The following is a 71435-nucleotide window of genomic DNA, read 5'->3' on the forward strand; positions in this document are numbered from 1 at the left end:
ATTTTTGTTTCTTGCAATACTCTGTTTTTTTTTTTTTTTTTTGTCCCCTGTTTTATGCAATTGGGTTCAATATGGTAGAAAATGCTTTATGCTAACCCATCACTGCCTCATTGTATGAGGGCACCGGTAATTAACTTTAAATCCTTTTTAGGGTTTATATCTTACCTACCTGAAGTTCTTTCCTTCTCCAATCGGAGCTCTAGATTTGCTCTTTTCAATGAGCGAACACGTTGCAATCAAGAAGTTACTGCTTTGGTTCTGCGATCTCGACCAATCTGATCCATATAAAAAGATGATAGTGGGTCCAGACAGTGCGTTCCGATAGGTGTTTTTATTTTATTTTTACTTATTGATCAATTAAATATTTTTTAATGATGTTGTGAATTTTTTTTAATATTTAAAGATATAAAAAAAATGTATGAAAAAATAAAAAATAAAAAGGCCAAATGACCTTCAGTAGATTCCGGGGGTAATGCCCGCAAAGAAAAGTAATGGGCTAGGGAAAGTTGGGGTATTTTTAATTTGAAAAAAGTTATAGACAGTCAACCCAGGCAAACGGTGTAGAAGCGACTCTCTCAAAAAAATTTTTATTTTTCATTTCATTCCCTCCCTCTCTTCATCAGTCCCTCTCTCTCTACATTTCTTCTCTACCTCAAAAACTCCCTCTCTTGACCACGAAGCTGCACATCTCGTCGAAGACCACAAGTCAATAGCTGCTTGAAGCATCGAAGAAACCTCAATGGCAAGGTCCCTCCCCTCGAACCTGCCGCCGTCTTTGTCTTCAGCCACAGCGTTACGTCGTCTTCCTCAGTTTTCCTATCTCGCCCCAATTCTGTATCATCTCTGCCATCCTCCACCTCAGAAAGAATAGCAGCAGCAAAATTATTTTCTTTGTTGCAACTCTTGGAAACCATGTCATCCCTTTGTAATTCATTCCCCACCATGTTAGCTTCTTCTGAAAAAAATATTTTCACCCATAGATCATTCTTCTGCATTTTCTTCTAGTTCTTAATTTCCTTCGTTGCTTCTTTCAGTTTCATTGCCTCAAGCTGTTAACAATAATCAGAAGCACAATTACCTTAACTCAAGCCGATTGTGATGATGAAGTGAGTTGCAGAGTTGAAAATGGATGGGTTGATGATGGGCATTGGGTTCTGTGCGGAGGAGATGGGGAAAGAGTCTTCGGATGCCATGGAAAAAACAGAAGAAAGAGAAAAAAAAATTTGGTGAAGACGATGGTCTTTCAACAAGCTCTTGATACCATATTGAGATTACAACTCAGTATGAAAATCAATTGCTCGACAGAATGTGTAAAAGAGAAAATCTCTATTGTGATTTTCTTGCTTCTGCAACGTGGATATTTGCCTGAGTGTTGGTTTCAGTTGTGCATGTGCTGATACATTCTTCTTCTTGGGCGACTGCTTGTGCACTTGCTTTATTTTCTTCCTTAATACTTACGGACTCAATCACTTGAAGCTCGAGTGAAGACCACAAATCGCCAAAGACCACAACGCAAGAGAAGCACCAATAGAAAAGCAAGAAAAGCACCAACGAAGACCACAAATCGCCGAAGCAAACCAGAGTTGAAGACCACGAATCACAAGATGTGCAAGAGAATGAAGCAGGAATCGGAACTCTGTTTTTCATTTTTTTTTAATTAATAGCAACTGCCATGTCATCAATCCACGTTATTCGACTGCACGGCGACTGTAGTTGGCGACTACACGTAGCGAAACTATTTTAGTTTTTAGGGTAGAGGCAATAGTTTTTCAATGTTATTTTTAAAATATTTAGGTGCATTTTTGATAATGAGATGAGATGAAATGAGATACTTTTAGATGAAAATTAAATAAAATATTATTAGAATATTATTTTTTAATATTATTATTGTTTTTAAATTTAAAAATTTTGAATTATTTATTATATTTTGTGTGAAAATTTAAAAAAATTGTAATAATGAGATGAAATATTTTCGCTATTCAAACGGGTTATAGGGGAGGTAGAGTGCAAGACAATCCAAAATATAACTCCAATGAATTAAAATTCTTTTTGTATTTATAAATTTTAATTTATAATTAAATTAAATTATATTATAATTTAGGTCAAAAAAATATTTTTGAAAAAAAAAAAAATTTTTTAGACCTAATGAATTGATCTAAGGGAATGGTATCTTTGACCCCGCCTAGGAGTGGCAATATGTGACACGACCTGTTAACTCAATACAAACACGACACGATAAAAGCGGGTTAGAGTTTAGCATTAACGGGTTCGGATCAAAACGGGTTAACCCGTTAAGACATGATTGCTTAATGGATCACTAACGGGTCAACCCGTTATGACCCGTTAAGAAAATTAAATTTACCTTTATACCGTTAGACCTAAAGGGCAAGGTGGGCGTTTCACTTCCTTCTTCAAGTTCTAAATTTGTTTAGATCTGTGTTTTTTTTTTTTATTATATTTGAGATTGTAACATTAATATATTAACATTGTATATTTTGTTTATTATATTTGGGATATAATTTTAATAATGAATATTATTACAAATTGTGTGGATCATATTTGTTTGGATTGTAATTTTAGACTTGTAGTTAGTTTTTTATTTTTTATAGATATTATTTATATTTAAATATTTATATAAAATCAATTAAGTCAAACGTGTCGTGTCGTGTCGTATCGTGTCTGTTCAACCCATTAACGTAAATGGGTTGAAATGGAACGGGTCGTGTCGTGTTATGTTGTGTCAATTTATTTCTTATTCATTAAAAGGTCATAACAGATCGTGTCTTGTCAACCCGTTATCTTACTCTGTCGTGTTTGGGTTTGGAATTTTGACACGAAATTCTTAAGAGGTCGTGTTCGTATTGACCTATTAAGTGTAATGTACATACCTTAACACGACACGAACAAGACCCGTTAACACGATTTGACACCCCGCATCATGTGAGTAGCATCCCTACTTATTTTTCAATAAAAAGTTTATAGATTTTATAATATAAAATAAAATATGATATTTATAATCATAGAATATATAAATATTATATTTTTTTAATAAATAAATAAATATAAAATTTACGTAAATTTTTGTTTAATGATTTATCTCACTCTGAGAACAAAAAATAAAAAAATTGCACGCACTCCACATTACTCATATAAAATTCCCACCAACTTCGTAATTGCTAAAAAAGGTCCAAACAAAAAGCGATATAGAGCGAGCGAGGCGATTGAATGGCCGGAACTACGTTGAGACCGTCGCTGGCGCCGGGCGGATTGGCCGGGACGAATATAGGGCCGGGTCGTCCACCGTCTCCCTCTTCTGTCAACTCTTACCGAGTTTCCGCTGTCGTCGAGCGATTGACCGGGCACGCCCTACTCGGAAATCGTAGCGACGCCATTGAATTCTTCAAACTATGCTTATCTCTCGCCAGGTTCGTACCGCACGTACTTTTTTTTGGTACGCGTATTTAAAGCGAGATATTCCCTATTTGGGAATTTTTTTGTTTTATTAGTGCTCCCGAGGCCAGATGCTTTTTCCCCTATTTCTGAACCTGGATTTGCTCTTGGAATCTCATTTTAGCTTTTTGTCGATGGTTTTTTGGGAATCCGGCTTTCAAATGCCTATTTTGTTTAAGCTGGTTTTGGTTGCGGAGAACTTATACTTTTTGGTGAATTAGGATATGTTTGTTTATTTGTAGTTTTTCATTTTTCTTAGAAACATAATGGAGGACTGATTCTTTTTTCCTTATAGCTTTTATGGATGATTTTTTTAAATAAGGACTATGGATGGTGTTTGTTTGCACGAAGTTGATGATTGATTCACATGTGAATGGTTGGGTGTGGGGGTGTAAAATTAAAAACCTCTAACCAATTTAGTTGTTATAACTATTTAAGCAGTGGTTTCAGGACCTTGTCTCATTCCCGTATGTACATGGCGTGGGTGTGTTGGGGAGAGGTGGGCCGTGGGGGTTGAATTTTGGGTGGCTGTGAGTAAATGCCATGATTAGTTTTTCATGATAGTAAGAGTGTTATGCTTCGTGGGATGGAAAATACCAAAGGGTGACATAGTGGTCTTGGGGCAAGCCGTATAAATTAGATGTTTTGAGTTTGAAACTCCACATTCTCACTTGTAGGGCCATCGAACTTGGAGAATTTCCAACAAGGTGCACTTGTTGGAAACTTCTTTGCCAAGGGCATGTGCACCCCTTGGATTAGTTGGGACTTTGTCTCGGGCACCTAGTGCCAATAGAAAAAAAGCTTCATGGGGTGGAAGGGTTATGAAATTAAGGGGTTTGGATTTTTTTTTTATAAAATTTTTAGGTTGTAGTTTCGAATTCTTGCTGTCTACTTGGGTTTTCAATTGGCATATACTTCCACTTAGTTAATTGATTGAAGATCTTCACTATGATATCATCAAGTGATTTGGGGGTTGGTAGGGGTGACAATATGTGACACAACCCGTGAACCCAATACGAATATGACATGAAATTAGTGTGTAACACCCATTCCTGTAGGTCAAGAATTGTAACGCCCCAATGGAAGGCTCAAACCACATGGCCTATACTCTAAAAGGACTAGTCAATGATACAATTAGAGCCCTATTGGAACCTTAGAAAGGGCAAGAACTTCTCCTTCCCAAGCAATGTGGGATCCCATACACTACCTACCCTTATCCATATCATATGGGGTATCACAATTTACCCCCCTTAAATTCCCGACGTCCTCGTCGGGCCTGTCCATTGTAGGTGGCACGGCTCAAGTCCCACATTTCTGGTTGGGATAGGCTCTGATACCATTTGTAACGCCCCAATGGAAGGCTCAAACCACATGGCCTATACTCTAAAAGGACTAGTCAACGATACAATTAGAGCCCTATTGGAACCTTATAAAGGGCAAGAACTTCTCCTTCCCAAGCAATGTGGGATCCCATACACTACCTACCCTTATCCATATCATATGGGGTATCACAAGAATGTTATGTACATTCATGACATAACGCCCGGTAAAGAGATTCAGTCTCATAAAATACCTCATCTATTGGATCATAAAACTCATATAGTATGACAGTCTTTCATAACATAAAAGCTGAGAAATAAAAGAAATGACATAAGCAAGTTCTATGTGATACCAACATTGACATTAAATCATACACTAAGTCTTTGGTAATTTATTCTACTCCTGGCACTCTTGCACTGTATGCACGAAATCATCATTTGGGATATTAAAACATTAAAACAGAGAAACAAACAAATGAGTCGAAGACTCAGTAATAGCACATCATACTATAAACTTAACTTAGTTTAACATTAGGCTTAATTTTGAAAACTTACATATATCGTCACACATTCACATAACATATATATCATTCATTAGTAACATACGCGGAATCATACATAATCATGGCACATGTAACATGGATGCATGAATGACTGACTCCATACATTTCCTAACAATCATACATGACTTGCTCATCTTGTCTTTCACTTATTTAATGGCCATCATTACACGTGTGCATCGTTCCAATTGTCGTTGACCGTATATAACATATCATAACATAGGGTAAACCATGCTTGGGTTTGTGACACTGTATAACTTATCATAACATGTAGTGAAACACGCTTGGGTCCGCGTTATCACTTAACATATGGTGAACCACGCTTGAGTCTGTGGCACCACGTAACATAACATGTGGTGAAGCATGCTTGGGTCCGTGTCACCTCAAGACATCATATCTTTCATGTGGTGGACCACGCTTGAGTCCGTGGCTTGCACATCCACCCATAACTTAAGGCCAATCTTAAAGCTTGCTTGTCATTTATGTGTTTTCTTATTAACTTTCATAATGCATGTGAACATGTTTGACTTCATGAAATTACTTGGCATGACATACTCTTGTGCATGACATAACATTGAACATGCATATTAACGTGAGTCTTACACAACATATCATAACATAGGCATGGCATACCGTGATCTAAACATTACATGAACATTTCATGGCATACATGTGATTTTTATAACATCTCCATCCATCTAACAACAATCCATATCAGCATAGCATACATAGGCTCCTTTACAAGCATATCAACAACATATCATAACATAGGCATGGCATAACATGATCTAAACATTACATGAACATTACACGGCATACATGTGATTTTCATAACATCTCATCCATCTAACAACAATCCATATCAGCATAGCATACGTAGGCTCATGCATCTCACGTTGCATAAGCCTATGTATGCTATGCTGATATGGATTGTTGCATAAGCCATATCAGCATAGCATACATAGGCTCATGCATCTCACGTTGCATAAGTCACGTAAGCTTTCATAAGATCAAGTGTAAGATAAGCTCAGAGCAGTTAATAAGATGACCATTAGATGTATGGTACCAATGCGATTTATGGGTGGACGTGCAAGCTACGGACGTAAGCGTTGTCCACCGTAGTATGCTAGAATACTATCAACAGCTGCTTTTGCGGCTGTGGGATGTGGGGTCTGTGCGCAACCTTACACATAGGGTAACAGGGTTAAGTGTGTGGGTCAGTATGATAAGTCAGATAAGCCAAGATAAGTCATGCATGTCATAGCATACGTATGAACAGTCATAATTTTAAGTTCTCAGCATGAAATATTTTATGAAAAATCTTATGTTAAGTATGTTTATGTTATGATGGGTTTCTTACTGAGTTATCGACTCATTTTAGTTGTTTAATGTTTTTAAACCACCCCAGGTTAGAATATTTATGAAAGTAGAGCTGTAGAATGAGATTTAGTCTAGGGATGCGTGACAGTGACCTAGATCATCTACACAAATGTTAAGTTATGATTTTGTAATTTCAGTATTTTTAATAAAGAATGATTGTGTTATGAGAAATCTTTGTACCTTGCGCTTTCTTTAGATTAAAAGAAAATATTTTTAAGTCAAGTTCAGTAATAGCACTACCGCTTCCTCTAGAATTTCTAAAAGTGATTTTATTCTTAAACCTGGGAAGTGGGGTATTGCATGGGTAGAATATCCACTTACCTGCCCGCCTAACCTATAAATAAAAAAATTGTAATTTCTAACCCTAATTTTCCTACCCTTCCACATCTCACCTCTCTCTTTCTTATTCTTCTTCTCCTTGCCTCCCACCGCATTTCACACATCCCTATTCTCGTCTTTTCAATTCTCACAGCCCCTTTCTCCTCGTCTTCCTCGTTTCTTTGTCTTCTTCTTCTTCTCCGTCTTCTCCGTCTTCTTCGTCTCGTTCTTTTTCTTCTTCTCTTTGTTATCCGTCTGCAATCGTCTTCCTCTCTATCTTCTTCTTCTTCTTCTTCTCATGGCCTCTGGTCTTTGAAGGTTTGGTCGCAAAAGGTCTCTGGTCTCGAGCTAGAGAACTAGAGGTTAGCATAGAGATCTTCCTTGTTTGCGGCCAATGTTTGATTTTTTGTTGGATCCATGGTTTTTTGGTTAGATCTGTCATTTTATTGTTTATATTAGTGCGATTTTTTGTTGGATTTGGTTTTGGATAATGGCATTTGTGTTTTGGATCTCGTCTCCGTCTCTGTCTCACTCTCTGTCACTCTCTCCATCTCTGTCTCGAGTAGCCGGACGGCTTGTGGGCCAATTTGCCCTCCTTCCAATCGTACAGGGCCACCCGCCCGCATATAACGGTAATGCGTAGCGAGGACAAAAGGCGGCCCGCCCAGGTGGGTGTGGGGGCCGGGATGACTGGCTGCCCTTTCGCATAAGGTGGGTAGCAAGACTAGTGGTGCATGTATCTAACAATGTATGGTGTGCAATATTTTATTTAATTCTCATTGACCGCCATATTGCATTTTTTTTTACTTGGTAGGCCCCGACTTAATGGTCATTCTTCTTGTGAATGGTATGATTGTCATTATGAGGATTTTTTCGTCGTTCTTGTTGAAACATGCGGGCATACTTGAGTATTGTGCTTTTTTATTTGTTTGTACCCTATTTCTTTTAATCCAACGAGGGATCGAGTTGGAGTCATCATTGTTGGAATCATCATCATCATTTTTGTTGTTAATATTGCCATTATCGTTGTTGTTGTTATTGTTATCATTGTTTTACTTGACTATATTTACTTTGACATAAACAGAGGTATTGATTATGCAGTTGCAAACAATGAGGTTCCGAACAAAGCTCAAGATCTGCCTTTATTGTTGAAGCAGGTGATTTTTGTCTTATCATATGGATGTCTTATTCTTGATTTTCCACATATTTTACCTTTTTATGGTCCTTTGGAGGTGCATTATGCCTTGGACTACGTAACCGGGTGGCAAATAAGAGGTATTGGTATTTGTGGAATGTAGCTAGGACTGGGTGGCGGGGCACTCAGACCTAGTTTGCCTGCCAAAATTGCTTGCTCTTTGGGAAATCTGCGGATAGGTATTTAAATAAGAACATGTATAGAGTCGAGGGCCTGTGCACCCCCGGGATTAGTCGGGACAGTGTTCCCGGACACCGGTGCCAAGAAAATAAATAAATAAATAAGAACATGTATAGCGGGCGGGTGTGGGTGGAATATGCACCTGCTGGTAATAACTGCCCACCCATTATACATGTACGTATAAACAATAAACCCTAAAATTTCTTCAGCTCTTCTTCATTTGCCCGCTTCTCCTTTTTTCTCTCTTTCGCTTCTCCTTATTTCTTTTTCTCCTTTCTTCTTCCCCATTTCTCAACCTCTCTCATTTTTTTCTATCCTCACCATGGTCCATGTGTGCAGGTCCACATATTGCATTTTTTTTACTTGGTAGGCCCCGACTTAATGGTCATTCTTCTTGTGAATGGTATGATTGTCATTATGAGGGTTTTTTTCGTCGTTCTTGTTGAAACACGCAGGCATACTTGAGTATTGTGCTTTTTTATTTGTTTGTACCTTATTTTTTTTAATCCTACGAGGGATCGAGTTGGAGTCATCATTGTTGTAATCATCATCATATGGTGCACATACACATGGCCACACCACTGCCATGGCGGTGGGTCTCAAATCTCGTCATCTTGAAGGCATAAACCATGGTCTGTGCTGTGGGTCTTGAATATGAGACCTTTGACAAGAGCTATCTGAGACCTTTGATTGGATCTGTCTGAGATCTGTGATCAAATTTGAGACCTTTTGGATGGGTTTGATTTTTGTTTGAGGTTAAGTTTTAGTGTTGATGGGGGTTTGACTTTTGTTGGGATTGAAGCTTATATTCAGTCAGAAGTGTTTGTAATATATGTAATGGTAGAGAAGATGCTCTATTGCCGAATTTACTCTCAAAGTCTCTGCTGTTGTTCACTATTAGTTTTGGGTAGGGGGCCCCGGACGGTGGGCTGGGCAACATGGCTGTCCGTTCAACGGGAACTGGTGGGTGGCGGGGTGGGGGAGAGTGGCCACCCTGCCCAGGGCAGGTAGCAACCCAAAGTAGCATTGTTGTTTTTATGCATGCTATTTAACACATAAGGAGATTTATTTGAATTCTTGGTTGTTAAGCTGTTCTAGTTTAGAGTTTAGTATCTCCCTTTTACTTTGTTAAGAAGCACAGCTGCTGTAATATCTTGTCTGAAGAAAATGATGCCTCGAATATGGGAATGAGATTATATGGTTACCTAATGAGGTTTCCTGATACGATCTGCCCTTGTGTTTTAGGATACGTACTATGATTTGCTACTTGTGATTCTGCACCAGAATGAAAATAAAACTTAAGTTTTCTCCAGAGAAAGGAGCCAGTGAATCATTCTATTTATGCATATTTTTCATGTCAGAATTGTGGACATTCAAAATCCATTCTGTAGTGCGAGATTTCGTGAGTTAGTGGTGTATTATTGTATATATGTCATATTTGGCCCAGTTAGATAATATTAAACCTTGCTTCATAATGTGACAGCGTTCTATTATTTTTAATGTGATGGTGTGTAGGTGTGCCAGCGTAAAAAAGATAACTTCTTACAGGCAGCTATCATGGTGCTTATGCTCTCTGTGAAGGTATGAGTTAAATGCAGCGTTTCTTTTGATTAAATGCAGCTATTTGGATGTCCAGTCCCTTGCCTTGTTTGCATGTCAGAAACAGATTCAATGTTTAGAATGGGTTCTGTGTACTGGGACAAGGCCCATCTTTAGTAAAATTTTATTTTTCTCATAAAAGTTGTTTGGAATGAGTACCATCTTTATGAGGCATTTTTTACATTATTGCAAAAAGAAAAAAGCTAAAGACAGTCAATTTTATGTACTCCTTGCGCACGAATCCCACCTAGCATGTACAGAAAATAAAATGGGGTGTTTTATTCGAAACTGAGAAGTGGTGTTTTGGGGGCACTTTGAAACTGAGAAACAATTAGAAACTGAGAAGGGTGCTGCGCAATATTTAGAAAAAACAAACGACCACTCATCTGCTGGCAGTCAGGAATTGTTAAGGATTTCTCCATATTACATGTGGCTGATCCATTTGGTCTGTTCTTAGACTTGCTCTGTTGAGCTGGAACATTGAAGTGACTTTCATGCTCATGAGACTACATGAAAGAAATAAATCCACCATCCTGGGGCTGGTCTGGAAAAAAGCCTGCCAGCCCTCGTGCAACCATTTGTGGTGTCTTTGTAGTATGGCTTCTAGTTTGACAACTTTCCCTCAAAGCAATGCCCCGATAAATTACATGAATCCTGGCTTATATGAGGGACAATATGATGATGGCAGTGGTAGACCTCATTTTGAATATTTACAGGAGAGACTTCAAAAAGTGTTGGAAACCTTGGAGTTAAAGGGTTGAGTTGGCCAAGATGTGATTGTGCAGGCCCTACTGGCACTGATGCATCTTCATCTTTGTTGACCACCATCAAATTCTTCCCCATCAGCTTGGGTGAACATTAACAATGCTGCTTAGAGAGAGAGAGAGAGAGAGAGAGAGATTAGAGAGAGAGAGAGAGAGGAAAAATAGTTGCTGGGCATCTATCATCATTCTTCCCAGGGTCTGACGTGAGTGGCAGTGAAGAGAGAGTAGCCGAACGCTGGGGGGGGGTGGTGGAGGAACGAGAGAGACAGAGAGCCACCCACAATCGCTGACAATGGGGAGTGCGTAAATCCGGAGACGGGGGGCAAAAATCTGACCTGCTGTGAGTGCTGTCCGTTGTCTTCTTCTATTCTTCGTGTTTTCCAATTTGTTTTTAATAAAACAAGCTGCCACGTCAGCTGGGGTGTGCGAATTCGTGCGCGAGTTCGACTATATGTAGCGGGATTGTTGCAAAAATACTCAGTTTTGGCTATTTGTATTTCTCCATTCTAATTTCTACCTTAAATATTTCTTGAGGAATGTCCTGCAAGTTAAATAGTATACTTCCAAATTTTTGTATGTCATTGTGTACGATATATTATTAATGAACTTTGGTTTTTCATGGCAGAATGCATGTAAGATTGGGTGGTTTTCAGAAAAGGAGTCTGAAGAACTTATCATTCTTGCAAATGAGGTCTGCTATCAATTGTAGTATTTGCCTTTGTATGTTATGGCTATAGCTAATAATTCTCTCTGATTCTTAGATAGGTAGCAGCTTCTGCATTTTGGGAAATATTAACGCGGGACCTAGTAATTCTCCTTCCACTATAAAACAAATAATGGAGAGGTAGGAACATGTGCTTTGCACTGCAGAATTTCTTACTGTATCTTAAGGTGCAATCAAATTTTTCTGGCAACCGGTTATGTAATCTTTTGTTTTAAATAATTTTGCTGGATTTTCAGCTGAGGCCCCAAAGGTACAAAGTGTAATATATGGAGTTAGAAATTTGAACTTTACTAGGAACAGGTAGACTTTTCCTTCAAAGGATATCAGAGAAGATACATATTCTGACTTGTTCAGTTAGCCTTTTATATCTGAGCAATTAATGCCTTATATATATGCCGTTGTTCTTTGACTTGTAGGGGGTATGTATAGGGATCTTGTCTAATTTGAATATATTTTTAATTCTTTATGATATCCATGCTGGTGCTAGTATGAATGTTTGTTTCAGATAATTTTTATTTTTTATTGGCACCGGGTGTCTGGGACAAATTCCCAATTTTTTTAGATTATTTTAATAGGGTCTGACTACAGTGATGTGGGCTAAGGCCCAAGTCAAACTGTAACTTGGTCAGCAAGGAAATTACTGTAACTTTTGGTTTTATTCAAGTCACATTATCATGCATATTACTGGGTTTTATATTGACTTAATTTTTATCTCATCTCGATAGATGTCACGTGGAAGTTTGAGTGAAGTTTTCAGGCAGCCAGGATTCAAAAATTGATTTCCTAGTTGGACCAATGGTGTATTTTAGAATGTCATGAAACAATAGGATATTGAGTCGCTACTAGTTATAAATACACTCTTGTGGATTATCATAAATTGATGATTAATGAATTCTCTCTCTCTCTCTCTCTCTCTCTCTGCGTGTGCAGGTTCTACCCACGAATGAGGATGGGGCAAATACTTGCTTCCCTTGAAGTCAAGGTAGGTCCTCCTTTCCTCTAAAGCTGATTCTTTTCTATTCTTGAATCACATGCACGTTTTAATTTATTTTTGTTTATCCTCTAGCCTGGATATGGGGCATACGTGATTGATTTCCAAATTTTAAAGACTACGGTACATTCTCCCGAAGAAAAAATTGTAAGCATCTTCTCGATTAATCTGGATTAGGTTACGATATGGGTTTTTCTCCTTCTTCAAAAAATTTGTTTTTCTCCCTCTCTCTCTCGTGGAAACGTTGAACACCCACCGCCCCCCCCCTTCCCCCCCCAAAAATCCCCTCTTAGCAACATGCCTGTTTGTAGCCAAGCTTCATATTCCACTTATGTAGTTGTGTGTGTATGGGTGTACAATTTTGTGCTCGATCCATTTCAATATGTGGTATAATATTAGTTTTTTTTATATATATATAATAATAAAAATTTCAATAAAAGTGCAAAAGCCACAATTCAAGTACATAGGAAGTATACAAGGGAGACACCTATCTAGAAAGAGAAAAAGATACCAGAAACTAGAAAAAGAAAGCCCATTAAAGTCTATAGAAGCTGTCCAAAGGAAGAGAATATACTACCTTTAAGTTTGCTAATATCCATTCATTGAAATTTAACCCAGTGGTTTGGGCATTCATTTCTGATCCTAGTTTTGCATTGTTATTTTTTTTCCTCTAGAAGTACCATGGCCTTATGGTATGTATGCCACGTGCCCGGGCCAAACGGAGTCGGTCACATTTTTGCCAATTTGCTCTTGCTAAGCGGCAAACCCATTGAATGCAAAGTTGCAAAGTTATGAGTTTGGACTTTTTCTCTTGGGGCTTCCTAAAGTAATACCATGGTCTTATGACATGTATGCCACGCCCCCGAGCAAAACGGAGCCGGTCACATTTTTGCCATTTTTCTCTTGCTAAGTAGCAAACCAATTGAATGCAAAGTTGTAAAGTTATGAGTTCGGAGTTTTTCTCTTGGGGGCTTCCTATAGTAATACCATGGTCTTATGGCATGTATGCCACGCCCCCGAGCCAAATGGAGCCGGTTACATTTTTGTCACTTTGCTCTTGTTAAGTAGCGAACCAAATGAATGTCAAGTTGCAAAGTTATGAGTTTGGAGCAAGGCTAAAAAAATCAGAATCTGGTAAGGACCGATTCAATGAATCGGGTGATTCAACAAATTGAATCGGGCAATTCTTGACAATTTTGAATAAGATATTTCAATGTGGATAAAAAGTATTAAAATTCATATTTGATGCAATTCAAGGATTTTATATCATGTATAAAAGAGTATAAAATATAAATTTATTGACTAGTTTCAATAAAAATATGATATGAATCTAAATAGCTTCAATAAATATGTAATTTATGTATTTAACTTCAATAGTCGACATCTTTTTGCCTTATATATGAAAAATATAAAGATCATTAAGGTATAAACACGTGGCAAATGTAGTATTTTATGCACAACCATAAATTTAATATAAAATACTCATTCATGTCCTTATTTTTTTTCAACTAAAAAAATAAAGAACTACATGTTTTATCTTTCAATTTTTCTGCAATTCTTATTGAATTCAATGATGAAAAAGTTAATATATGTTTAGTTCTATCATATTTTTGTACAAAAAATTAAAAGAAAAACCTAGTCGTCAGACAACCTAAAAATAAATACAGTTTTGAATTGGTTGGAATTGGTCTAAAATTGGCTAGAATCGGTCAATTAAAGCGGTTCAATGAACGATTTAAAATGTTCACTAAAATCGGTTCAATTTCGTACCAATTCAATTTGAATAGGCTAAATCGGTCTTAATTGAATCATTTTTTCGAGCCTTGGTTTAGAGTTTATCTCTTGGGGGTACCTAGGCCTTCTGTTGAGGGTTCAATTTAAAGTCAAGTCCATTTAAAAGGACGCTCTTGGGGATATGGAACAAAGATTGGCCCTGGGTGGAAGAGGTTATATTTGTCAAAGGGTGGTAGGTTTACCTTGATAGAGAGTATGTTGTCAAATGTACCTGCTCATGTTATGACCTGGTTTCCCTCTTCCCGGCACCGTCATTATTCACATCAAAGATTATAGAGGGGCTTCTTTTGGGGAGGAGCAAGAATTTCACTTGGTGAATTATTCAAGGTTTGCTTCTGATATTGAAGGAGGCTGGGAATTTGGAAGCTATCCCGTTTAACTTGGTTTTATTGGGTCGATTACATATTAAAAAAATCTAGGTTCTACAGGGGAAGTGGGAATGGCACTATACCAGTGGGAGATAAAGCCATTGGAGGATGGTGTTTGAAATGAAATATGGAAGTTTGTGGGGTGATTAGTTTATTATGTGGTTATTGAGATTTTTGGTGTTGATTTTATAGAAAAAACATTTGTAGGGGTTGGGTCTTTTTTTATATTTGCTAGATATGAGGTTGGAATTAACTCCAGGATAAACTTTTGGCACTGTGTGTGATTTAGGGGGTCTTCAGTTTTGTTCAATTGCATGTGTTATTAATGCTTCGGTGGTAGACAATTGTAGATTTTGAATTACTATCGATGGAAGTGAAATTATTAGAGCAGCACAAAGATTGGAAGGTGGACCTCTTTTCTTCATTTAATGCTCTATTTATTTTGTTACGTTGAGACAGGTGAGAAAAGATAGAGCGTGTTGGGTCCTATTTAAGAGAGGGTGTTTGAAGTGAAATCATTTTATCATGTGTTGTTTCCCCTGGAAAGTTTTCACTTCCTATGGAAGAATATTGGACAGATTAGGGCCCCTTTAGAAATAACCTTTGCTTGGGTGAAGGCATTGTGGAAATTCTTATAATGGATGATATTAAGAACCTACAGGTTATTGTAAAAAAGTGGTGCTGTATATGTAAGAGGAATGGGGAAGCACTGGATCATTTGCACATTGTGAAGTAGGTTGAATTTATGACGAGCTGGTTTTAGCCTTCTTGGGTCGGATTGGATGATTCCTTGACAGGTGGAGGATCTTTTCATGTGTTGGAGAGGACGTTTTGGCAGCCAAATAGTGAAACTGAATCCCAATTTGCCTAGTACGGTTATGTGGAAGGATAAGGATGATCAAAACTTCAAGGATTGTATGAAGGCTGTGGAAGAGTTCAAGGGATTTCTTTTTTAGAGCTCATTTTCATTGGTTGGCTGCAAATTTATGTTTTCCCAGTTTTAGTTTTCTGAAACTTTTTTCTCTTATTATTTTTCTGGATAGGAGTATCTTTTATATGCTTCTTGTATACTTGGGTAGCTTCTTTTGTTCGTTAGTAAGATTATATTACTTATCGATAGGCATAATTTATTTTAATGAAAATCATTTCTAAAACCTCAATTTTTAATAATTGTACTTTATATTTTGCTTGTAGCGGTTATTTGTAGCACAGACAGATAGTATAGAGACATCTGCATGCATTATATGTCCTCCCCAAGTGAGGTATGATTTACTTATTTTTCCTTATTCTTTTAAGATACTGGAATTATTTATCATTTATTCTGAAAACATCTCTATTAATGCCTGTAGCTTTCTTCTGAATGGAAAGGGAGTTGACAGAAGGACTACTATTCTAATGGTTTGTGCAATTTCTTTTACTTTGTGGATAACTTTTTGTATATGATGGCGCTTAATGCTGATTGTAGCCTAAGTTTGATCTGATATCTTTGTTTGTATATCATTTCTAGGACTCTGGACCACAGTTACCAACAAATGTGACTACAATGCTGAAATACGGAACAAATCTTCTTCAGGCTGTAGGCCAGTTTAATGGTAAGCTTGATCATGTGGCTTCAATGTTTTAAGCATCCTGATATGCTGTGTGATATTCATCCAGCTCTAATAGAAACTGTCATTATTGTTTAGGTCATTATATCATAGCTGTTGCCTTCGTAAGTGTGATGTCATCACCTGACACCCCAGTGCCACCTGATTATGTGCAACCTGCTGTAGCTTCAGTTGACCCAGGTATGCCTAAAAGGACTATAATGTAGAAATAGACATTTTACTTTGCGAATTTTGTGTATTTTATAGTTTCACACTATTTATTGATTTGCAATAAGTGGAACTTCCCTTACCATTATATTGATGTTTGATTGATGAAATATCCTTTATTTTTTTAATATCAGATTCTGACATAATTGAAGGACCATCACGGATATCACTTCGTTGTCCTATAAGGTATGCCATGGTTGTTGCTTAGGATTTTATGTTTACTGCCTTTTGGAGCTCTTTATTTTAGGCCTCGTTTGGTTACATAAATTAGATGAGATGAGATGATAAATTTGTGAATAGTAGTGAGATAATTTGTGAATAGTAATGAAATGGTCTGAGTTAAGATTTTTATGAGATTTGGAAGAGAGAGAAAAAGTTGAATAAAAAAATTATAAATTTAAAAGAGAGTTAGAATATAATTTTTTAATATAATTTTTATTTTGGGATTTGAAAAAGTTGAATTGTTTTTTTGTGTTTTGTTTAGAAATTTGGAAAAGTTGTAATGGTTAGGTCTGATTAGATGAAAAAGTTGAAAATTTGAAAATAAAAAATGTTTGTGTTTGAATGATGTTTGGATATTGAAATGAGATTAGATGGATTGATAGGTTTGTGAAACCAAACCAGGCCTTAGTCTAGTAAATTCCGGCCTAAACTTATTTTGGGTTCATGTGGCTTTAGGTTCCGGCAACGTCATCTTTGAAAGGATTTTTTTTTTTTTGATAAGTAAGAAATAATATTATTGATATGAATGAAATAGGCATAGGCCATGTACACATGAAGTATACAGAAGAACACCTAAAAACATTCTAAGTACGATAAATTAAAGACAAGAAATCATGGACATTGTCCCCGTTTAATACAATAGCTGAAAACCAAAGCATTAAGGTGTTGAGAAAGAAATTCTTCAGCCCAATTATTGAGCGTTCCTTATCTTCAAAACAGCGTGCATTCATTTCCGTCCAAATACACCACATGATGCACAACGAGATCATCTTCCACACTACTACCACTTGCTGACAGCCTTGCATCTTCCTCCAACAACCCAACAAATCCACCACCCTCAAAGGCATAAGCCATGCAACATCAACCCTTTGGAATATCTCATCCCACAACACCCTTGTTACTTCACAATGTAGTAAGAGATGGTCCACAGATTCTCCATTCTTTTTACACATGCAACACCAATCCATCACTACACATCCTCTCTTCCGCAGATTGTCCGTAGTCAAGATCTTCCCAAGAGCGGCGTTCCATACAAAGAAGGCTACTTTAAAGGGCACACAAGACCTCCAAATATTCTTCCAGGGGAACGGATTATGGTCCTATGTAACCAAAATGTTATAATACGCCTTAATAGTACATTTTTTGTGGTTATTAGACCTCCACTTCAAACGATCACATTGTGCCAGAGGAGTCCCCATGGAATATAATAGACTGAAAAAATCTGAAACAATAGATAGTTCCCAATCATGGAAATCCCTAATAAAGAGAATATTCTACTAATGAGAACCATGAACAAATAACTGCATATCCTCCACTGAAGCCTCCCTATTAGCTGCAATACGATAGAGGGCCGGAAAAGCCCTTTCCAATGCATGATCACCACACCACACGTCTCGCCAAAAACTTAAACGATTGCCCTCACCGGCTACAAAACGAATCTTTTTTTCGAAACAAGGCCAACCCTTCCTTATAAATTTCCATAAACCCACACCATACCCCCCTCTCATTTCATTGGAACACCAGCCACCCCAAGCAGCACCATATCTAGCGTCTATAATCTCCTTCCACAATGATCCTCCCTCTGAGTGATATTTCCATAGCCATTTCCCCAATAAAGCTTTGTTAAAAGTTTTCAAATCACACACTCCCAACCCCCCATATACAACTAGGGCACATATTGTTTTCCAACTAACCAAATGAAACTTCTTCTCCTCCTCCAAACTTCCCCATAAGAATGCCCTAAAGAGTTTCTCGATCCTATTCACCACCCCTACAGGCATAGGAAACAGAGATAAGAAATATGTAGGGAGATTAGTAAGGGTACTCTTGATAAGAGTGAGACGACCCCCTTTCGATAAATACACCCGCTTCCAGCCAGCCAATCTTTTCTCTATCTTTTCCACCACACCATCCCATATAGCTCTAGCCTTGAAGGTTGCACCCAATGGAAGACCCAAATATTTCATTGGTAAAGAGGACACCTTACAATCCAATAAGCTTGCTAAACTAAGGATATTTGAGACCGCACCCACCGGAACCATCTCGGACTTACCGAGATTCACTTTAAGCCCTGACACTGCTTTAAAGCAATGTAACAATGCTCGTAAGGTTTGGATCTGGCTATTATCCGCTTCACAAAAGATTAAGGTGTCATCTGCAAAAAGAAGGTGTGAAATGGTGATAGGGCCATCAAACCCACTGCCCACCTGAAAACCAGATAAGAAACCTTCGCCAACAGCGGCCTGCACCATCCGATTTAATGCCTCCATAACTATGACAAACAAAAGAGGTGAAAGAGGATCTCCCTGTCTTAAATCCCGGGAACTATAAAAAAAACCAGCAGGTGTACCATTAACTAGAACTGAGAACCTGGCGGTTGAAATACAGTGACGCATTCAGGAAATCCACCTAACCCCAAAGCCACACCTCTCAAACAGGTATAAGAGAAATTCCCAGTTCACATGATCATACGCTTTTTCCATGTCAAGCTTGCAAAGAATACCTGAACCTCTCTCTCGCAATCTATGGTCCAAGCATTCATTTGCAATAAGTACTGAATCAAGAATTTGTCTCCCACAGATAAAAGCGTTCTGAGGCTTGGAGATAATATGTTCCAGCATAGGGCTTAATCTGTTGGCTAGAACCTTAGAAATAATCTTATAAACACCACTAACCAGGCTTATAGGGCGGAAATCCTCAATAATTGAAGCCCCGTGTTTCTTAGGAATGAGAGCAATGAACGTCGCATTAAGGGATTTTTCAAACTTTTGAAAAGAGTGAAATTCACTAAAGACCTGCAAAATATCACCTTTCACTATGTCCCAACAAGTTTGAAAGAAACCCATAGAAAACCCATCTGGACCTGGTGCTTTATCCTTAGCCATCCCAGAGATAACCTTGAAGATCTCTTCTTCATCAAAAGGTCTCTCTAAAACACTCACACTCTAAGAGTCAATTGCTTCAAAAGACAAGGCATCAAGCTTCAGCCTCCAAGAAACTGTTTCTAAGAGAAGGGTCTCATAATAGTGCACAATATGATTTTCTAACTCAGGGGAGAAGAAAGCACTTGAGAGCCAGAAAGTAGCGACTCAATAGCGTTGTTGCGCCGATGTGAATTGGCCACTTTATGAAAAAATTTCGTACACTTATCACCTTCTTTCAACCAAAGGGCCCTGGATTTTTGGCGCCATGAAATCTCTTCCGACAACAAAACCCTCTCTAAATTTGCCACAACCGTGCCCTTTCTCAATAACACCTCCTCCGAATTATCTCCCAATATTTCTTTGCCCTCTAACTCCTGCAATTCCTCCAACAACGTTGACTTCTAATCATCGATGTGGTAAAAAACTTCCAAGTTCCACTCCTTTAGGTCTTGTTTCAATACCTTCAACTTGCCTGCAAGAATAAAACTTGGAGTACCAAAAAAATGATACGATGACCACCAAGAACGCACCTTCTCTACAAATCCATCCGATGTTAGCCACATGTTTTCGAACTTGAAATACCGGCGACCCTTGTGAATGCCCCCACAATCTAGTAATATAGGAAAATGATCTGAGTTGATTCGGGCTAACCGTTTCTGACTGACTTCCGGATAGTGGGCTTCCCACGAAGGAGAGACGAGGAATCTATCCAATTTTGACCACACTCGACCATTTGACCAAGTGTATACCCCCTCTACCAGGGGGAGATACATGAGATCCAGATAAAAAATGAACTCAGAGAACTCCTCCATGGCCATAGTGTTCTAATAATGCCCTGATAGCTCGCTTGGAAAGCGAGTAATGTTAAAATCACACCCATGGACCACGGCACATCCCATAGAGAGTATAAGCCCGCTAACTCCTCCCACAACCTTCTTCTCTCCCTATCCACAATAGGACCATAAGAGCTTACAAATGCCCATTCCCATTCGTCAGCAACATTTTTAAAAAAAGTCGCAACTGAGAAATCTCCAATACACTCCTCAATCGCCTCAACCACTCTTCTATCCCAAATTAATAATACTCCGCCTGAGGCTCCCCAAGAGGCTAAATAAGACCAACCCACATACGAGCACCCCATAAACTCCGCACAATTCTTCTATCAATAAAACGCAACTTTATTTCTTGAAAACACACCACATCACCCTTCCACATTCGCAAAAAAGATTTGATACGAAGGCATTTATTGCGATCATTGAGCTCTCGTACATTCCAAGATAAAATCTTAGGCTTCATTTGGACACAGATTGCCCCTCCCTTTCGATCTATCCCTTCTGCCACTCCCTTCCTTTACATCATAATTGATGGAACAAGTTAGCCTTTTAAGTTCCCTATCCCGCTTTGAGGCTGATTTTGAGTGGCTATCTTTAAGTGCCACCAGAAGGGCCTTGAATTGTCCTTCGTAACCTCCAAAAGAGATCCCAATAACAGCTTGTAACTCCTCTACCTTCTTAAACACCCAATTTGACGGACTACTCCCGAGTTTAGAACTGGGAGGAAGTGTACACAGAGGGGTTAAAACGGCCCCCTCTCCACCAGCACTATTATTGTCAAACAAAGCCAATTGCAAGTTTGACTCTGAACTTGAGGCACTAGTTGTAGCAGATTCACTAGATACCACAAAAGATTCAGATAGTCCCATCCCAGCTTCAAAATCACCTCCCACACAAACCCCCAACTTGTTCCCATAAAAAAAAACCCATCTTCAGAGGAGAAAGCCTTCTCAGAGAGCCCAAATCCTTCAAAGGATTCGAAAGCCCACATTCCGGCGTGACTGACGGCACCAAAAAGTCAGTGGGGCCTCCGACCACCACACTCGTCTGCTTCTGTGCAGATTCCGGCGACATCGAGTCCTTCTCGGCACTACATAACCATTTCTCAGAACACTGCCGGCTTGAAACTAAAGCTCTGGAAGCTGCCGATTCACTCTCCAAACCCCCAGACCTCGGCGACAACCTCTGTTCAGACGCCAGCTTCTGTGCACCTTCTGACGAGGAGATGGGTCTCACGGGATTAGTAAAGAAAGAATCCCTGAACTTTGCCGGCACGATCACTGGCATCCTAGAACTTGCCGCGAGTCCGCTACCAACGGCGTCGACCTCTGGACCACCACTGGCGGTGGAGGTTGCGGCCCAATGGACGACGAAGGAGTGACCTTGCTGGACTCCCCGCGTCTCCAAACGGGATTCAGCAGCTGGGCCTGGGCCTGGGCCAGAGGTTGGGCCTGGGTTAGATGCTGGGCCTGGGTCAAAGGTTGGGTCTGGGTCAGAGGCTTGGTGTAACACCCCCTTCTTGTAAGCTAGGAGTGTCACGTACTTTTCATAAAAATAAATCCGGCAAGAGATCTCAAATTTCATAAATGAAATTAGAAAATTTATTTTGTAGAAAAGGTTCAAGAAAATGTCTTCCAAAAATTTAAATGAAATAAACTGAACAAAATTCATGTCATAAAAGCATGTTTTATTTTAGAAAGTCTGAGCAAAAAATTTAATGCTCCTTCTACTCCTGGCCTGCCTGCTCGTATTCATCATCATCACCTGAGTGGTTAAAAACATGAAAACAAACAAAAATGAGTCGAAGACTCAGCAAGGAATCCATCACACGTAAACATACTAAACACAAAGTTTTCATAAAAACTTTCATGCTGAGAGTTTAAAATTCATGACTATTCATACTGATGCTTGTGCTATGCATGACTGTTTTAACTGAATTAACTGACTGATCTGATTTATCTGACTGGCCAACACACAACCCTGTGTGCGAGGTTGTGCACCGATCCCACATCCCGCAGCCGCAAGGGGAGCCGATGATAGTATTTTGGCATACTATGGTGGACCACGATTGAGTTTGTGGCTTGCACATCCACCCTGAAACTGAACTGCATTGGTACCATGCATCTGAATGGCCATCTTATTAACTAATCTGATCTTATCTTTCACTTGAATTTAAGATGGCTTACGTGTCTTATACACATGAGATGCATGACATAATACATACATAATTATAATTTCTGAATCTGAACATGATGCAGAATGAAATGATCTTATGCTATGTTAGATGACATGTTTGCATATGACATGAGTGGTTCATAAATAATGGCTGGAAATGAACTGGCTTGAATACTAATTATCTATAAACTGAACTGTGATGATCCTAAACTTGTGATCAAATTACTTACCTCGCTGCGCTTCTTCTTGAATATCACTTCGTAACTCGACACCTATATGCAATAATAACTATCACTAAATCTGTTTGGAAACAATATTTACTAATATTCTACTAAATTAAAATCACAATCTAAAAGATAGTCAAATAATCTTTTGTTTAACACCAAAATCAATAAATCATGGTATTTAAAATACTTAAATACTAATAGCATATTATAACTTAATAGAATACTTGAGCTATTTTAAAATAAATCATAAAAATCTCAATTCTTAAATAGATTTATTTTCCCATGCTTAACATAATTATTTTATTAAAATCCTATTAAATAGACAAAGGAAATATTAACTAAAATATTAGGCTTAATAGTATACTTTAAATATTTTTCCAATTCTTTAAACATTTTTCTTATAAAATAAGTTTATGACTAATATCTTTATTTAAGAAAAAAAACTCATCTTTAAAATATTAAGCCCAACTCAACCTTAAATAAAATGACTTAATAAAATCCATAATTAACATATACTTAAATGTAAGGTTATAAATGTAATTATCTTTAAAACACTCGTTCAATATACTATGGGAAGTGATTAAAAATGGCATAAAAGTAATGTCCTTCAAACACTTGCACTTAGTGAATTAAACCTAAAAAGTAACTAATACATTCTGTAGAGAAACAGAGGCAACGGGAGAGGCGTGTGAGGTAGAGGACTCACTGAGAAGAGGTATGCGACGGAGATGGGCTGCGCGGCGGTTCTGGCAACAAGCGGTGGTCACGGCAGCGCAACTAGCGGCTTCTCTGTGGTGGTGCGACACTGAGAGAGAGAGAGAGCGTGAGTCGGAGGTGCTCTGTCACACTGAAACGCAGTCGAGAGGGAGAGGAGGCTAGCGGCGTTCGTGGGCTTACCGGGAAGATGTGGGTTCGACGGGAAATAATCGGCCGAAGTTTTCTGTGACGCCTAAGCTGTCCCCGGCGAAGGGTGGCGGCAGAACAACCTGAACTGGCAAGGTTGACGGCACTACTGGTAGAGGGGCTGAGCGTGGGCTGGGCAAAGCTCGAAGTGGTTCTCGGTCTACGGCATGAGGTTTCTTCATGCAGAAGATCTAACCGTATATACATATACATATATATATATATATGTATATAGGTGATAGAGAATGCCAAAAATAAACCCTAGGAAAGAAACGTGCATGTGCAAGGCTGTGCATGAAGTGTATAAATAGACACAGTGACGTGCATGCGGAGGAAATGGATGAAGCCGTGCATGCATGGGAGTGGAGACGTGCGGATGATCACCAACTGAGTTGGTTCTCACGGTTTAAAGCAAACGGGTGGGTCTCGGTTTTGGGAGAACGAGTTTTGGAGTTGGGAGTTGGTTTCCTGATCAATTAGGAGATAAAAAAAATGTAAAAGAGATTAGGGTTATCCAATCAAGAGATAAGAATAAGGTTTATGGGCGGAGATACGGAGAAATAAGATTTTATTTCAAAACAAAACTCTAATGGTTATTCTAAAAAAAATCGAGTCATAATAAAATACCAATACTAAAAATGATAATAATCTTATTAAAATGAATAATAATAATAATAATAATAATAATATAATTATTATATTATCATAATATAATAATTATATTATTATTAATATATTTATATAGCTATATGAAAAAAAATTTACATAACACTTATATTATAGCCTAAACTTAGGATCGGGTTGTTACACTTGGCCTGGGCCAGTGAATTCGAATGGGCCTGTTGCCCCATAAAGCCACGCGAATGGGCCTGTGAACCAACCCGCTGGGCCACATGAAATGGCCTTGGTTGAGGCCAGTCTAATTCCAAATCCTTCCCCTTATAACCCACAACACTCAACCCACTGGAAGGGCCTATTTCCTGACCCAACTCCAGACTCCACTTCAGCCCCTCCTCCACGCACCGTTTCACATGAGCCAAATTAAGTTGCAAAGTACCCACTTGTTTCTCCATATCAGACACTGTATGCAGCAGATTTTCCAAATCCAGCCACGACATGCACCTGCTAGTGCCATTCCCATTAACTTGCTGCGCCTTCACCACTACTGTCCTTTCTGCACAATTTGGCTCTTGTGACAATGCCTCCCTGTACGAAGAGAAAACAAGGTGCCCCTGTCCTTGCCCCTGCGACGGAAATGGCCATGGACAACTTCCTCTGTTATTCCCCCCCAAAATAGAGGATGTATCAGCAAGTTCCTTCAACATACCACCAAAATTCCTCCAACCTACCCCCATTCTCCCTTCCGGTATCACTACTAAACCACGCTTCTTCTCATGACTAAACTCCGAGAAGGAGAAAAAATTCCCATACGCATTGCGCTGTCTCTGCACCACCAACACTTGAGACCCAACTCTTCTCATTTTAAGAAAGACAGAGGAGCCCCCAAAGGCTATACCTTCCTTCACCATGACAGCCAGCCATCCCAATGCTTCTTGATCAATGATAATGTATTTCACAATGCGACAACTACTCTCCATGATTTTCCACCATCTATCATTAACCTTCTTGAACTCAGAGCATTTTTTATCAATGATAACATTCCTAGTCATCCCCATCACGGCACAACAATTCAAAAAAGGCAGAAAAAAGAGAACTAAACACCACAGAGTAATTCCACCAGACGCATAAAATTACTAATGGCAAAAAGAAACAACATTTTTTCTCAAGTGTGCGGAGAGAAAAAGTTTTTTCTGGAATACTTGCGGTGATTTATGTAGTTTTGAATCCATCCTATGTAGTTTTATTAGAACTACATCCTAATCCATAAATATGCAGTGATTTATGTAGTTTTTACGGAGAGTAGGAATGTTATGGAGAGTAGGAATGATAACATTCCTACTCTCCGTGATTTATATGCAGTTTCTGGAAAAAGTTTTTTCTGAAAATCCATCCTTTGAAAGGATTTTAGTTTGGCTTTATGGTCCTGTATAGCCTGGAAGGCAGGTCTGGCTGTAGAGCTTCAAAGTGTTGCTACGTGTAGTGTATGCATGCTATAAACCTGCTGGGATGAGATTTTCAGCTGGTCTGGTCGCATTCTTTTTCAACACTCATGAGTGAAATTGACACTTTGATATACTTATGCTCAACTCTAAAGCGAACAACACATTTTTTTATGTGACCATCCTGCTTAGAAAGATTTTAAAAAATCAGAACTTGTGAGGAACCAGCATTGCTAACCATGGACAGCAGGTATAGAAATTCCAAACTCATAAAAATTCATTTTCCTTGTCATAAAATCACGTTTCATACATCAAATGATGTGCATACCACTATTAACACATTGGGGAGGAATAGATGACTAATTTGTCCACCTCTTTCCTTTGCCCAAAATCTGAGTTCAAAATCTGAGTTCTTGTACTCTTCTAGCTCTAGAATAGAAGCAATATTTTTTTTTAAGTAAAAAAATTTATTGATCCTCATAATTAGGCATACCCCAAGTACACAAGTAGTATACAAGAGAGAAACACCTAATTCCAATCTACAAGCTAGTAAATGCAGCATAAAAATCATTAAAGTTAACCCCCTCCAATACAATAGCCGCCCAAAGTAACAATGTATGGAAAAATAAATCACTAATCCCCCCCCCCCCCCCCCCCCCCCCCCCCCCCCCCCCCCCCCCCCCCCCTCCTCCCAAAAAAAAAAAAAGACCCCCAAAAGAACGTAAGAACGTTCTCTATTTTCAAAACAACGTCCATTCCTCTCATTCCATATGCACCATATAAGACATAATGGCACCATCTTCCAAACAGCCGCTAATTGACGATTGCCCCAAATTCCACTCTAACAAGCCAAGAGATCCACCACCTCCTAGGCATCACCCAGTGATATCCAGCCTAACAAAAATCTCGTCCCCTAAAGCCTTCGCCACATCACAATGGAGAAGAAGATGATCCACTGATTCACCATTCCTTTTACACAAAAAGCACCAATCCATAATAAAAATACCATGCTTCCTCAACCAACCAAAAAAAGCAATCTTGAGAGGCACTTTACTTTTCCAAATGCACTTCCAAGGAAAAACAGTGGATGGATGAGCCGACATAATTTTGTACAGGGATCTTACTGAAAATTTCTTATTCCTAGGATGAATCCACAGCAGTTTATCCTCCCCACCATATTCCAAGTTCAAATGCATACAAGGTGCTGTAAATATTAGATACGTCCTCCACCTCCCAATCCTGAACAGCTCTAATAAACCTCACATTCCATTGCACCAAGCCATTCGAGATGTTCATATAATCAGCAACAGATGCATCACTATTCAATGCAAACCTGTAAAGGGAAGGAAAAACATCCTTTAAAGCAACATCTCCACGCCAAACATCATGCCAAAATCTGACCCTAGTTCCTTTTAATTAAGGTGAATAGATAAAGTGCTCTTAATTAAAGTGATTCTTCCCCCTTTAGACAAATACATCCTTTCCAGCCAGCCAAATATATTCTCAATCTTTTCAATAACACCATCCCATATAGTCTTGGATTTATAAGGGGCCCCCAAAGGAAGGATACTTCATTGGCAAAGATGACACCTTACAACCCAATATTTCAGCCAAATCCCCAATATTATGTACCAAACCAATCGGTACTATTTCAGACATAGACAAATTCACCTTTAGGCCAGAAACAACTTCAAAGCAAGGCAAAAGAGCCCTCAAAGAACAAATCCAATTAGGATCCTGCTCACAAAAAATTAAGGTATCGTCAGTGAAGAGAAGATGAGATACATTTACACTTTCAAATGAAGAACCACCCTAAAGGAAAATTCGAGTTGTATGTCAAAAAAACTTCTCTCCGTACACATGCGAAAAAACACGTAGAGAGGGTGTTTCTTTGTTGATGCCATGGTGTAGGATTTCTTTGGTGGCAGTTAGTGTTAGCATTTCGTTCATTTTAGTTTGTCGTTTGGGTGATCACGATGGTGTCTTGCAGATAAGTTATTATTGATCATAGATTCATAAGTCTTTTGTGTTTAAGAAGGATAGTGCGAAGTGGTGGAGGATAATAGAATGCAGTCGGCGCGTGGTAAAGTATATCTCTGTCGATCATGAAGCTCTTTTGTGGTTGGCTTCAACACGGTGAAGGATTGTGTGGGTTCAGTGGGCTCTTATGAGTTTCTCAGAACTCGTAGGAAAGGGAATCAGGTGCTTCTGGTATAGGGGGGAAAAAATTTCCATGGCAGTTTCTTTTCCATATCGGAGTTTGGCCATGAGAAGAAGCGAGGCTTGATAGTGGTGCTGGGAGGAAAGGGATGGAGGAACTTCGGCGATACCTTAAAAGAGCTTGGCAGAGGTGGCCTGGGATGGTGGAATCAGGTAGGGAAGTCGAAGGAGCTTGGCAGAGGAGGTGGTCCTCCACGGCTGCTCTCATTAGCGTCGATGGTGCATCATGCAACTCCTCGGGTCTTACAGCGAGGTACTCCTAGGGCAGAAGGTGCTACCTCAAGGCACGAAGCTTGCAGAGAAGGCATGCCTGTTAGGTACAAAAGGCTTTCCCATCTTGGCAGAGGCACAAAGCAGAGAGGGGGATGGCATGGAAGTGGGGGGGGCTGAAAGAGGGATGGTTGCTGCAGACTTTGGAGGAGATGGAAAATAGAGTGGAGTGTCTGAGGGAGTATATTACGTTGATAAAACGGTGCATAAAGGGTAAGGGTGTTATGGAGTTGGGCTTGGGCTTGGGCCGGGCGAAAGGGACGGATGATTTAAAGGGGTTTAATGAAGCTAGGCCGTCCAATGGTCATGGGCTGAGGGGTTTAGGCCCAAAAGTCTGGAGGGCCAAGAATCGGGATTTGGCCGATATCTTGATCTCGGGATTCGGTAGCTCCTCCATGGCGCCGATATGTGCCCCGACGGACCCAGTCCCAGTATAGAAACTACCAATGGTCGCCAACGACCTTCTTGGTGGGTTGACACAGTCACATCGGTAGGAGGAGGAGGCTGTTTTTGTAGATCGCGATGTTGGGTTTGTGATTGACAAGGAGTGTAGGGTGTTCTCAAAGAAGCCCAGTTTTTCGACGGTGGAGGTACCCTCGTCGGAACTCGTAACCGGGTGACCAGCCCCTTGTGGGTGGCGAGGCAGTGGGTGGCTTGGGGAGTTCACAACATGCAGTGGCGCGATTGGTACCCTCAGATGGCTTTGAAGAGCAGAAAATAGGTGGTTTTTCAGATGGCGGTGACACAGAGGCTATGCAGTCAGTTGGTTTCTGAGATGGCTTACAGATAGTGGTCTGTGAAACAGGGGGTGATAAAAATGAGCCGGGTAGTCCTACCCCACTTTGTTATTCCACCTATTACCACATCTTCGGATTGGGTGCTGAAAATGGTGGTGGAGTTACAGGGGTTTGTGGGGGTTTCCTGTGAAGGTTATGAAGAGCAATTTAAGGCCCTCTTAGAGCATCCTCATTGGCTTGGCCAAATTTATATTTAAAATTTAGCCAATATCACACTTTTTTACATTTGCTTATTCCATTTAAATTCAATCCTCACATTGGATTATCCATTCACTCTCTATATAATAATAAAATATTATTAATTTAATAATTTTTTATTTAATTTATTTTTCTCACATTTTGTATCTCTACCAATTAAATGTTAATAATAATTATATTCTAATTAAACTAATATTAAAAAAATCATATTTTCAAAAGTCATTTAATGCTAATAATAAAAAATATTTGATTAAACTCATTTAAAATTCTATCTAAATTTCTTAATTACAAACCAAATAGTATTTTTGCTTGGAGTGAGAAATTAATATTTTAATATTTGTTTGGAGTGAGAAATTAGTATTTTAATGTTTGATGAATCAATTGTGGTTCTCTATATTTGGCCAACCACTGTAGCAAAAGTCTAAATTATTTTAGATTTGCCCAATTCAATGCGGGATGTTTTTGACATCAATTATGCAAATTTTAGCCAACCTCCTCATTTGGCCAAGCCAATGAGGATGCTTTTAGTAGCTATTGAAGCAGGTAGACCTTCGGCACTGAAGTAAGCAACTAAAAAAGATAAAGAGTGCTGCAAAGATTGACCTGTTCTATCAATTATGATAATAAGGAAAGTAGTAGTGGGAGGGAAAGGATGAAGGGACAGGGGAGTTGTTTATCTTATAAAGCCTAGAATCTTATCGTGGAATGTAAGGGGGATTATTGATGTAAACAAGCGACTTCGCATTAGATCCCTCATTTGTAGTTGGAACGCTGATATTGTATGTCTTCAAGAGATTAAGTTGGGCTATGCTGACAGAAATATTATTTGAAGCCTATGGTGATGTTCTTATGTGGGGTGGAGTCATTTAGCTTCTTTGGGTACCTCAGGAGGAGTTTTGCTTATGTGGGATATGAGAGTGGTGAAATTAGTAGAGGACTGTATTGGGAATATTTCGGTGGCCGAGTCTTTCAAGAATATTGAGGATGGGTGGAGGTGGGCTCTTGCGGGTGTGTATGGTCCTAATGCAGTTCGAGAAAGGAGCTCTTTGTGGGAAGAACTGGCGGGTATGCATTACTTATGGGACTTACCTTGGGTTCTATGCGGGGACTTTAATGTTGTACGTTTCTCGTGCGAGAGGGAGGCTACTTATTTGATAAGGTCAATGGAAGACTTTTCGGAGCTGATTTTCGAATGGTAGAGGGAGGTCAAGGTTGGACAGATTCTTAGTTTCTACTTCTTGGGAGACACATTATCTGGACAGAAGTCAGAGGAGATTGCCACGGGTATGCTCTGACCATTTTCCCATCTTATTAGATTGTGGGGGCATTCATGGTGGTTGGCGTTATTTCAAATTTGAGAATATGTGGTTGCAAACGGTTGGTTTTGTGGAAAGGGTGAAGGATTGGTAGGCTTCCTATTCTTTTCACGGTACCCCCAGTTTTATTGTGGCTAGTAAACTCAAAGCCCTTAAGTTGGACCTAAAGAAGTGGAACATGGAGGTTTTTAGACACACAGATGAACAAAAAAACCTTCTTTGGAATGAGTTACATTCTTTAGAAGGAGTCCGCGTTGAGAAAGATTGAGGTGGTGTCTGAGTTAGAGAAGGTTTTGTTGTTGGAAGAAATTTGTTGGAGACAAAAATCAAGAATGACATGGTTGAAGGAGGGCGACAAATGTACCAAGTTTTTCCATAAAATGGCAAATTCTCACAGGCGTAATAATGCGATCGAAGTGATCCAATCAGGTAACACAGTGTACCAATCCTCGGCAGATATACAAGACCATGTTGTGAACTATTATGACGATCTTCTCAAAGAGACAGCAGTGTGGCGTCCTAAACTGGAAGGGTTGTTCTTTGATCAGCTGGATGCTTGCGCAACTAGTTGGTTGGAGAGACCATTTGAGGAAGCCGAAGTGCTACAGGTGGTGAGTGGTATGTGCAAAGATAAAGCCCTAGGCCTGGATGGGTTTTCTTTAGCCTTCTTTCAAGAGTGTTGGAACATAGTAAAGGATGACATGATGCGGGTTTTTCATGAATTTTATTTGTGTCATTAGTTTGAGAAGTCCCTTAATGCTACATTCATCACCCTCATCCCGAAGATAGCGGGGGCCATTGAGTTGAAAGATTTTCGTCCTATTAGGTTGGTTGGAGGGATCATAATGCATCTATTTATGATTCTTACTGCAGTAATAATAACCAGGTTGAATGGAATATCATTTTTAAAAGGGATGTCAATGATTGGGAGGTGGATGAAGTTAAGGCTCTGCTGGTTAAACTCTACAGTTCAAAGTTGGTGCTTGAAAGAGAGGATAGTATGGTGTGGATCCCTGCTGGAAATGCTAAGTTTTCAGTCTCATCTTATTACAGATTTTTGTCAAGTCATAGTAGTTGTGTTTTTCCTTGGAAAAGTAAATGGAAAGTGAAAGTTCCCAGTAAGGTTGTTTTTTTTTTTGTTGGGTGGCATCTTTGGTTAAAGTATTGACTACTGATAATCTTAGAAGGAGAGGTCTGTTTATAGTTGATTGGTGTGTCATGTGTAAAAGAGCAGGAGAATCTATAAATCATCTTTTTCTTCACTACGAAGTGTCAAGATTCTTTTGGACTGAGGTTTTGAGTTGGATAGGTTTACATTGGGTAATGCCTAGAGAAGTGCTGCATTTATTGGAAGGGTGGAAGGGTTTGAAGGGCTGTAAGAAGGCGGTGAGAGTTTGGAAGATGATACCTCTTCGTCTTATATGGTGCATATGGATTGAAAGAAATGGGAGATGCTTCGAAGATAAAGAATGCTCATTGGGCGATCTTAGGGATTTTTTCTTGAGTACTTTGAGTTCTTGGGTTAAAGTGTTTGTAATGGAGGATCATTTTCTGCACTTGTTTTAGTTTTCTGGCGTTTAGTTTATTTTCGTTTGTGGAAGTTGTAGGTGTTTCTTTTGTATACATCCTGTGTACTTGGGCTTATGCCTATTTCTTGAGTAAATTATTACTTATAAAAAAAAAAAAAAGTTTGGTTGGTGGGATTTATAAGATCATTTCAAAGGTGTTAGCAAATCGTATGAGCTTGGTGATGGAAAAAATTATCTCCAAATTTCAAAATGCTTTTGTAAGGGGTAGGCAAATTTTGGATTCAGTTTTAATTGCAAATGAGTGTTTGGATGGCCGGTTGAGGGATGACATTCCTGGAGTCCTTTGCAAGCCGGATATGGAAAAGACATATGACTACGTGAGTTGGGATTTTTTGCTTTATATGTTGAGAATATGTGGCTTCGGGGACAGGTGGTGTGGATGGATCAAACATTGTGTTTCGACTGCTTGATTTTCTGTATTAGTTAGTGGTCAACCTTGTGATTTTTTTCACAGTTCGAGGGGTTTGAGACAAAGGGATCCGCTATCTCCTTTTCTCTTTATTGTAGTCATGGAGGCCGAGTCGTATGATGGAGGTTGCTGTTGTTGGGGGGGGGGGGGTTCTTTGCTGGTTTTGCAGTGGGTAATGCAAATATTATGGCTTTATCCATCTCACATTTATTATTTGCGGATGATACTCTAATTTTTTGTGATGCAAACAATGGACAGATTCAAACTTTAAGGGCTGTTCTATTGTGTTTCGAAGCTGTTTTGGGACTTAAATATGAACTTGGGTAAGTCGGAATTGGTCCTGGTGGATGAGGTGGCGAATATCAACCTTCTATCTGAGTTGTTGGGATGCAAAGTGCCTACTCTTCCTATGAAATACCTTGGACTACCCTTGGGAGCCTCTTTTAAAACAAAAAATATTTGGGACGGAGTTGGAGAGAAGGTAGATAGAAGGTTGTCAGGCTGGAAGCGAGACTATCTTTCAAAAGGAGGGAGAGTGACCCTCATTCAAAGTACCATTTCCAATCTTCCCACGTACTTTATTTCCTTTACCGCTGGGGGTGGCTAATCAGATTGAAAAGATATTTAGAGCCTTTTTGTGGGGAGGCATGGGTGAGGAACATAAATTTCATCTTGTGAATTGACAAAAAGTGTGCAGTCCGAAGGATGCGGGAGGTTTGGGGGTGTGTACCTTGATCACTTTTAACAAAGCCCTTCTTGGAAAGTGGTTGTGGAGATTCCAGTTGGAAGGGATTTCATTGTGGAGAATGGTTGAGTTAGATTCTGGTTCGATGAATGGTGTGGAGAGAGAGCTCTATCTTCAGCTTTTCCAGGTGTTTTCAGATTGGCTGGAAATCAGCTGGCCGCTGTCTTAGATGTGTTGTGTCGAGCCAACGGTTCAGAGCATTGGAATATGATCTTTTTAGAAATGCGCAGGATTGGGAAGTCAAGGAGATAGTAGGTTTTTTCAGCTTGCTTTATTCCAAGAGGGTTGGTGGTAATGGGTGTGATAGAATGGTGTGGAAACTTTTGGGGAGTAAAATATTTTCTGTTAAATCCTTCTTTAAGGTGCTGTCAAATTATCAGCCCATTGTGTTTCCATGGAAGGGTATTTGGAGAGTTCATGTGCCTCCCAAAGTTGCTTTTTTTACTTGGATAGTAGCTTCAGGTAAGATTTTGACGGCTGACAACTTAAGGAAACGGGGGATGATTGTCATGGAGTGGTGTTATATGTGCAAGAACAATGGCGAATCGATTGACCATCTTCTTCTACATTGCGAGGTGGCAAGGGAGCTATGGGATGGCATACTTAGTAGAACTGGGCTGTCTTGGGTTATGCCCAAGAGTGGGGCGGAGCTCTTAGCTTGTTGGAATAGGCATCATCATAGCCCTCAACTGGCTGCAACGTGGAGGGTGGTTCCTTTGTGCTTATTATGATATATATGGATGGAAATAAATGAGAGGTGCTTCAACAACAAGGAGAGAGCTAGGGGGAGTTATGGAACTTTTTTGTTCTTTCTTTGTTTCAATGGCTTTCAGTTATAGTTTTAAAGGGAGAGAATGTTCATGAGTTTTTGCTTTCTTTTCAGCTTTCTAGAATGTAACTAGGTGTCTCTTTTGTATATTTCCTGTATACATGGATTTTGCCTAGTTTTGATTAATGAAATTTCTTACTTATCAAAAAAAAAAATGAAGAACCACCCACTGAAAAACCAGACATAAATCGCCCATCCACGGCTGCCTCCAACTTGCTTAACACATCCATAACTAAGGCCTCGTTTGGATACTGTTCTCAACCTATCTCGTCTCATTTCATCTAATCTCATTTCCTTCCCAAACATCACTCAAATACAAACACTTTTAATTTTAAATTTTTAACTTTTTTATCTAATCATTAAGATTTTCCAAACTTAAAAAAAAAACGCAAAAAATAATTCAACTTTTTCAAATCCCAAAACAAAAGTAATATTAAAAAATTATATTTTAACAATATTTTTAACTTTACAATATTTTTATTCAATTTTTTCTCTCATTTTTCAAAATCTAATAAAATATCTTAACTCAAACTATTTCACTACTATTTACAAACCATTTCACTACTATTCAAAGATTTCTCATCTCATCTCAACATCAAAGACAAAGAGAGAGGCAGATAGAGGATCCCCTTATCGCAAGCCACGGGAACTGTTAAAGAAACCCATAGAGGTGCCATTAACCAACATCGAAAATCTAGCAGTGGTGATACAATGATTCTTCCAGTTGCACCACCTCTCCCCAAAACCAAACCTACCAAGGATATACACCAAAAAGTCTCAATTTACATGATCAAAATCCTTCTCCATGTCCAGTTTACAGAGAAAACCAAAAACGTAAGATCTTATTCTACTGTGCAAATGAATAAGATCTTATTCTACTGTCCAAACATTCATTTGCAATGAGAATCGAAGCTAGAATTTGTCTCCTTTAATGAAAGCGTTTTCTGGCTTCGAAATAATCTTTTCCATAATCTTGCTCATACGATTGGCAAGAACCTTAGAAATGATCTTTTGCACTCCACTCAGTAAACTTATGGGACGAAAATCTTTTACCTCCACGAATTTGGCCTTCTTCGGGATAAGAGCTATGAAAGTTGTATTAAGGCTTTTCTCAAATTTCATAAACGAGTGAAATTCGACAAAAACCTTAATAACATCCTCCTTAATAATGTCCCAACAAACTTGGAAAAAAGCCATTGAAAATCTATTAGGTCCTGGCACTTTATCTCTATCCATTCCTCTTAATACATTAAGCACCTATTCCTCATCAAACATTCTCTCCAACCAATCAGCACTCGACTGATCAATTGAATCGAAAGCCAACCCATCAACCTTAGGTCTCCAAGAGTATTGCTCTGTAAGGAGTTTATAAAAAAAACTGTACAATATGATCCTTAATTTCAGATCCGTCCAAAAGAACATTGCCTTCCGAATGTAACACCTTAATAGTATTAAGGCCTTATTTGATTACATAGATGAGATAAGATGAAAGTTAAAATTTGAATAAAATATTGTTATACTATAATTTTTTAAATTATTTTTGTTTTAGGATTTGAAAAAATTGAATTGTTTATTATATTTTGTGTGGCAATTTGAAAAATTTATAATGATTAAATAGGATAAGATGAGATGATTTGTGTAATCAAATGAGGCCTAAATCTTCTATGTGAGTTAGCTACTCTATGAAAAAATCTAGTACACTTGTCCCCTTCCTTCAACCAAAGGGCCCGATATTTTTGTCTCCAAGAAATCTCCTCCATGAGTGTGCGTTTTTCCAGATCAGCCACAACAACATTCTTCCTTTCCTTCTCCTGATCTAAAAGCGCCCCCAACCGACTACTTTTCATCAAAGCTTGAGAGCTCCCCAAAAAGGGACTTCCTTTGGTCATCGGTCTTTCCAAATTCTTCATCATTCTATTTTTCAGATCATCTTCAAAACTTTAAGCTTTTCAGCCAACACAAAACTAGGCGTACAAGAAAATTGATATGACCACCACAATCTCACCTTGTCCACAAATCCATCAGCTTTGAGCTACATATTCTCAAATTTGAAATATCTAACAATCCCTCATGAAGACCCCCACAATCTAACAAAATAGGAAAATGTAACGCCCCAATGGAAGGCCTAAGCCACATGACCTATACTCCCAAAGGACTAGTCAATGATACAATTGGAGCTCCATTGGAACCTTATAAAGAGCAAGAACTTCTCCTTCCCAAGCAATGTGGGATCTCATACACTACCTGCCCTTATCCTTACCATATGAGGGGTATCACAATCTCATCCCTTTAAATTTTTGACGTCCTCATCAGTCAAGTCCATCGTAGGTGACATGGCTCAAGTCTCACATTTCTGGTTAGGATAGACTCTTATTCCATTTATAACGCCCCAATGGAAGATCCAAGCCGCATGACCTATATTTCAAAATGACTAGTCAATGATACAATTGGAGCCCCATTGGAACCTTATAAAGAGTAGGGGTGTAAATTTAAACCGGTAAACCGGAGGACCTGACCGAACCGGACCGGTTGGTCCGGTTTTTGAACCAGTCCGGTCCGGAACCGGTTCTTATATTTTGAAAACCGGCCGGAATCGGTCCGGTTTCGGTTCCGTAGTTTCCGGGACCGGACCGGACCGGTTGAAAAAAAAATATAAAAATTAATTTTATATATTATACAAAATATTATATATATAAGTTTTATATATAATATATAATTCTATATTAATTTTTATATATCATATATGAAATAATTTCATATTATAATTTATAAATTATAACATGAAATGTTAATCTTAAATATGAATATTTATAATTTGTTTGATTATATGTTATTAGTATAATTATATATACGATAATGTTATTATAATTTATAAAATAAAAGTTTAATCTTAAAGATGAAAATTTAATTGATCATATGCTTTAAACATAAAAAATATATATTAAATTATTAATAACATTTTATCATAAGAGGTAACACTTTATTATATATTTTTACATTTTAAAAAAACCGAAAAACCAGACCGGACCGGAAACCGGTAAAACCGGAGATACCGGTTTAGGAGGGTAACCGGGACGTAATCGGTTTTGAAAAATGTAAAACCGGTACATACCGGTTCAGTCCTAAATTTTGTCCAAAACCGGACCGGACCGGAACGGTTACACCCTTAATAAAGAGCAAGAACTTCTTATTCTCATGCAAGGTGGAATTCCATACACAACCTATATTTATCGTTATCATTTGGGGGTATCACAATGTAATGCCCCAATGGAAGGTTCAAACTACATGGCCTATACTCTAAAAAGACTAGTAAATGATACATTTGGAGCTCCATTGGAATTTTATAAAGAGCAAAAACTTTTCCTTCCCAAACAATGTGGAATCTCATTCACTATCTACCATTATCCTTATCATATGAGGTATCACAATCTCTCCACCTTAAATTCCCGAAGTCTTCGTCGGGCCTATCCGTCATAGGTGGTACGACTCAAGTCCCACATTTCTGGTTGTGATAGGTTCTGATACTATTTGTAACGCCCCAATAGAAGACCCAAACCACATGACTTATACTCCTAAAGGACTAGTCAATGATACAATTAGAGCCCTATTGGAACCTTATAAAGAGCAAGAACTTCTCATTCCCAAGTAATGTGAGATCTCATTCACCATCTACTCTTATTCTTATAATATGGGGTATCACAGAAAATGATCCTAACATAATCTTGGAAGTCTCTTTTGGCATAAATTAGAAAAATGGGCCTCCCAAGTTGAAGAAACAAGAAATTTGTTCAACCGTGACCAAACCCTCGCATTCGATCATGTAAATTCCCCTACCAAAGGTAAATCAACCAAATCCAAGTTGAAAATAAGATTAGAAACTTCTACCATAATCGGAGTAATAGTGAATCCCCCAACCTCTCACTCGGAAAACGAGTGATATTAAAAATCCCTCCCAATACACCATGGACCATCCCACCAACTACACAAACCAGGAATCTCCTCCCAAAGAAATCTTTTGTTGCTGTCCACATTAGGGCCATACACACTAGCAGGCGTCCAAATATTCCCCAATATATTTCTCCGCTAGATTAACAGTTCTTGTATCCCACCTCAAAATAATGCCTCCCAATGCCCCTTTAGAGGCAAGGTAGATCCATTCCACATAAAGACATCCCCATGCTTTTATCAATAAACTTCAGCTTGGTTTCTTGAAGATAAATAATGTCAACCTTCCATTTTCTTAATAAATTTTTAACACAAAGGCATTTGCACGGATCATTCAGCCCCTAACGTTCCAAGGTAAAATCTTTGGCTTCATAAATCATTCTTTGCTCATTCCCCTACTTGCGCTTCCTTCCCGAATATCGTAATTAATGGAACAAGCAAGTCTCTTTAATCCCCTTTCTTTTTTTAGCAAAGGATCTTGCCAAGAGAGGCAAACCTGCCTCGATAGCTATAAGAAGAGCTTTAAATTGATCTTCAAAGCCTTCGCAAGACACCCTAACACAATCATGAATTTCATACACGTTCTAGAGAACCAAATCTGACTAGGGGTCTACACAACTTGGGTTCGGAGGCAACGAACATAAGGGACTTGGTTCATCCCTTGCCCTTTCTAGTCCAAAATTAGAACTAATAGCTTCTTCCCCTATCTCTCTACTAGCCAACTGTAAGTCATACTCCTCCAAATCCCCTTCATCCGCCACCTCCATGTCATTTTCAAAGGAACAAAAAACCGTTGAACAATCCTTGTTGGAATCTTCCTGAATAAGCACCCTCTCTCTACCTTAGATAAACATATGCTTCCCATGTCTCCGTTTAAGGGCTACTGAGGTCCACCAGATAAATGGGACTACCCATTTACATTGTCAGAGCTCGGAGAAGCCTCATTCCGAGCAAACACAACATTATCCCTAGCTTTTCCACAGCTATTCACTCAAGGAGGAATGAGAACTTGCTCGGACTAACCACCCAGGGGGTCGTCGGCGATTGGCAACCTATTCTGTGTAGGCCCCGAAGCTTGCGTAGATGGATCTAGAGGAGAAACATCTCTCGAGCCCGAGGGAGACCTGGAAGGGAGTTTGATCTGCCATTCAAAGTCGTGGATTGGGGTGGATGATTCAACCCTTCTTTCTTCAGACCCAGTCCATTGCCACGAATTTCTATTCCTTTATGCCCAACCTTGTTCCTTGTCAGAAGTGTATACACTACTAGGCCCGTTCAGCCCACTACCCAGGCCCATAAGCAAACCCAGGCCCGCATAAACTTTATCCATTAATGCGCTTACCCTCTCCTTCACCCCTGACAACTCTGCCGTCACTGCCATAGCACCCCTTCAACTTATCCTACCATTGAGCAGCCATCGAAATGCCAACCACTACTCTCGCATGTCATCTTGTGCTGACATTTGTCAACATGTAAAGCTTCCACCCTGCTATTAACAACTTCTCCACAATCGCCTTTCTCTCCTTTCGATGGCCATCCAACACCCCTTTCAAAGTTCTTCCTATCGAAAAACTCATTGCTTTCCCCAAGGCCACAACGTACGAGACACCTTTGGGGGGAAAAGTCCCATCCAAAACCGATGAACCTCCAGTCACTCTCCCCCATGTCGATCCAAAGAAGATTTGGGGTGAACTACGTTCACTCTGTTTTCATCTAAGAAAACAGGGGCTTTTGATCTTTCAGTCTTACGAATGCTGTACACGAAGCTTTCCCATCCCTTACCATTCCAACCTTCAGGGACAACCAGGATACCCCTCTTATTCCTGTTCCCAAACTCATACAACTGCAGCAAGCGACCCCTCGAATTGGCACTACATTGGATAATAAGAACACAACTATCTGCTCGTAATTTCCTGAAAAATCCTGCATTCCAAGAAAGTTTGAAACAGTCCTCCACCATCCTGGCACTCATAGAGCCGTCGAACCACTAAGAGAGATAGACTTAATCACCCTTCTGCTCTTTTCAGTGATACGGATGCGATTACCACCCTCCTCCACAAAAGCAAAGGACTTCGATTCCACCCACAACCTCCTAACACCAGTCATCTACCTCAACTTTCTGATAAGAAAAAGAAAAAGAAGCTAGCAAAGAAAAAAGGAATTGGCAAATAGAAACTGAGGAAGAAAGGAAGAAATGAAGAAGGAAAATATAGAGATTTCCGACAAAATGGGTTGAGAAATCAAACAGGAAAGATAATGCAAAGAAACAGGAATATTTAAGAATATTTCTGGTGAGAAGCGCCGGAAATGGAAAAGCACGGGAAGTCATGAGAGAGAGATAGAAAGGCAGAGTTATGGATTATTGTTATCACACCTTTGAGAAATTGTATGAAATAATCATCTACATCACCAAAATAATAGAAACAATAATTACATGTTGACAACCAGGATAGAAATTCATAACAAGATCTTGTTTCCATTATCATTGTATGGACAAAAATTTATTGACATAATTGTAATTGGTCCATCTTGCTTGTCATGACAGCTATACACGTATAAGGACTCCTGTCAAAGGACATTCTTGCAAACATCTTCAAGTGAGTGCTCCGAGCAACTTCAACTCATAATACAAAGAATGTCTGTATGGGGGAATATTAGGGCATTAGATATGTATATAATCTTTTGTATAAAGGCATATCTACACTACCCTTTTCAACATTTAGTATGCTAAATTGTTCTCTTCCCTATCCAGTGCTTCCTTCATGTTGCATTAGGACATTGGGGAACTACTGTCATTTTATGTATTATTACTTGTAAAAAAAACAATTAGCATGCTAAATTGATACTTCAATGCCATGCTGCCCCTTTGTTGGATTTTGGCATTAAAATGGACAGAAAATAACTCACGTGCCAATTACCGACTTACAATGACCTAATTGCTCTTATCTTGGTGATTTTTTATTCTGTGTTTTCCCCTTGGACTGGCATCACCTCAACGCATGTACCAAACATTTTATGCATTTAAATTGATACTTTAATCTCTAGCTGCCCCCTTTGTTGGATTTTGGCATTTAAATTAAAATGGACAGAAAATAACTTGTCAATTACCCACATAAAATAACCTAAATGCTCTTCTCTTAATGATTTTTTATTTAGTGCTTTTTACCTTGGACTGACGAGGGTCATTCAACATTTGTCCAGTCATTCTTGCCAAAATCAAGCATTCCTATTTGTTTGTATGCCACTTATAACACTGCTTATCATCTCTCTCCTCCCCTTTCCCTTCAAACCCATCCTCAGAGTGGCCAAATAATAACTCCAGAGTTGGGGTTAACAACATGCTTGCTTGCTTGAACGTGTTTGACCTGAGATGAACTGCAATGAATTTGTTGAACATCTTTTGTGCCACTGTAAAATAGCTAGTGCTTTGTGGAATCATGCATCCAGTCTATTTGTAGTGGATTGGGTAATGCTAGAAGAGTTGAGGATCTCCTTCCATGTTTGAAAGGATAGTTTGGTAGCCATTATTGTGATATTTTATGGAAATTAACTCCTTGCTTAATGTGGTGTATATGGAGAGAGAAATTATCAAAGTTATTTAGATTAGCACCCTTTATCTTTGGGTGGCCCCTCATATTTGTGATATTGTTCCTTAGTTTTGGTATTTTCTTCTTCTTTCTCTTTTTACCGTTTAGGTGTATCTTTTGAATACTTTCCATGTATCTGTATTGCACCATTTTTTTGAGCTTGAATTTAATTTCACTAATTAATGAAAATTACTTTGTAAGAGCTTGCACGGATCTATGAAAAGCAACTAGTACATCTTACTAGCTGCTAGGGCACTTCAATGAATTGCAGTGGCCAACTTGAATTAATTAGCATTGTTCATCCTTAAGCTCCTTCGTATTGAAATACCGTAAATCTAAGTAATTAGGTACTGTTTTCGTAAATCTAGGAAGTTGTCTTCTCAAAAGTCAAACTCATAGTTAATAACTATGCTAACAAAATTCTGAAGCACCGCATTATCCCAAGCTTGATTTGTCTGCATGAAAGGTCCCAAAGTAGTCTGCTGGAGACGGCAATATTGACTGCTCTGGCTTCTTGGTTTCCTTCAGGCTGCAACATCGCTTTATATTGAAATTCATGTGTGTATCACATCATCACATGATCAAATGCTTTTATTTATCTGTAGTCATATGACTACATATATTTTTTGTTCACTTCTGAAAAAACTTTTTTTAGTCATAACCTAAGCATGCTGAAGTTAAGGTTAATTAAACAGAAGGGTAATTGGAGAAATTTTAACCCACATTGTAATGAATCATATAGGTAAGGAACCAGATTGTTCAAATTTGAAGTTGAGGGGGAACCCCTAAGGGTTGGCTCAAGTGGTAAAGGCCTTGGGCTGGTATGCTATCCCCTTGGGCGCAAACAATCTTTAGGGGCCATCGGATTGGGGGATTTTCTCCTTGAATTATCCAAGGTGCACTTGTGGGAAACTCCTTGCCAAGGGCCTGTGCACCCCCGGCATTAGTCGGGACACTGTTTCTGGACACCCGGTGCCAATTAAAAAAAAAAAAATTTGAAGTTGAGGGGGATGTTGTAAATGATCCTATACTTTAGGATGGGAGATTGAGTACATATTATGTGACGAACTGTGTGGCCATGTTTTTATCATTCCATTTGCACGTGTCTGCTTCTGAGATTATATTTTTCTTTTAATATTAGGATCTCAGATCACTTGGATTTTGGAATGTGCCTTGTTCCATTGCCTTCAAATGTCATTGAAGTTTAAAATTGTGCTGCTGTTTTGTTTACAGAGTGATATGGCTTCCCAGTTCTTATTTTTAGTCTTTATCATGTTTCTGTAATGATGATAAATTGATAATAATTATGATAATCTTATTGATTTCATTTTATATCTTACTTGTGCTTCCTGTAGTGTTTCGACTTTGATAACTTTCTTGATATAAATTCAAGAAGACCATCCTGGCGCTGCCCACATTGTAATCAGTATGTCTGCAACGTGGAGATCCGTATTGATCAAAATATGGTCAAGGCAAGTAGATATCAGTTCCCACTTTCCAATTGGTTTTTCAATTTTCTCCTCTTTCTTTCTTCTTCTTTTTCATTAAAATTTGTGCTTCGACCCAGGTCCTAAGAGAGGTGGGAGAGAATGTTGATGAAGTTATTATCTCTGCCGATGGTTCTTGGAAGGCTATAGTGGAAAGTGATGACCATGTAGATCAGTCACTCGTTAAGGCCAATTGCGAGAAAGAAGGGACTGAGTGGCAAGAATTTAGCAGTGTCTCAAATTCTCTTCCTAATGTTTTGGAACTTACAGAGGATAACAATGAGATGGAGGCAGCGAGCTATGGTGAAATAGAAGACCGGAAACCTTTGCAGGCTAATCTTCCAGTTGCTTCACATTTAGTTTTGCTTCCAGAATTGAACAGAACAAATGATGTTAATCAAATTGTCGCTGAGTTAGAGGATGAGGTTTGGTCTGGAATATATTCGGGTTCCATGTCCATGAACTCCAGCTCTTGGTCAAATGCCCAAAGAGTTAGTGGCATCTCTGAATCCATCCCTGCCAATCTTATGCAGCCTCCTGTGTTGACTGGTGCTGTTTCTCCTGCACTCAATCAAGAAGCAAATTTCACCACCTCTATAATGCGAAGTCGATGCTCTCCCAATAATTTTCAGTTACAACAGTCGCAATATGCAAATTCTGTTGTCAACAATGAATATAGGTTGCCATCAATAGCCAGTCATGTGAACAGGACTCCAACAGCAATTCAGGCTCTGCCTGTTCAGCCTCAGGCACAAAATCCGCAGCAAAGACCAAGTTGTGTGAATTCTTTGACTCCAAATGGCTCTTCAATTTCTTCTCGGGTATCTATCTCTCTGTGTTACCGGTATTTAAGCAATTTAGAAATCCTGGAGCACCTAATGACCTGATTTGATCCAAGTGTTCCAGTTCAGTTGAATTGATTTATGTTTTTCTTGTTGAGCCCTTGCTTTTGTTTGTTTTGTTTGTGTTATGTTCACAGACCTGCATTTTCCAAACTTTAGTTTTTACTTCTCACTAAACCTGCAGAACCGGGGTCATCAAGACCGTTCCTTCCTTTCAGCCTCGAGTCAATTGCAAAGTACTTATAAAGCATCTTCTGGGCAATTCAGTAGTTTTCAAAATCCACACCTGCAGCAAGCTTTAAACCCAAGGATGCCCCCGCCCGTGGGTCAATATTCAAGCACTATCTGGCCATCTTCACAGCTTGCACAGACCCCCCGATCCTGCAAAGGGGTGCACAAGTGGGAATTAGACAAGCAGCAGTCACTAATAGTCACCAACAGGCTAGATGGCTTCCTCACCAAGGTGCTCTTCAGATGGGTAGACAGGCACCATCTGTGCCAGCTTTAAATCAAACTCCTAGAGCTGGGAACTCCATGCCCATGACTGCATATGGGAGACGAGAGGAAATAGTGGACCAGAGAGGGAATATTAGAGGAATGCCACATCCAATGCCTCATAGTTTGCCAGACACAACAATGGATGAGAATTGGCGGCCAAGACGTCGAATGCGTGGTAGCCTGACAGGTGCTTCGTATGATGCTCATAGCCAATACATAATTCAGCCAACCCAATCAGCACAAACTGTAAGACCACCAGAAAATCCGATTCCTTCAGCATCTAATCCAGCACCCCCCCCGGGTTTTAGTATTGCAATCAGAAATGCCAGCAGTCCTCAAATAACTAATGTTTTAATCCAACGATAGATCCAAGTTGGGTGAGTGGAGGCCCAAGTATTCTGCCTGCGCACCTATAGACAAATAAACTAGACGCATCTTGGGGTTTGTTACCTGCGAGTTGCACAAAGGTGGCTCTTTATATGGTTGAATTGATCTGGGAGTCATTTTAAATGGCTCTCTGTTCTGTGACCAACTGGAAGATGGCCCTAGTTTTAAATTTGGAATATGAACCTGGGAGTGAGGAATACGGAAGACTGATCTGCTATGCGAGAGGATATGCTGAGTTGGCCATGCAGATGCAGCCAGGTAGCACTTGGTAGGAACTTGAGATGTTCCATATCGTAGATTTTTAGAATCTTAAACTCTTAATTTCACAATTAAATGGTTCAAATTGGTATGTTTCCACGTAAGATACAGTGAATATTAGAGGGAGAGTTGAGATTCTCTGATTTTTTTTTTTTTTAGTATATTACTTTTCCTTTTGTTTACGCCCTATCTAATTGAGCTGACTTTGCATTATATTATTTTGGCCATGAATCAGTTTCAATACAAGTTCCAACCACAACATTCTCTTCTTTTTTAGGGACCCAATTTACCAACAGAAACGATAATCTAAATAGAGTAGCCGTCATTGACTAAAGCGATCGTGTCTCTTTGATTAGGCATTCTCATACTTCTGCTCCAATATTTTGTATTTTATTTGCAAATTCTACTGAATATATTTCGGTGATTTATGAACATACAGAACAAAATCACTCTTCCTTGATGCAACATAGCAGGGTAAATAGTCTACCCAATTTAATAGTAATAGTCTATAGAAGGGAAAGCATACATATAACAATAATGATAATACAAAAAGAAAGGACAGACAACATTCCATTCTACTCCCATACTCGAACCCATAGATTTTTGGAAATTAATGTAACCAAATTATGTAGTTGGAATACTATGTATCAAGTCAGTTATCTGAACTTCCATTTCTTTTATCAGCAGACTTAGGCCTCGATTAGTTATACAAACTATCTCATCTAATCTAATTATTATAATTTTTTCAAACTCCTATATAAAATATAATAAATAATTTGACTTTTTCTAATCTCAAATAAAAAATTATATTAAAAAAATTATATTTTAACAAAATCTTATTTAATTTTTATCTCATTTTGTCTGTGTAACCGGCCTTAAAATTTTTTGCAGTCCCATGAACTTGATGAAAGTTCGGAATCCACTTTCGCGGAAAGCCTCAAAATTTGGATTTTCCAGATTGTTTTTTCTTCTGTAATAAATACCTCTATATATAATAGAGTTCTTATATATCATTAGACGCGTGTGAGAATTGATATATGATCTTTTTGGTTGTGTTCCACCATCATTGCTCTAGACAAAAGCCAAGAAAGTTAGAAACCAAGAAACATTAAAAGATTTTTTTGAAATTTTTGAAAATGAGTTTTTGAACTGTTTAAGCAATGTGTCAATATAGAGTACGGTTTGAAAATGAATTTGAACTCTATAAGCAATGTGACAATAACTAGAACGATAAAGCAAGCTCATGGATATATACACACACATATATAACAGATATAATATAAATAAATATTATACGAAAAAGTCTACACACTGACATGATTTAATGCGATCAATCATATGTAAACTTCTTTTATAAGCTCTAAGATACCTGATTCTATTTCCTAGTTTTTGTTTCATGAATTGATTGTGATCCACGTCAGACATTGATTGTGAGAATTGCCATCTCCCATGTGAGAGAACCGTAGTTCAGTTGCTTGTGATTCTATTTCCTAGTTTTTGTTTCATGAATTGATTGTGATCCACGTCAGACATTGATTGTGAGAATTGCTATCTCCCATGTGAGAGAACCGTAGCTCACTTGCTAACAAGCATGATGTGCACATGCCCAAATGACGTAAAGGTCCGTAATTTGGAGGGCCAAGAAATAAATGTGGGCATGTGATGGAATCATTTCTAATGAGTAATGAATGACTCAGTGAATATTATTTCAGTTTTGAATACAATCATATACAGTCGGCATAAAGACTCGTTATAAGGCTCTGTTCAGTCACAAATTATCCAAAGCCACTCTTCTTTGGGCATCTTTAATTGTCAATCAACTGAAATCTTAATGGCTATCATTTTATATTTAATTAAAAAGACTTAGATAAGAATTCTGAAATGTTACTGCTTTTCTCCTTTCCCTTTTCCTATCGATCGAACTAGTTTTGTCCATATTAAACTTGATGTGTCCAAGCCAGAAAGATGCCGAATGATGCAAGACCATAGGTGGTCGTTTACGCTAAAAGAAGTATCAAATAAAAAGTGACCTTAAGAATGAGAATGATGTGAGCTGCGTAGTTGGTATTAGAATATTATTGTAATGATTAGTGTAATCTTTGTGACAACTTGTTTTGAATTTCCTACACCTAATTTATACCATACAGATCTCTCCACTCCGAGGAGCCAAACTTCATGTCATGACTTAAATATCGAAAAACTTATACCCATATTGATAAGAATGGCAGGGTTAGGTAGCTTTCATTCATATACAAATGAGGTCATTCCTAGTAATATTGGCTCTATAAATACCATGCTCAAATGCATCCCTGCATCCAGGTTTAGAGTCTCTTAACTATGGAGTATGGAATACTCAGTGGGCTGTTCTTGTTGTGCTGTGTCTTGGCTACTCACAATGAGCTAGCTATGGCGGAAGAAGGATTGTGCTCTTCTGCGTTTAACTATAGAGATGCGCTTGGCAAAGCCATTTTATTCTTTGAAGGGCAACGGTCAGGAAACTTGCCTGCAAATCAGAGAGTGAAGTGGAGGGGAGACTCCGCGCTCTCTGATGGCAAGGCTGAAAATGTATGGAATTCATTTGCTTGAAGATAATTAATGTGGTGCACAATGTTTTAATAACATGTTTTAGAACTTACGTTAATGGGTAATTAACTAGTATAATAACCTTGTCGTTGGTAAAGAAAATTGGATGAAAGTAGTGAGCAATATGTGTCTAATCATTCTCATGCATGCAAACCTAGCTCTGAATGCTCATTTTCTCAGAAACTATATGGCAGCGTGCGCGTGCGTGTGAGTGTTTGGGGGTGGTATTTGTGGAATCCTGGTACTGAGCTAATTATGTTTGGCACGTTAATTTCGGGCGGGATTTTGATAGGTGAATTTGATCGGAGGATACTACGATGCGGGTGACAACGTCAAGTTTGTATGGCCAATGGCATTTACCGTCAGCTTGTTGAGTTGGACAGCAATTGAGTACAAGAAAGAGATATCTTCTGTGAACCAACTTGGCTATCTCCGCACTGCAATCCGTTGGGGCACAAACTTCATATTGAAAGCTCACTCTTCACCTACCATGCTGTATACCCAGGTTCTTCTCTTCTTCTATACATGCAAATAATGTGTCCTGCTTAATCACAAGTATAGATATGGTCAATTTCTATCAACTAATGATACTGCTTTCATAGGTGGGAGATGGGAATTCGGATCACCAGTGCTGGGAGCGTCCTGAGGACATGGAAACCTCTCGAACTCTGTACAAGATCACTTCTAAGTCTCCAGGCACTGAGGCAGCAGCTGAGGCTGCCGCTGCTCTTTCTGCAGCATCAATTGTCTTCAAAGGGATTGATTCCAATTATTCAAGGAGTCTATTAAGCCAATCAAGAACAGTAAATAGCATAATTCAAGTTCATTCATGCCCATAAAAGCTTTGATATGAGTTGCATCTAACTAATCAAATATGTTCTGCAGCTGTTTGAATTTGCAGACAAGTATAGAGGATCTTACCAGGCTTCTTGCCCTTTCTATTGCTCGTATTCAGGGTATCAGGTAGAAAAACAAGACAGCTAAAGAAAGTTTTAGCCTATTAGAAAAGATGGGCACTTGCTTGTTATACATGTAACCCTATCGTTTCCAACCTTTTGAATAAGGATGAGTTGCTGTGGGCTGCGGCTTGGCTATACAAGGCCAGTGGAGAAAGTAGGTACTTGAGCTATGTTTCAAGCAACCAAGGGTGGAGTCAGGCAGTCTCTGAGTTCAGTTGGGATAACAAATTTGTTGGAGCTCAGACACTATTGGCCAAGGTATAACTATTGATTAAAAAACTTGCTTTCCTTCAAGAAAAGGGGAACTAAGTAAATTTGATTATGTTCAGGAATTTTATGGCGGGAAGAAGGATTTGACCAAGTTTAAGAGTGATGCAGAGTCATTCATATGTGCAGTAATGCCTGGGAGTAGCTCTGTTCAGATTAGAGCCACATCTGGTACACTTCTAAGTTTCTAACAAACAAAAATTATTCTTCCAAAAATAATAATATATGAACCAGGGTATTCTGCTTTTGGTTGCCTGAATGATCCTGCGTTTTCTTGACAGACTGAACACTTTTTTTTTCCCTTTTGCAGGCGGGCTAATGTTTGTTAGAGAGAATAGTAATTTACAATATGTTACAAGCTCTTCCATGGTGCTATTCGTCTATTCCAAAATCTTAAATGAAGCTCATATTAATGGAGTACAGTGTGGTTCCGTGCATTTCTCTGCCTTTCAAATCAGAAACTTCGCAAAATCACAGGTTTGGAACATCATTTTTTCTTGATAAGCAAAGAATAAATCCCACAATGACCCATATGACCAATATGGGAATCAAATGGTTGATATAGTAGCAGAGATCAATTTTCTTCTCAATTCATGTTGTTTCGTCCAAGGAACTAATGTGTTCCAAAAAAAAAGACTTGAAATTTGAATCAAGGGATAATCATGCTATAACATAAAATCAGAAACATGCAGTCTGAATGTATATATCATACGTGTAATCTACTTTTCAGGTGGACTATATACTGGGAAACAACCCCATGAAGATGTCATACATGATGGGCTTTGGCAGCAAATACCCTATGCAACTACACCACAGAGGTTCATCCATCCCCTCAATCAAAGTTCACCCCGCAAAGGTGGGTTGCAACGACGGAATGTCAAACTATTTCTCTTCCAGCAAACCAAATCCAAACACTCATGTGGGTGCAATTGTTGGAGGTCCTGATTCGAATGATCACTTCAACGATGTGAGATCCGACTATTCTCATGTTGAACCTACAACTTACATGAATGCGGCTTTTGTGGGTTCAGTGGCTGCTTTGCTTGCTGAAAGCAAAGAAGAGTGTTTGCAATTGCCACAGATTAATAGAACTGCTGATATGGCTAACTCTCTGTAATATACCGAAAAGGAGAATAACTTATATTAATAATGCCACTCAAGAGCTCAAATAATGCAGAATCTGATCTTTGTAACTTGCACTAGTTCGTATCATAATACAAAGACTAGAAGAAGTATGTATACAGTTGTGCACGTCTTTTGAGATATCATGAACGACAGTTTTTTTTTTTTTAATTTTTTTTTATTATCAAAGATCAGGACGATATATACCGGCCTGTAAATTCTTTCTTTTTTATTTTATTTTATTTTTATTTTTTATTATCATAAAACACTTTCATTTATCAAAGGGAAACATTACAAGTTTTTGTCAAGCTATACCGCTTGAATTACAAACTCAGGTAAATTTTCCCATCACATATTTAAATTTTCAACATTCCAAGCATTCCTAGCTAGCTTGTGTGCCACCTCGTTCCCTGCCCTATCCACATGCTGAACCAAGCATACCTCAAATAGAGCCTTGAGCATCTTTACTTTCCTAACCAGATTTCCTAATAAAGAGAAAGAAGCCTCACTTGCATTAACTTCATTTGCCATTAATAGGCTATCACTCTCTAAGATCAATCTCTAAATTTCCATGTTTGCACAAATTTGAAGGCCTTTAAACATTGCCAAGAGTTCAATGTCTTCTAGTTCATTTACTTCATATTCAATTTTGCTAGCTGCCAAAACTACATCACCCTTATCATCCCTCAAAACTACCCCAATTCGTGCTTTGTGCCTGTCAAAAAACATGGCTCTATCGACATTCAACTTCAAGAAACCAACAGCAGGTGGTTTCCAGCTGCAAAGTTCCTTAACTTTCGAAATATTATTAACAAGTAACACTAAAATATTATGCTATAACATAACATTTTTTAAAACATATTTCTAGACAAAGTTCTAGTTCTAAAACATAACATTTTTGAAAACATAACATTAATAATTGGACCATTATAACCCCATCAGATGAAAAGTTCTAGTTCTCTCTCTAATCTTATTCATCAAGATCGACGTTGGATAGCCATTTACTTTCTCGAACATTATAGTCATGATGTTCTAGTTTTTGGCCTAATGCATGCATGTTCTTTGATTTTCTTAACTCGTGGTCTTTTAGTTTTGTAATCAATGGATTGATCACAAAGGTTATTGTATTTGAGTAGAAGTTAAAAGAGTTTAAAAAGTTTCAATTCTTGATCTGTTGTAAAACTAAAGAAAAGAAAATTAACAAGAGAATTTGAGGATTACAATATATGAAACTAGTTCTTTAGGAACTCAATATTACTGCTCTCAACATTTTTACAGTCTGTCTACAATAAATCATCCTCAAGACTCCTTTTTATAGACATGGGAGGATAAATTATATTAAATAGATACACAAACCTAGTGAATGACAATACATGAATCAAGAGGATACATGAGTATTGAAAATAGGAATACATGAATGAGTCAAAATTCTAATGGTCATCCATCAAATACATGAAATGTATTTTACTACATTCAAGTATTTACAACACTCTCCCTTGGATGACTATATACAAAGAACATGACTCGTTAAAACCTTACCAAGGAAAAATCCGATGGGAAAAAAATCAATAAGGAAGGAAAAATATTACAATATTCTTGTATACTTTGGAATGTTTTATGATTGTCTTGTTAAAATCTTGAAAAGGAAAAACCCAGTGGAAAAAATCTTAGCAAAGGAAAAATAGTACAATCTGTACGATCATTTTCTCCCTCTCAAAAGTATATAGAGCTTCATTGTTTACAATGAAAGATTTTTGACTTAACACATTCCAATGCCATATACCAACTTTTTAAATATTGCAGTTGGTAATGTTTCAGTGAATAGATTTGCCAAGTTTTCACATAATCGTATTTGCTTGACATCAATATCACCGTTCTTTTAGAGTTCGTGTGTAAAATAACTTTGGTGAAATATACTTGGTTCTATCACCTTTGATATAACCTCTTTTGATTTGTGGATAATTCACACTTATATTGAATTTGTTGAATTACAAATCTCAACCAAATACATTCCTTACTTGCTTCATGCATTGAAATAATTTCTAAATGGTTGGAAGAAGTAACAACCAATGATTGCTTGACAGATCTTTATGAAATAGATGTACCTCCTCAAATGAACAGGTGTCCTGTTTGTGATCTTCCTTTATGTGGATCGAAAAGGTAATTTGAGTCTACATAACCAACTAATTGAAGATTTGATCCTTTTGGATTAAACAATCTCATGTCAACCATTCCACAAACGTAGTATAGAATATGTTCGACCATATTCTATTTGCCTTTGAGTTGGTGCAAAACTATATTTTATTAGTAAGTTAACTGAGAATACAATATCTGGTCATGTGCAAATTGTAAAATACATCAAAATACCAATTGCATTTAGATATGGTGCTTCAGGATCAAGAATTTCTTCATCATCTTCTAGAGAGCGAAATTGATTTTTTATCACATCAAGTGATCGGACAACCATTGGAGTACTCAAAGGATGAGTTTATCCATGTAAAAGTGCTTCACGACTTCTTCTGGACATGTTGACTGATGGTCAATAACTCCATTTGAAAAGTGCTCAATTTGCAGACTAAGACAAATTTTATTTTTCCAATGTTTTTCATCTCAGACTCTTTTTTAAATAATTTGCAACTTTTATTATCTCTTCTAGGGTTCTAACCATATTTAAATTATCTACATATACTGCAATAATAGTAAATCTGAAATTTTCTTTTTATGAAAACACAGGTAAATTAGATTATTTTCAAATCCTTCTTTTATTAAACATTCACTTAGACGATTAAACCACATACGTCCAGATTGGTTTAATCCATACAAAGATATTTTTAGCTTGATAGAATAAATATTTCAAGACTTTGAATTACATGCTTCATGCATTTTATATCCTTCAGGAATTTTTATAGAAATATCATTATCTAGTGATCCATATAAATATGTTGTAACAACATCCATTAAATGCATATCCAAACATTCTGTGACTACCAAACTAATCAAAAATCTTAATATAATTTCATCCACTATAGGGGATTATGTTTCTTCATAACCAATACGGGTTTCTGTGAAAAATCTTATGCAACAAGTCGTACTTTATATCTCACAATTTTATTTTTTTCATTATGTTTACATACAAATACCCACATATATCTAACAGGCATCACACTCTTAGGTGTTTGGACTATATGTCCAAATACTTTATGCCTTGCTAGCAACATCAATTCTACATGAATTGATTCTTTACTTTTTAGCCAAGTATTTCTATGTCGACATTAATTGATGATTTTTTATTCATTTTTATTATCACTTCTAGTGATATCAAAAGTAATTTTAAATGAAAATATGTTGTCGACAACAATTTTATTTTTATCAAATAATCTCCCGTATTTATAATATATTGAGATCTCGTTATTTTAAGGTATTTTTTCTCTTCAGGAGATAACTCTTCAGGGGATTCCACTTCAAGGGATTATGTTCTGGGAGAATTTTATGTAGAAAGACAAAAAGTTTGGATGGATCTATAGCTCTTGTTGCCTATTTTGTGGGAACGACCTCTTCAGGAGCACCAATTTCTTTTCTTTATGCTTTCTCTTCCAGAGATTGTTACATTTTGCACCAATAGGTCCTCCACGCTTCAGGCTTATTTTAGACTCATTAACTGTTGCATTATTTGATTGTCCTACTGGGATATCGATTTTTGCTAGAGTATTACCAGTTGGAATATGAGACTTTATTATTTTCTTGCTATCAGTAAAGACGTCCAATAATTAATTTACAATAGTTTCTAAATGAATGATCTTTTGAACTTCTAGTTCACATTAATTTGTGTGAATCATGATGAGATAGTGTCAAAGTGTTCTATGCTATTTACTTTTATGCTTCTTACAACATTTCTCCCCCTAATGGTGGGAAGACTGTTTCATCAAAAACACAATTTTCAAAACGAACCTTAAAATCTCCAATTCAAGGCTCGAGGTATCTAATGATAGAGGGAGGATCAAAACTAACATAAATTCGAAGTCTGCATTAAAAACTCATCTTAATGCGTTGGGATGTGCAATTGAAATATAAACAACACAACAAAAAAATACGAGGATGAAAAATGTTTGATGGTTGGTCAAATGCAAGTTTCAATGGAAAATATTTATTATAGGCAATTGGTCTTATTTGAAATAATGATGCAGCATACAAAATCGCATGTCCCCAAGTAGAGACAAGTAGTTTTAGTAATGGTCTCGCATTTAATTGCAAACGTTTAATAGATGACTCAGCTAAACCATTATGAGTATGTATATGAGTAACAAAATATTCAATATTAATCCTAACTGACATGCAATAATTGTCAAAGTTTTAAATTTAATTCTCCTACATTATCTAATCAAATAGAATAAATTGGATAATTAAAAAATTGAGTCCGTAATCTAATAATTTGTTTAAGAAGTCTAGCATATGCAACATTTTGAGTAGAAAGTAGACAAATATATGACCATCTAGTTTATGCATATATTAAAACTATAAAATATCTAAATGACCCACATGGTGGATGTATAGGTCCATATATATCTCCATAGATTATTTGTAAAAATGATGGAGATTTAATAATTACCTTGGAAGGAGATATTCTAACAATAAACTTTTCTTTGGAACATGAATCTTCTGATTCTTTAAAGGATGTTCATATAGAGATCACCTTTACCTTGTGTTGATAGGGTCATGGGTTGGTTGATCTCTAAGATTTTACAGAAAAGTTATGTGATTTAATTAATTTGGAGATTATAGATTCTACTGCATGCACACGTACACAACATGCAGCACGCAGTATTAGATATATCCTATAAATTAAGATCCCTCAACTGTAAGGTTATGTGGTAGTGGAAAGCCTTCCAAAGTTTAAAACTGCATTAATAATCCCTTTGAAAATGTTCTTTTCCGTACTAGTTGGAAGATCAAATTAGCAGAATTGCGTGCAATTCCAAATAAACGATTCAGCATCATGGGTACCTTGATGATCCAAGACTAACGATTTAAAAAATGATTTGAATGTTTGAATGTGAGGATTCATGAACATGTTCATTAAGTAAGGGTCCATAATTATATAGCTTATCCTGTTTGAATAAAATAACACAATTTGCTATTATTTTCCCCTACAGTTAGGGCAGTGCGGGCCAGTGGGTTAATGTCTGGCATCATTTAAAAACTCTCATAAAATCCAACTTGACATACATATATAACTGTACCGATTAAAGAAAATTAATGATTAGAGATGATGTTTTCCTAATCCTTATTTTAATGATTGTGGAAATTAAGTAGATCTACAGTAATGTTTGGTTTAAGTCGGATCGTTCAACCCAACTTTCTTGATATACCCTACATTCTTCACAAACGCACGTCTTTGTCCGATGCCTGAAAGGCCCTCTTAGCCAAGTTGGACTCTAAATTACAAGACAAGAACGGATGAGAGAAAAAAGAAGGAAAAATAAAATTACAGATTCAATCTGTGGCGAGAACTGCAACAGCTTGAGTATGTGATCTGCGTGCAGATGCCCCTTCGTGTCAGTGACCATCACTTACGGCTGTGGATCTTTCGAAGAACCAAGGTACAGGAAAGTTATCTAATAATTGATCCAGAAAGCAACCATCCATGGCCGGTTCCGCGGCCAGTTCGTCAAAATCCTCAAGGCTTGGAAATAGATCGATATCGCTATCCAATATCATATCAGGCATATTGAAAGTGCCATTATTTTCATTTTCTTGCACCATTTGCTCTTCCTCTTTCTTTAAGCTCGCACTTTGCACAAACTCATCCTCGATGGATGCCTGCATCAAAGGGGTTGTTGGAGAAAGGACTTTGGAAGAACTTGGAGAATTGTTTTTTCTTTTAGGTGTTGGGAACTTGCTCCGAGTGCTGCCAGCAAGGGAGTTTCGGCGAGTTGGACGGGTGTGGTTGTGTTCTGAAGTGTAGGTTACAATGAAAACTCCTGGCTCCAAATGGCTCCGTTCCACCTGTTTTCTTGCTGAACACCCTTTTGAACTGCTGCACCTGTAATAGCTCCTCGGATATGGGGATCCCTTGATGGGTTTCTGACCGTATTTCCGCCATGCCCACATATCTGAGCAAAGTCCCTCGGCTGCTGTCACATGTTGGACCACTCTTTTGTGCTGATTCTTCCTGCTTCAGTACATGGGGATTGAAAATTGTATCAGTTTTTTTGGAAAATCAATAAGCTTTCAAATACATATATGAAATCCGGCTTAAAGTCGCAAATATATTATAGATCACAGCAAAACTTTTACAGTACCAAATAACCAACCTTCTTCTTGGTTCTTTTATACTGGGCTTCTGTTCTGGTTTTTTGATTTCTTTTGGAACAGATACGGAGCTGGCAAGGATGGTTTGTGAGGGAACGGGTTGCAAGGCAGGGTAGATCAAAGGCTTGTAAAGCTTATCCAGTTCGTCTAGAACCGTTGCGGTTTCACTGATTTCAGGAAAACTTAAAAGGTCATCTTCTACAGCACTCAAAGGAGCAAAACAAGATTTTGGGTTCCCAAAGATTGTAGGCCGGGCTTCATTTATGCACCCTCTTACTACAGCTTGCAAATCCCAGTCCTCCATGCACCCAAAATCACTCATCAAGAACTTGGTGCTGCTATAAGAGAGAGAGAGAGAGAGAGAGAGAGAGAGAGAGAGAGAGAGAGAGGGAGGAAGGGAGCAGAAGAGAGAAGAAGGAGCTGACTTTAGATTGTCTGAGAACTGTAAAGAGCCTTGTGAGGAAACTGAAGGCTGGGTTCGGTTATATATTGAGGAAAGAGAGAAGGAGATCATGGACTTTCTAAAAGCTTTGTTTTGAAGTCTTTTCCTTCCCACACGAATACCATTTTCTGATTCCTAACAGATTGACTTTTTAAAAAGTCAAAGGTTAGGACAAACAGTAACGATACTCGCAACAACCTCTACTCGCTTTACATTTAGCCAGAATCTTCTCGGTCGGTGACTTGAAGCAGCAATTCTAGAGTTGAAGTCAAGGAAACCGGGCGAGTTTAGATTTTTATGCACTCTGGAGGTTACCTTTAGCAGTCATGCATGGATAATTTCTCCGCTCACACTCTTTCATGCGTCGGCCGCGCGGATACATACTGGCATCCCGCTAATGCGTTTTGGTAAAAAATTTATTATTTTTCTACAGAACTTGCATGTGATTTATACAAAATGCTAATAAGACACTGATTCACTGATTCATGAAGCATTATCGTATTAATGATACTAACTTTTTAACTTGTTTGGATCGATTGGCTGCAATATGGGATCTTAATTTAATTAATTGTTTTTTATTTGATTTGGCTCTTGCAAGCTGATTATATATATATATATATATATATATATATATATTTATATATTATGATAAAATCTAAATATTATAGTACTGTTCATACGTGAGTATATATCTCTCTCTTTCCGATTTGCATCTGGACCATAATTTTAAGAAATTTCAATGATCAATTAGCCTAGTTTATCCACGCACTATTTGAAGTTTTCAAATGCTGCATGCGTGAAAACCAATAGATCATCATTGACAGATTGATTAATATGAAGGGAAATTACACTTGATTCTCAAATTACCACCGATTTAATTGTAATATCATTTTCAAACTACCAATTTGATGAACACCCCAATTTGATAGCTAATAAGATTAGGAATGATCTTTTTGCCTTCAAACTAATTATCATTTAACGTTTTGAAAAAAAAAATTAAAACTCAGTGATCAAATTTGGAATATTGATCAATTTTCCTTTAAAGTAGCTAGGTTTTCCCAGCTTTAAAGCAAAAGTTCGATGAACTTTAAAGTGATAGATAGATATATATATATATATATTTACAAAGGTAGTAGTGTCGCATTCAGCTGTACATATATAGTGGGGTTATGCAAGTGACAGGATGATCCCACGTATAATTATATATAAATATATATATATATATATATATATCTTACCCTTGATAATTTGATTGGGACATGATATAATATATAGAAGGCCTAGCTAGGGTATATATCTTGGTTGGTCCCTGATCTCCCTTGTGTACTCATGACTCGCAAAGAGAAGGATATATAGATAGCTTGAACCCCTAAATGGAAAACCCATTTTCTGATCGATTCCCATCAGGCTCATGTCAACCCTAGCTTGCTCACTCCCACTTTGATGAGAAAAACAAAGACATGCGCAATCTAACTTCATAACTTTGTTCACAAAATCAGGATCTTACGCAAAAGGAAACAACATGCACCGCCGTTCAAAGACAAGAAATATCCCAGTCAAAGCACCATAAAAGTCAGTTTACTCTGCTTGCAAGTTGCTAGCTAGTTTATATATATATATATTGTCTAGGGCTGGAGAGTGGGCACGAACCAAAAAATAGAGAAAATAACCAAACGTTTGTAAGGCATGAAATGATCATCATCAGTCTGTTTTCAGCTGGGAAAAAAAAAAAAAAAAAAAAAAAAAAAAAAACCGAATAGAGAACATTGAAAGTGAAACTGTTAAATGATCAAGATACAAATTCGTGGAAATTAAAAGTTTAAAAGAATAATTAGGCATATATATATATATATATATATAAATTTTCCTTAAAAAGAAAAATAGAAAAATAGAGGAATCGTTCCGTGAAATGGAGGGCAGCGCAGCAAGAATGGACTTTTGGTGACCACCATAGCACTAGTTAGCGTGATTTTCAGTAGAAATACGTTGATATCTTCTTAGCTTGGCTTATATGCATATATAGAGCAGGAAGAGGACCTAGTGAGCATAGAGCATAGGCAACTTGGGGAGCCTAATTTGAAATTAGAGGCTGTCAGCCAGCTGAAAGCTCTTGGTTTTGGATGAAGGGGACTGTACCACGCGGAGTGGTGATGGCTGATGAGAAACCGCGTCTTTTAGTCGGCGTTTAATTCTGTCTGTATTTTATTTTATTTTATTTTTATTTTTTCAAAACTTTGACGCCGAAAACCACCTTTCCATATAAAAATAGTGTGTGGTATGGTGTATATATATATATATATATATATATATATATATATATATATATATAATATTATACGATTTGAAGGTAGAAGTGAGATCTTACCGGTCAATATATGGAAAGCCCGTGCGAAACGACGTTAAAGTGGACAATGCATGCAAGCTAAATGCTATGGGGAGAATAATTAGGAACAAGTCCAAAGGATACACACCTAATTAGTTGATATTGCTGTGTCTTTGACGTCCCGTGATTGTCTTTGAGAGGAAGGCCCTCTATTAATTCCAAGATATTAGATTTTACTAATTATAATCTACAGAAAATTCGTTGATCATTGTGGCTATATATATATATATATATATATATATATATATATATATATGGTACTTATGCATATGGTACGGAAGTCATGTGAGGCGATTGGGATTCGGAATATATATACACGATTAATGCATGTAATCGGAGTCCGGACATGACTTCAAGGCGAATGGTGATACATGATTTATAACTATTTTTACAATTTTATTTCAATTAGAGGGTAATTGTGCAAGATTTAAATAGGTTGTAAAAGAGGGCATGTTGTGGAGTGAGTGAGAAACCCTAGTGCCGACACCTCTTGTGAAGCATATGCTTCCTAGGCTGATCGTTGGGAAGATAATGGTGGATCACTGGATCAGATATTCGTTCAGATCTGACTTTTATGATTGATTTCAAAGTCTATCGAAATAGATCTAAACTATAATTTGTCATTTTCATATCTATCTTTCTGCCTTCATTGTTGTTTCCTTTTATTTAGTTAAAAAAATAAAAAAGAAAATAAAAAAATAAAAAAAGAAAAAAGAAAAAGAAAAGAAGTAGTAGAAGAAGAAATCATCTCTTAGATGTTTTATCCGTAGAGGTTAAGTCCTCTCCTCCTATAGAGGGTGGGGTATGAGTCTCTGTTTTAGGCAGAGTACTATCTCTTAGATGGTTTGTTTGTAGAGAGCTACAACAATAGTCAAGACCATATCATGAGTCATAAAGGAATTTGTGTACTGGTGGAACTCTAAATGCAGTAGTTGGCTTGTGATCTGAAAATTTTCCTGTATGTATCCAGTCATGAATATAACTTTTCTACGATGAATGAATGAAATCAATTTCTCATTAAAAAAAATAGTTGTAAAAAAAAAAATCATTATTCTAGTTGATGTTGTGAATAATACGTACGTACTTCAAGTAATAAAACTTTGCTTACGAGTGCTTTAGTACTGACGTAGCATAATTCTCATACAACTTGCAGGCTAGGCCAGTCTTAGCATTCCATGCATGTATTTAATTAAGTACATGACAAACAGACACTCAACAAAGTTAAGTCAAAATAAATAAATACATAGCTCTTAAGAATCTATACCAAGTTAATAAAAGCAATTTTATAGCTAATCCCCATACATTGGATCAGCCCATATGCATACATTTATGTCGGGTCTATCCAGTTACAAGATGGAAAAATAGAATATCGCACTTTCATTTAAGGGTTTTATTAGGGCATACCACGCAGTACACGTATATTCATCAACCTCGAACTGCCTTCTTAATTAGGGATTCATAACTATTGCCTGTCGGCTTTCAAATATCATGTTTTATTGTCTCTATCTGGGGTAGCACTGTCATGATCATGTTCACCACAACCAAAAACAAAGGCCAAGCTGTCTTTCATCGAAAAAATGAAAAAAAATTAGACCGATCTAGTTGAATTCAAAAGTTCACGTTTTGATTTCTTGGTGCCTTTTCTCCACAACCAAAACGGACTATATAGAATTCGAACATCCTGCAACGACGAAACAATTCGAGTAGAAGGTTGAACCATCAGTGTTTCCACTGAAGTAGCTAGTGGGGCCTGAAAATTGTAGTTTCTATGGGTACAGGATCAAGAAGATCGTTCAAGGAAATGGAGACGAGCGGATTGCTCATAAGATTGAAACATGCGAGAGAATAGCCATCATATGCTTGCAATCAGCAATGGGTCGGAGAGTATTAATTCTTATGAAGATGTTAGCTAGGCACGTCCAGATCAAAGCTCTGGGAGCCTAACGACAGAAGAACGGCTGATGGTTCAAGTTGCAATAACAATAAAACATGGAAGCTATTAATCAAAGATCACTTTCATATGCAATACCATCAGACAATACTGATACCATGCCTACATATATATATATATATATCTTTATATCCACTAGAGAAACAAGTATTAAAGAACTAGGTTTATCTCAAATGAGTGCTTAAGAGAGATCAGGTTATTGCCGACTTTGTAGGTTCATTGTATTATATATTCAAATCTACCATTACAAGAGAGATACCAACACCGTAATTTTGTGCAAGCCTTCACCCAAATAATGATGCTGACCAATATTACATTCCAGCGAAAGAATGAAAGGATAAATTATCCAAAAATATCTCCATCTAATTATCACAACAGATCTAGCAAGGGCATCATCCTAAATAACTCATAAGCTAGCCTCAGCTGCAATACCTGGATCGGTATGGCCAACTCAAAATCCCAGGAAAAGAATATACCAATAACAAAAAGAAACTCACTTTCTCCTTCTAAATGTAAACTCTTCATGCTGGTGTTGCCCTAGTAATGCCAAAATTTTTTACCAAAATGCTTCAGCCTCTCCTCGATGTAAGACTCACTCTTTTTCCTTCCACATGAAACTTCTGACTACCTTGTATCTGCGGTTACAACCCAATATTCCATGAATTGCACAAAAAAAAAAAAAAAAAAAAAAAAATTAAAGCGAAAGAAACACACAAAAATTATACATCTTCATATTTGAATAGAGCATCTTTCCTCGGTATTTACTTTTACTGATGAACCAAAGGACCGACTCTTAATAGGGATATAACTCGAAGGATCCCAGTATGTTATGCCTAGTAGTTCAAACTTTAAAAAATAAAAAGAAACAGTGCTCAGTAGTTCAAACCATCTAAGGAATTATAAAAATTGGCAAGAAAAACTTTTTTTTGGGCTACTTTCCATTTTTCTTCCAAGGATTAAAATCATAAAATTGTAACACTACCTAAAAAACAATACCTTTTGTTTCAGGTAAGCTAGAGCATCTCTCCTTGAAGAGAAGTTCGCAAAAACAGAAGATGAATGCTCATCAATAAGAAGTTTCAGCTGTTTCAGCTTCAATGACTCTCCAGGTACCTGAAATCAGCCTTCAATCAGTGACAGAGAATTTGCAACATTAAAACAAATTTCAGTTTTGGAAGACCGACCTGTCGAAGAAGCTTTTTGCACAGCTTCTTCAACTTCACTTTGGGTTCATCAGTCCTTTCCTCTTCTAATGAGTCGTCACGTTTTCGTTTAGCTAAATAACCAAGATCTGTAGAATCTTCATTCTCACTATCACTAAATGATGTTTTTTTCCCCTGAAAGTGGCAACCAGCTACTTTTTTTGGCCGGTCCCTAATACCTAGTCCTTGCTTTCCAGTCGTGGCTTTATCCTGAAATGAAAAGAATGCATCAAAACTCAAACGTCTAAACTTTATGTCTCACTATGCTTTTCCTTCCTTACACTCAGCAAACTTCTTATTATGATAAACAAATCACCAGACTACAAAGTCTGTAGAAAATCTGTCAGCATATTACATGATTAACCAAATTACCAGCCATCCCCCACTAGTCACCATCATTAATTACTTAACGTTCAGACATATTGATGAAATTAAATGATTTTGAATTAGGAATAAAATGGCATAAACTTGCAATTATTTTCACATCACAAGAGTGCCTCCTCCCAATTCCACCCGTACCCAAAAAAAAAAACTATCAGCCCCTTCTTTGTCCACAAAAACTCCAGATATGTCACCAAACATTTGTCCTAAGGAAAACATTTTTTTTTTTACCTTCCGCAAATAGCCTTTTCCTCATATTCAGACCACAGGACTATATCCGTTTTTATGTTTAAATGTAGAAGTAATGGCAGGATTGTGGATGCTAAATTGCTAATCTATGACAAGTAGGTGATGGAGGATCTAACCAGTTCCTTTAAAATGTGTTTTAATAAAGAGTGCAACATTTATGGTTGGAGTATGAAACATGTTTTGCCAAAAAAAAAAGAGTTAAAAAAATAAATAAATAAAACAGGCGCAACCCTAGTGCATGGGAAGTATTCGTGTAACACCTATCAAGAAGAGGAACATACTTGGACAAGATTATATAGTTTCTCCTGATCATCTTCAAAAAATACAGTTCTCTCACCACAGGTTTGAGAATCATCAGTTATCAGAGATTTCTTTCTCATAGACTCTGCTCCAAGGAAACCTGCTGATACAAACCCATAGTTATGGCCCCACCATTCTGGAGAAACACCTTCAGCTTTGTCTCCTGTCACAAAGTGATAAGGCTTTTCAAATAGCAATTGGTTTAACCTATCTTATCTAGCCAGCAGGACACAGTAAGAGATATTTATAAGGCTTTACAGTTAACAGAAAACTTTTCACATATTACATGATGCAGAAAAATGTTTGGAAGAGAACTCGAATTCCATTGCCCACTACAGGTTATAAGAAAAGGAGTCTTGATAGAACATATTTCTTTTTTGATAAGAACAGCCTTGATAGAACATATTGACAGCACAAGAAGGGAAAGAACTAACTACCTGAAAAACATGTCAGCATTTTTCTATCAGGCATATGACAGATGCTTTTCACATTGAGTAACATATTATAGTAGTAAACAATCTTCTTGTCACCCCAAGTCTGATCTCTTTTTCTCTAACATCAAACATATATTTTTTCTTATATTATTGCTCATTAACTTCAGCACTTCAATGGGAGAACCAAGAGTAGACAATAAAACAAGTAGATTTTGAGGTAGAAAATATCAGACATTAATTCCTTCTGTTCTTAGAGCACACAAGGTGACACTTATCAGTCAATAACAATGTATCCATCATCTTAAGTGATCTTTTATTTTTCAATTGCAAGCATAAATCAATAACCAAAACGATAAAAGAAGCTTACCCTTAGACCAATATCAACACCTTTTGATAATTAAGTCAATATTATTAATTGTGCAAAGGGTGCAACCCAAGTACACAGGGTGTATACAAGCGGTGTGGAGCCATCTAACTAAAGATGAAACAAAAACAAGATGACATAAAATTTATGTAAGTAAAACTACACCCATTAAGTCAATGTTCAAGACACAAGGGTCTTTAGCAGTATAGAACAAAACTCATCCACTGACTTCATATAGCCTTCAAAGATCCTCGCATTTAGTTCCTTCCACACAGACCATATCGTGCATAAAGGAAACATCCTTCAACTTCGACATTATATTAGCCTATCACACAAAAGTCAAGTAAAATGGCCAAAATAATATTCAGAAAGAAAATAGAATTATCCTCTCTTCCTAACGAAATTATTAGTGAAAATTCCACCCCCTCAAAGCCTAAAATCTCAACTTCTTTAATAAAAAGTATATTTCAAAATGTCTGCTGAATCACGCATTTTCAGACGTATAATGACCATTACCTAGCTTCAGAAACAATATTACAAGGATAAACCTCTCAAGCAATATGATTGTTAGTAAAATATCATCCCACACACACACACACACACACAGAAGCAGCACAATGAAAACAAAATATAGGAAACTACCGTTTTACTTTGAGAATAGCAAAGAGAGTTTAATTATATTGACCAAAGAAATGCCATATACAGGAAACAAACACGTTATAAAAATCTCACCACATTATTCAAACAAATGGTCAAAGCCAAAAATTACCTTCACTATAGAAAAATTGGCTTTCCTCTGGCTTTGCCAATTCCAATTCACTATCTAGATCAAACTTTGTTCCTGGAGACTCCTCGGTCTTTTTGACCTAGGGTACACATACACGGGATATTAGGAAGAAAATTATAAAACAAAAAAGATGAACATAGATACATTAGTTTCGTGAGAAATATGCTTTCATGACCTACAAGAATTCCTTCAAGATCCTTAGAAGAATAGGCATGCACAAGCTTTCCTCTCTCTCTCTTTTTATATCTGATTATCAGCAAGAAACTAATCAGTAGTGAACACTCAAAACACCCAACACAGGAATCTTATAAAAGAAAATCACAACTACGTGATCTAATTCCTTATCAAAAAGAAAAATACGTGATCTAATTCTTCATCGAAAAGAAAAATACGTGAGCTAATTCCTTATCAAAAAGAAAAATAAAAGAAAAATTACAGCTACCTTCCCTGTGGTCTAGTAGCCTTCACGACTGGAACCTGAAGATCGTCAGATGCATCGTTGTCAGTGCCTACTTCAGCCGAGTTCTTCTCAATACCTACTGTGCAAATACAATAATACTCCGTGCGTCACATTGTAACATTAAGGTGGCTACAATATTAGGTCAATGTCATTATCTTATACTCTCATACCTTCATTGCTGGATTGTATAGCTTGCTGCCAATTAAAAAACAAACAAAACAGATTTGTTAGCGAAATTAAAACGTATTTTGTACTGATCCTCGTTTCGGAGGAGTGAACGCCTTACATACCACTTTCAACCTTTTGAGGATATTGTCAAATTGTGTGGTATCAAATGCCCAATTGTTTGGCTTCTCTACGCCAATACCTATCCCAGAATCCAACGATAAAGAAAAAGAAAGTCACTTCGAGAGCCTAGCATCAATACATAAGTGAGATTCATTGATCCAACCACGCTTTTCCCTTACTAGGCAGCTAACAGTTGTAGATTTGGAATTAAAAATTTGGATATATTTCCGTTTCTAACTTTGTTTTTCTTCTCGGAATTAAACAAGCAAAAACATTTAGATAAAAAAAAAAACAAATAAAAAGACTAACCAGTAGTGTCCTGTTTGTTCTTTACTCTAACGTGTCCTTTGATTCCTTGCTTGTCTTTGCCGAGCCCTTCTCCTTCTTCCCATCCCTTTAAGGAAAAAAAAAAAAAAGGTAAAAAAAAAAATCACCCAAGCTAAATTCTCAAAGAAATAAAGTCGAGAGAAAAAGAGAATTCAGGGAGAGGAGTGAGATCACCATTTGTTTCATGAGGCGGAAAGCAGCAGATTGTCTGGCAACACCGACATAGCAGAGGGGAGCTTCGGGAGAGGCCATGCCTAGTGCGAAGTCGTTCTTCGCCTTAGGCCGACGATCCAGAGCCGTCTCTCGCTCTCCCTGCGTTTCTCTGCGGAGGTCGAGTAAAGAGAAGCAAAAGGAGAAGCGACCGAGCTCAAAACCTAAAGTCTAAAGACGAAGCGAGCGGGACTATGGTGCTTCTCTTGTTCAGCCTTTTGGTGGGGTTTTATCTTTAGACGGTTTTGATTCGATCGTAGGACTCATCGCTTTAAAGGACGGCCAGTACGAATGGAACGGTTGGTATAACAATCCGAGGGTCAGCATTTGCAGTCTTTCAGTTTCATAACCACCTGGCACCGCATTGAATTTTGTCCGTCAGGACGACGTCGTTGTCTTTTGAGTGCCCTGTTAAGATAAAAAAAAAAAAAAAGTAGAATACGATTTTTATACAACTTAATAATAATAAAATACTAATTTGTAATATTATTTCACTTTTGATTTAATTCTCGATGCTTTTAAATTTTTTAGAAAAATATATACTATTTACTATTAAGAGGTAAAATAGTTGTGGACCGATTGTTTCTCTATCAATGCCCTACACACCCCATGTCCTGTTAGGAGAAGATATCATTATTATATTTTGTTAATATAATAATATTTATTAAGCTTTAGATAATTTCTCATTAGAAAGATAAAAATCCAAGAGTTATTTAATATTGTCACGTCAGTGGTGTAAAATACCGAGATAATGATGCAGTCTCCAAACTCCGGGTTATGTAAAACTTTATTTTTATATAATTTGAAGAAAATAGTTTGAAAGTGGCGGCCAACGAATAATATCACCGCTATATCTAGCAATAACTGTTTATAATTGTAAATTTCTACATTGAAAGTGCTCTAACATTACTCGATTCAAACTATTGCTAAATTTAGAAAACTTCTCTTCCATCATTTTCTAGGCTGCATTTGAATGTTGAATTGAATTGAATTGAGTTGAGTTGAATTGAGATGATAAAATATTGTTTAAATATTATTTTTTAATATTATTATTATTTTGAGATTTGAAAAGTTGAATTGTTTATTATATTTTATATTGAAATTTAAAAAAGTTATAATGATGAGTTTGAAAACCAAACTAATCCTAAATTAAGGGGATGTTTGGAAAAAATTTTCATTACATCTCATTTTTTTTTCAAATATCATTTAAATACAAACACTTTCAAACTAATTATTACATATTTTCCAAACTTTCAAATAAAAAATAAAAAACATTTCAATTTTTTCAAATTCCAAAACAAAAATTATATTAAACAATTATGTTCTAAAAATATATTAATTTTATAATATTTTTATTCAACTATTTCTCTCTCTTTTTCCAAAACTCAATAAATATTTAATTTTAATTATCTCATTGCTATTCACAAATTATCGTACTACTATTTACAAAATTATCATCTCATCTCATGCTCCAAGCATCTCTTAAGACTCCGTTTAGATTGCAAGATAGTCTTATCTCAACATCCAAACATCACGAACACAACCGTTTTTCAAATTCAGATCTTTAACTTTTTCATCTAATCATTACAATTTTCTCAAATTTTCAAATAAAACACAAAAAAAATTCAACTTTTTCAAATCTCAAAACAAAAATTATACTAAAAAGTTATATTCTAACAATATTTTAACTTTATAATATTTTTACTCAACTTTTTATCTCTTTCTTTCCAAAACCCCATAAAGCATCTTAATTTAAACTTTTTCACTATTATTTATAAATTTTTCATCTCATCTCAACGTCCAAATGAGATCCTGATTTAGAAATTACTCCACGAACTATTTCAGATTAGTTATAAGACCAAAACAAATTTTTGATCCATAAATACTTTTGGACTTCATCATAGATCTTGTTTTGAATAGAGATGTAATCAATCCAGTCCGGTCAAGTTGTGAAGAGTTTTTTGAACTGGACTGAAAATTTTGATCCTCCCATTTTCCACCATGAAACGGACCAATTACACTCAGACTGGACATAATCGTTATCTATCAACCTGGTTGGTCCATTCGGTCTGAGCTAGTACAAAGTGGGCCAACATACAAAAAAGTCCAAAATTACCTATTAATGTTTATTTCGGACTAACATACAAAAAATCCCAACATTTTTCTTCCATTTTCTTTCCTTATTAAATAAATAAAATGATATAAAATAATATAATTAAAATTAAGTTAACTCTTTAATGTAGATTATCTCATTAACCCATTAATAAAATTATTAATTATAATTATATTAATGATGTTGCTAACTTAGTACTTAATTCTCAATAGTATGTGTATGAATTATGATAGTTAATACATAATGACCTAAATTAAGATTTTAATATTTTATATATAGTTAATGAATAATTGGTCAATGGATATTTCTCTTTTAATTATGTGTATATATTAGGTAACTAGGGTATGTATCATATAATACATTAGTTAATTGTCAATAGCATATTAGTTAATATTTAATATTATATTTAACATATATGGTCAATGATCATAGTTTAGATGAAAATTGTATAATTAAATTATACAATTACTATATAAAATACTAAATAAAAAAAATTCAAAATATATATATGTATTTTGATCAGTTCGGTCCGATTCAAAAATCAAAATTTTGCAAACTAATAGATTGAGACCGGACCATTAGTATTATCGGTCCAGCCGAGATCGACTGGAACCGGTCGGTTTCAACCAATTGAAGCATTTTGGTCTGGTTGATTTTTTGGTCCGGATCGTTTAACTTACACCCCTAGTTTTCACTACTTGGAAAATATGAAAATCTTAGGGGAAAAAGAAAATGTTGTACTAAAAAAATCCCCCTTCCTCGAAAAGTAACAGTAACAACGAGAACAAGAATTAAGTAATTAACTATAATGTCACATAAAGTAATCTATCATTTTATGAATGTTTTTAATATTTTATGGTAATATTTTAAAATATTAAAAAATAACTTGAAATAATTTATATGCTCATTATATCAATAGTTATTACTTAATTATAATTTTGAGGATGTATATAAAGTTTTTATTTAAAGTTATGCTCAATTATCTTTAGTACTCAAAGAATGTTACGCAAAACTTCGTGGGGGTAGTGTAGTAATTTTCGAACGAGTAGTATAATTAGATGTTTTAAATTTACAATTTTGCATTCACACTTTTAAACCGTCTATACATTTTTAAAATTACTCAGAATTTTGTTTCTAAAATCTTTTTTTAAAAAAATAAAGGTCCTGCTAGTTAGCTGCCTATATCTTATCCCTAGACGTAACTGCCAGTTCTTTTTTTTTTTTTTTTCACAAAAAGAAAATAGTTTTTAAACATTTAAAAAATATACAAATTCACTAAAAATAACTTTTATAAAACTTTTAAAAATATAAAAAAATAAAATACAGATACTTTGAGTCGAGACTGTCTCATTTGTTTTTACAGATGAATTCAAATAAGTTGAGATGAAAGTTGAAATTTGAATAAAATATTGTTAGAATATATATTTTTTAATATTATTTTTATTTTAATATTTAAAAAAATTAAATTATTTATTTTATTTAGTTTGAAAATTTAAAAAATTCTAACGATTAAATTACATATAATAAAATAGGTTGTGAAAATAGCATTTTTCCAAAAAAGTAATAATAACAAAATTAAGTGAGATATGCAAGGAAAAAAGGATGGTCCTGACTCCTGTCAAGTTAAAAGGCGCTAAGTAATTAGACTATCAGTTTACCATACGCAGCACTGAAGAGGCTGGTTCTAGAATCAGGGCATTGTGCATTTGTGCCATCTCTCTCTCTCTCTCTCTCTCTCTATCTCTCTCATAGTCTATCTAGATTTGGGTGCAGAAATAAGCGTTTGATGGGGTCTATGCTCGGTGACTGGCCGTCGTTTGACCCTCACAACTTCAGCCAACTGCGACCGTCCGATCCTTCTAGTCCTTCGGTAAGTACTTTATTTTCTGAAGCCAAGCCGTTTGGATGATGTTTACTTCATTGAATTTAATATTTATGGAAAGCTTTGATTTTGTACGATCAGCGTAGCTTTTTTGGACATACCCTCCTGTGTTTGTTGGGATACTGAAGCTTATGAGATTCTGTAAACTTTTCATTGGTGAGGATGAAGTGTAGGAACACATTGATTTGTGTAGGCAATTGAAGTTTCTGTAGTTTTCATTTTGGTTTTTTGAAGATTTTGTTTCATGGGAACTGATTGTTACTTTAAATTTGTTGGGCACTCTTAGTGTTGACATAATCCATAGGCACGAGACACTGGGCTGAGGTTGAGTTGCTTGTTTAATTGCAGCATTGTGCCTGTAAAGATGAACTTTTGTTGTGACAGACGCGGGGATTTATTCTTAGGTATTTGGAAATTTATTCTTATGTATTCGGAAAATTGAGCAATTCTTTACTAATTTTTATTACATCAGAAGGGAACTTTTAGGAACAGATTGCAGAGGTTTATTGAAAATGATATTTTTTTTTGGTAAGTAAAAAAAAATGATATTACAGCCGTTGAGGCGTTTAACCAGTTTGGACTCAGATAAAATTGAAATACATATAGTATATTTTTGGTTTTCTCCCAAGAACACTTTCGTCTTCCATTAAGCATTAACTCAAAGTTTTGATTGGTCAGCGGCTCTTCAATTTTTAGGATATCAAGCCAGAATAACATCTCATCTGAATCCTAATGAGAAAGTTGATGTGCAATTTTAGCTTTTTGCTTTTGCATGCTTATTTATCTCAAGCCAAATTGAGTCTTTATATTCTTGTCATGAGGCTGCACAAATTTCATGCAATAAAAAACAAGACCAATAGATTTAGAGATTGTCAGTTCATGCCATGAATGAGATACTTTTGTTTGATGGACTTCTATTGGTATTAAAAGTTGTTGAGAAGGTGGATATTCTAATCGATTTTAGAGAGGTGTCAAAAGAATATATATTTTTTTATAAGTAAAAGGAGAGGTATTTTGAAATACCTCATTTTAATTCTTCTTCTTGACCTCTTCTTCTCCTTACCAACCTTCGAAACCACAATTCTAGTGGAAGAGGCTACGCCAAATACATGCCAGTTACCACCATAGTACGAGTAAGGCTGGTAATGTCAAAAGAATATCTTACTTTCCCAAGTTAGAGTAAGGCTGGTAATGTCAAAAGAATATCTTACTTTCCCAAGTTATAATTACGGATACACTTTCTTG

The 71435-nt window shown here is 37.1% G+C and overlaps 6 protein-coding genes across 11 annotated transcripts in view; 4 read left to right on the top strand and 2 right to left on the bottom strand.

Moving 5' to 3' along the window:
- LOC121234349 (serine/threonine-protein phosphatase PP1) overlaps position 1 on the top strand; it is a 7628-nt gene extending 7627 nt beyond the window's left edge. For both annotated transcript variants that reach the window (XM_041130263.1, XM_041130262.1), the window contains exon 4: position 1. This exon is cut by the window's left edge and continues 288 nt beyond it. The gene's annotated coding sequence lies outside the window, so the exon portion shown is untranslated.
- A 3156-nt stretch (positions 2 to 3157) lies between these two features.
- Positions 3158 to 45359, top strand: LOC121234010 (E4 SUMO-protein ligase PIAL2-like). 2 transcript variants are annotated; one of them, XM_041129802.1, is made up of 16 exons: positions 3158 to 3425; positions 8112 to 8184; positions 9918 to 9983; positions 11391 to 11456; positions 11527 to 11609; positions 12420 to 12471; positions 12556 to 12627; positions 15837 to 15904; positions 15992 to 16040; positions 16150 to 16234; positions 16328 to 16429; positions 16591 to 16642; positions 40664 to 40715; positions 43061 to 43177; positions 43273 to 44013; positions 44219 to 45359. In XM_041129802.1, exons 1-16 carry the CDS (start codon positions 3226 to 3228, stop codon positions 44540 to 44542), a joined length of 2202 nt encoding a protein of 733 aa, XP_040985736.1. In that variant the 5' UTR covers positions 3158 to 3225; the 3' UTR covers positions 44543 to 45359. The 2 variants fall into 2 exon arrangements, with proteins under 2 accessions (XP_040985736.1, XP_040985737.1); XM_041129803.1 differs by lacking the exons at positions 3158 to 3425; positions 8112 to 8184 and having other exon boundaries at positions 11531 to 12471.
- A 2051-nt stretch (positions 45360 to 47410) lies between these two features.
- On the top strand, positions 47411 to 50267 carry LOC121234011 (endoglucanase-like). Its single transcript, XM_041129805.1, has 8 exons — positions 47411 to 47742; positions 48053 to 48265; positions 48363 to 48563; positions 48646 to 48723; positions 48825 to 48977; positions 49049 to 49157; positions 49297 to 49463; positions 49717 to 50267. The coding sequence occupies exons 1-8, from the start codon at positions 47515 to 47517 to the stop codon at positions 50101 to 50103; spliced, it is 1536 nt and encodes a 511-aa protein (XP_040985739.1). The 5' UTR covers positions 47411 to 47514; the 3' UTR covers positions 50104 to 50267.
- A 4979-nt stretch (positions 50268 to 55246) lies between these two features.
- Positions 55247 to 56897, bottom strand: LOC121268837 (probable WRKY transcription factor 29). 2 transcript variants are annotated; one of them, XM_041173103.1, is made up of 2 exons: positions 56420 to 56896; positions 55247 to 56280 (listed from the first exon to the last, which is right to left on the bottom strand). In XM_041173103.1, exons 1-2 carry the CDS (start codon positions 56737 to 56739, stop codon positions 55662 to 55664), a joined length of 939 nt encoding a protein of 312 aa, XP_041029037.1. In that variant the 5' UTR covers positions 56740 to 56896; the 3' UTR covers positions 55247 to 55661. The 2 variants fall into 2 exon arrangements, with proteins under 2 accessions (XP_041029037.1, XP_041029038.1); XM_041173104.1 differs by having other exon boundaries at positions 55264 to 56277; positions 56420 to 56897.
- A 4459-nt stretch (positions 56898 to 61356) lies between these two features.
- On the bottom strand, positions 61357 to 66350 carry LOC121234784 (G-patch domain-containing protein 1). Of its 2 annotated transcripts, none has more exons than XM_041130885.1 (11): positions 66160 to 66350; positions 65968 to 66052; positions 65661 to 65737; positions 65541 to 65565; positions 65353 to 65446; positions 65090 to 65156; positions 64893 to 64989; positions 63307 to 63488; positions 62378 to 62605; positions 62190 to 62306; positions 61357 to 61828 (listed from the first exon to the last, which is right to left on the bottom strand). In XM_041130885.1, the coding sequence occupies exons 1-11, from the start codon at positions 66235 to 66237 to the stop codon at positions 61763 to 61765; spliced, it is 1116 nt and encodes a 371-aa protein (XP_040986819.1). In that variant the 5' UTR covers positions 66238 to 66350; the 3' UTR covers positions 61357 to 61762. The 2 variants fall into 2 exon arrangements, with proteins under 2 accessions (XP_040986819.1, XP_040986818.1); XM_041130884.1 differs by having other exon boundaries at positions 65353 to 65449; positions 66160 to 66348.
- Positions 66351 to 69954: 3604 nt separating this feature from the next.
- LOC121234785 (DET1- and DDB1-associated protein 1-like) overlaps positions 69955 to 71435 on the top strand; it is a 3719-nt gene continuing 2238 nt past the window's right edge. The window contains exons 1-2 of one of the 2 annotated variants that reach the window (XM_041130887.1): positions 69962 to 70178; positions 71272 to 71332. In XM_041130887.1, coding sequence (XP_040986821.1) covers positions 71300 to 71332 — 33 coding nt within the window. In that variant the 5' untranslated portion in view covers positions 69962 to 70178; positions 71272 to 71299. Of the gene's footprint in view, positions 70179 to 71271; positions 71333 to 71435 lie in introns of both variants that reach the window. The other variant, XM_041130886.1, reaches the window with a different exon arrangement.

Source organism: Juglans microcarpa x Juglans regia, chromosome 6D (genome assembly GCF_004785595.1).
Source record: "Juglans microcarpa x Juglans regia isolate MS1-56 chromosome 6D, Jm3101_v1.0, whole genome shotgun sequence".
Classification (NCBI taxonomy): domain Eukaryota; kingdom Viridiplantae; phylum Streptophyta; class Magnoliopsida; order Fagales; family Juglandaceae; genus Juglans; species Juglans microcarpa x Juglans regia.

What these genes read in the sequence shown, in the direction of transcription:
- LOC121234011 (XM_041129805.1), top strand. Translation starts at nt 47,515, where the DNA reads ATGGAGTATGGAATACTCAGTGGGCTGTTCTTGTTGTGCTGTGTCTTG. An exon ending in TATTAAGCCAATCAAGAACA is followed by an intron (nt 48,564 to 48,645) that starts GTAAATAGCATA and finishes TATGTTCTGCAG; the next exon opens with CTGTTTGAATTTGCAGACAA. An exon ending in CTCAGACACTATTGGCCAAG is followed by an intron (nt 48,978 to 49,048) that starts GTATAACTATTG and finishes GATTATGTTCAG; the next exon opens with GAATTTTATGGCGGGAAGAA.
- LOC121234784 (XM_041130884.1), bottom strand. Translation starts at nt 66,237, where the DNA reads ATGGCCTCTCCCGAAGCTCCCCTCTGCTATGTCGGTGTTGCCAGACAA. An exon ending in TCCGCCTCATGAAACAAATG is followed by an intron (nt 66,053 to 66,159) that starts GTGATCTCACTC and finishes TTTTCCTTAAAG; the next exon opens with GGATGGGAAGAAGGAGAAGG. An exon ending in GCAAAAAGCTTCTTCGACAG is followed by an intron (nt 62,307 to 62,377) that starts GTCGGTCTTCCA and finishes GGCTGATTTCAG; the next exon opens with GTACCTGGAGAGTCATTGAA.
- LOC121268837 (XM_041173103.1), bottom strand. Translation starts at nt 56,739, where the DNA reads ATGAGTGATTTTGGGTGCATGGAGGACTGGGATTTGCAAGCTGTAGTA. An exon ending in ATAAAAGAACCAAGAAGAAG is followed by an intron (nt 56,281 to 56,419) that starts GTTGGTTATTTG and finishes CATGTACTGAAG; the next exon opens with CAGGAAGAATCAGCACAAAA.
- LOC121234010 (XM_041129802.1), top strand. Translation starts at nt 3,226, where the DNA reads ATGGCCGGAACTACGTTGAGACCGTCGCTGGCGCCGGGCGGATTGGCC. An exon ending in GAAGGACTACTATTCTAATG is followed by an intron (nt 16,041 to 16,149) that starts GTTTGTGCAATT and finishes TATCATTTCTAG; the next exon opens with GACTCTGGACCACAGTTACC. An exon ending in ATTCTTGCAAACATCTTCAA is followed by an intron (nt 40,716 to 43,060) that starts GTGAGTGCTCCG and finishes TGCTTCCTGTAG; the next exon opens with TGTTTCGACTTTGATAACTT.